At 40.0% G+C, this 60,948-nt stretch overlaps 4 protein-coding genes and 1 pseudogene across 4 annotated transcripts in view; 3 read left to right on the top strand and 2 right to left on the bottom strand.

Annotated features, from left to right (window-relative positions):
* Positions 1 to 1,624: 1,624 nt before the first annotated feature.
* On the bottom strand, positions 1,625 to 2,347 carry LOC115951913. Its single transcript, XM_031069036.1, has one exon. It carries the CDS (start codon positions 2,345 to 2,347, stop codon positions 1,625 to 1,627), a length of 723 nt encoding a protein of 240 aa, XP_030924896.1.
* Positions 2,348 to 19,969: 17,622 nt separating this feature from the next.
* Positions 19,970 to 23,255, top strand: LOC115952489 (receptor-like protein kinase FERONIA). The gene has a single exon (XM_031069670.1). It carries the CDS (start codon positions 20,483 to 20,485, stop codon positions 22,997 to 22,999), a length of 2,517 nt encoding a protein of 838 aa, XP_030925530.1. The 5' UTR covers positions 19,970 to 20,482; the 3' UTR covers positions 23,000 to 23,255.
* A 14,771-nt stretch (positions 23,256 to 38,026) lies between these two features.
* LOC115951912 lies at positions 38,027 to 43,542 on the top strand (annotated as a pseudogene).
* A 7,973-nt stretch (positions 43,543 to 51,515) lies between these two features.
* On the top strand, positions 51,516 to 55,149 carry LOC115952603 (receptor-like protein kinase FERONIA). Its single transcript, XM_031069779.1, has one exon. It carries the CDS (start codon positions 52,058 to 52,060, stop codon positions 54,761 to 54,763), a length of 2,706 nt encoding a protein of 901 aa, XP_030925639.1. The 5' UTR covers positions 51,516 to 52,057; the 3' UTR covers positions 54,764 to 55,149.
* Positions 55,150 to 58,687: 3,538 nt separating this feature from the next.
* The window catches only part of LOC115952455 (thioredoxin H9), a 4,109-nt gene continuing 1,848 nt past the window's right edge, over positions 58,688 to 60,948 (bottom strand). The window contains exons 3-5 of the mRNA XM_031069631.1: positions 60,275 to 60,397; positions 59,434 to 59,556; positions 58,688 to 59,106 (exon numbers count right to left, since the gene is read on the bottom strand). Of these exons, the coding sequence (XP_030925491.1) occupies positions 58,954 to 59,106; positions 59,434 to 59,556; positions 60,275 to 60,397 (399 nt within the window). The 3' untranslated portion in view covers positions 58,688 to 58,953. The remainder of the gene's footprint in view (positions 59,107 to 59,433; positions 59,557 to 60,274; positions 60,398 to 60,948) is intronic.

Genomic DNA, 60,948 nt, shown 5'->3' with positions numbered 1-60,948 from the left:
TCACCATGTATCCCAGGAACTTGCCTGATCCAACACCAAATGAACACTTGGAAGCGTTTAGGCGCAACCTATGTTTCCTCAGGATTTCAAAGATGCTTCTGAGGTTTATGACGTGCTCGGACACCACTTTATTCTTCACCACCATGTCATCTAGGTAGACCTCAATGCTTTTGCCCAACTGGGATTCAAACATTCTTGTCATCATCCTTTGATAGGTTGGCCCTGCATTCTTTAAGCCAAATGACATTTCCTTATAGTGGTAGTTTCTAGTGGGAGTGACAAATGCTATTTTTTCTTGATCGTCCAAGGCGAGTGGTATCTAATGATACCCCTGAAAGGCGTCTAAGAAGCTCATTCGAGGATGGCCTACTGTTGCATCTACCAATTGGTCTATCCGAGACATAGGGAAGGGATCTTTTGGGCAGGCCTTATTCAAATCCATGAAGTCCACACATACTCGCCACTTCCCACTCTTTTTCTTCACCACTACGGTATTGGCCAACCATTCGGGGTAGAAGACCTTCTTGATAGCCCCTACCTTTTTGAGCTTCATCACCTCTTCCCTGACAACATCTACATGTTCTTTGGATGGGCGCTGAGGCGATTACTTCTTGGGAATGATGGATGGATTAACCTTCAAATGACGGCAGATAAAATCTGGGTCCACCCCTGGAGCTTCATAAGCGTCCCATGCAAACACATCAATGTTTCTTTTGAGGAATACCAACAGCTCCTCCTTCTCTTAAAGGGGTAGTTGAGCCCCGACCTAAAAGAACTTCTCCGAATCACCACCTATGACAAATTTTTCCAAATCCTCGCATTTGGGCTCTTCGACTGGTCCATGGGATGGCAACTCCAGAGTTTTTGATTGCTATAAGTCCCTTTTGGCAGTGGCAGAGGAGCTAGTTTCGTGTTGCCGTGAGATGGCGGCCAAAAGGCATTGCTGAGCCACAGGTTGATTTCCCAAAATTTCTTTGACACGGCCCCCCAAGGGGTATTTTACTTTTTGGTGCAAGGCGGTTGAAACGGCTTCCAGAGCATGGAGCTAAGGTTTGGCCACAATAGCTGTGTAGGGGGAATAGGTATCCACCACGATGAAGTTTACCTCCACCACTTCTGATCCAGTCTGTATGGGTAGTCTAATTTGACCCTTTGGAATAATAGTCTTCCCCTTGAAACTAATCAGAAGGGAAAATTATAGGATGTCAGGTCCTCAGGTTTTAATCTCAGCCCCTTGTACAGGTCGGGGTACATTACCTCGACAGCACTACCCTAGTCTACTAACACTATCTTTACATCATACCCTCCTATCCTGAGTGTGACCACCAAAGCATCACCGTGAGATTGAATGGTTCAGATCTTATCCTTGTTCGAGAAGCCCAGAACTAGTCGGATTTCCACACTTGCTCTTTTGGGCTTTGGATCATTGCTCTCGGCGGGAAGCCGAGCTACGAACATTACTCTGAAGGGGCAAGAACTGGTCTTGCCAGGAGCAACGAAAATAATATTGATCGTTCCTAAGGGCGGTCTTGAAGGATTATCCCTCCTTGGCTCCGAATTTGTTTTGGCCTCTTCAGCTACTGGTGTGATGCAACAGATGTTTCAACTTCCCTTCTTGGACCAACTAGTCCAAATGGTCCCACAAATTCCTGCAATTCTCTGTAGTGTGCCCTTGGTCCTGATAGTACTGGCAATAAAGGTTCTGGTTTCGTCTCAGGGGGTTCCCAACCATCTTGTTTGGCCATTTGAAGAACGGTTCGTTCTTAACCTTCTTCGGAACCTGGTGCACCGATTCTTGGAACACTGCATTGACCGTCTGAGTGTTGGTAGGTCCTGACTGACCACCAAAATCTCTCCGTGACCAGCTATTATTGTATCGATCCGACCTGAAATCCCTCCTTTCCTGAGGGATAACCTTTCCTTCACCCATTTGCTGGTCTTCCTCAACCCCCTTATACTTGTCAATACAGTCCATGAGTTGAAGCAAATTAGTGACAGGTTTTCCCGTTAGGGACTTCCTTAAGCCATGCTCGATCGGGATGCCACTCTTGAAGGTACTGATGGCGATGTCTTCAAAGTTATTGTTCATCTCATTATACATTTCTCTATATCTGTTTGAGAACATTTTCAGAGTCTCTCCCTCTCTCATACTCAAGGATAGTAGGGAAGATAGGGGTCGAGGGACTTTGCTATTGATGATGAAGTGAGAACCAAATGCCTGGGTGAGCTCCTTAAAGGAGTTTATGGAATCGGCCTTCAAGCTATCAAACCATCTTATTGCTATGGGTCCTAGGCTGGATGGGAAGACCTTGTACATCAGGGATTCATCTCTGGAATGAACGGCCATTCTCTAATTGAAGTGGCTCACATGCTTTATGAGGTCTGTCTTGCCATTATACATGGTAAACGCAGGCTGAGTAAATCACCGGGGGAGTTTTACTCGCTCAATTCTTAGCGTGAAAGGTGACCTAGAGATTTGATCCAACGCCTTGCCCATAGCGTCGTTTCCCAAACACTTTCGGAGGGGGCTCTTATGCCTATGCTTGTGGTGGTGCTCCTCTTCGTAGGAGAAAGACTCGCTAGGCGGGGTCTTTGACCTTCGTCTGTAGCTACCATCCTCTTCACCGTCAAGGGAGGCATCCGGGCTGGAGGAGGCTTGCCTCCGCTGTGCATGGCGCAACTTTCTCTTCAGCTGGTCGACTTCCAGCTGCAGCGCTCTGGTATTCTTTTCTTGAGAAAGATGACCCTTTCCCCGTGACTAGCTTTTTCCGGTCTAGGCACTATGCACACTCCCCTCTCGATTCCTTCTCCGCTCGAGGTTGACGAAAGGATTTTGACGTTGGGATCCTATGGATTCTGCTTGCCGTAGATCTAAACTTGCCATGGTTGAACGTTGAGCTCGCTAACACCCAAGTATTCCTTCCCACAGACGACGCCAATTGTAAGGACCAACTTTAGACTTCTAGCCCAATAAATATATGGACTTAAGCCCAAAACAATAAATTTGTAGAGAATGGGTTGGGAAACTGGGCTTACGTGAACCAAATAACAGAAAAACAGGTTTTGATGCTAAAAAGATAAAGATAACAGAAGTTTATTAAGGAATAATGTTCTTGGATTGGTCTGAGGACGCTGATTCTTAAATATTTTATGCTTAAAGCTCTGTTACAGATTTGATTACAATTTTTCTATCCCCTCTTCCATGGAGAGTCTTTCACATTATATAGCCCTCTTTGGACCATCTTGATTCTACACTTGTTGATCATCTGTGCCCTTACTTGAGTACCTGTCCCATTAAACAACCTCTTTGGCTTTTTGTGAGTTACATTCGTTGAGGTAGCACTGTTCAGAGATCTTTTTCATATAAATGCGGTCAGAAAAGTAGTTGTAGTGCGTTTAATGCGGTGGTAGCAGCTTTCTCTTAGATATTTTTGAGTTTCCTTCCTTCTTGCATGTTCATGAGACGCGTTCCTAATGCTGGAGTTTCTTGGAGGGTTACCTTAGTTGCTGGAATATGTGCTTGAGCTGTCTTTATCATATCCGAGGAGGAGCCTTTCCTCGAATCACATTCCATTCGTCCCTCATTTATAAGTCTCTCAGTGGGAAATCCTGATAATTATTTGCTTCTTCTCGGACAATTCAACTTGAGTCCACAATAAATTGGATATACAACAAATAAATCTCAAGGAGTAAATACAATTTCACCACAAAACCAGTAGCAAAATCTTCCTCTGAATACTTCAACTCTCCATGGTTGTAGCACTCAAAAACTCCATGAGAAATCCACCAATTTATCTTTCTTGTGTGTAACTTGAGCAAAGAAAAAATATCTCCTTTTTCTTTTTCACTCTCTCACATTCTCACTCTCTATCTCTTAATTCGGACTGCACCACTCAAGCTGAAGCACTCTCTTTCTCTGTGTCTTTTTCTCTCTGAAACTCACACACAAAAATTGCCGAATGGCTCTCTTTGCTTCAGCTCTCCTCACTAGGCCAATTGACCTCTGTTTTCTTTCTTTTCTTCTTTTCAGTTTCAGCGTGTCGCACACGCCTAAGTCATTGCCCAAGAAATGGCATGCTAACTTTGGAAAGCTTGAGGAAGCAAGCTCATTAATTGAACTTTGACTAATGTGACAAGCAAGTGGGCTAGACCCTTTAGGTGCCACGCACCCAACAAAAACAGCTGCGAAATGATTCTTGTTTGTGACTACATGTCTCACAGAACACCGTGTGAGCATCTATACAATACCCAAAAACCACCATTGCCCTGGAAGCAAAGGCTTGAGATATGCATTAGAGCTGCTCGCGGTTTACACTCTCTCCACACAAGTGCCATGAAGAAATTCTTGATGTTATGAACTTCAGATTGAAACAAGATCAACGCAGTGTTTTAGGACAAATTGAAGTAATATCGATGAGAAGCAACAAGGAAAATCAGTGAGAAAACAGAGCAAGAAAGAGTGAGAAAGAATGAGAGAGAGGGAAAATTTTGAGAGAAAGAATCACTGCAATTAAGAGAAAAATATCTTTTCATAATGATACAATTGATCACTAGCTCACTATTTATATCACACACTCTATAGGTCTTAATAGAATAATAATTAGATCCAAATTATGGGGATCAATCCCGTAAATCACGGAAGAAATAACGGCTCAATAACTGACTTTCGCGCCACAACACCTGAAGCTTGAACTGAATCAAACTGACACCGTTTTGCAATTCTTTTAATACTTAGGTACAGTATTCTTCAAAATGATGCATTGAACTGTGCGTTTAACGTTTTACAACACACATTAAGTTCCACCATTTTGCTTTCCTTGCTCTGTTGTTTTGATCTTTGTTGATGTCAAACCTTCGTCTTCAACATGCCAAGCACAGTATTATCCACCGAGATGTTAAGACAACAAACATTCTCTTGGATGAGAAGTGGGTTGCCAAGGTTTATGATTTTGGTTTGTCAAAAACAGGTCCTACTTTGGATAAAACACATGTAACCACTGTTGTTAGGGGTAGCTATGGGTATTTGGATCCGGAGTATGCACTGCTATAGGAAGAGACTGAAAAATCTAATGTTTTCTCATTTGGGGTTATTCATTTTGAGATCTTATGTGCTCGGCCAATAATGGACACATTACTTCCAGAGGAGCAAGTAAGCTTGATGGAGTGGGTTGTACATTGCCAAAAGATAGGTATTCTTGATCAAATGACTGATCCTTATCTGAAGGGGAAGATTGCACCTAAATGCTTCAAGCAGTATGTTGTGACTGCAATGAAATGTGTGGCTGATCAGGGCAAAGATAAGCCATCTATGAATGAAGCATTGTGGAACCTTGAGTTATCTTTGCAGCTATAAGCCAGTGCAGAGGAGATAAACGAGGGAATTGCCAAAATGCACATCGAGGAGGAGACATTCGCACCCCATGTATGGAAGAAAGATTCTGATGCATCATGCATCCCCAAGTTATGATGGTTGTGGAGGCTCATTTTCTCGAGAAGTCATGTGTCAGAAGCTTAATGCTGGCCATCTTTGGACTGGGTTTTTTTAGCAAGCAAGTTTGAAACCCTAGGGGAATAGTGGTTGTTGGTAGCTATTGTTGCAGTTCAGGACTATTAAAAAAACTATAAAAAATAAATAAAAGGATTAGATTTTACTTAAAGGTTTGTTTTAGCAAGCAAGTTTACAATGACTCAAGCTTCGATGTATTCTTCTTGTGATCAATTTTAGTGTAATCATGAATAACTTTTCTGAGATTTCATTGGCAATAGATTTCACTTAAAGATTAACCTTAAGAGAGAACATAGATTACGGATCTGAAAAATCCAAACTGCTTCTATTGCCAAAATTGCTCGGAATGGCTTGCATAGACAAGTATTTTGAATCGTATGAAACCTAGAATTTCTTTGTAAAAATTTTAATATTCATAAACATCCATTTTGTCTCAATTAATAAACTCAAGTGCCCAACCTCAATGATAATAACCAAACAAGTCACCCAATGGAAATAGTATATCACTATTATGTACTTATGCATCTTTGCAGAATCCCTTCCAAGGTTTTAGGAGCAAATCTACTCCTAACTACTAACTGCGGTTGTCCACCCAAAGACCCACTTGTCCCCATTTCAGATGGTAAGAATGTCAGAAATTAACAATATATTCTATGAGATAACAACTTTAAGTTACAATAAACCCAAAAAAGTCATAAGTATCTGAATCCTCAAAAATATTTGAAGAAAAAAATTTATATTGTGATTTTTACATAAATTAAAAACAATGGAGCGCATAACCATTATCTTAAACTGATTTTCAGAAGTACTACATGTGAAGGAAAGAATATAAAAGTTTAAAACAAAATATAAGAATAAATTTTTCATAGATCATAGAATTTACAAACCTTGTCTTCTTTGGGCCCCTTAAAAAACTTGCGGAGGTCTCATAACTATCCTACGTTTATCTCCAGCAAGCTCAAGATTATTCTCGCATAAGATATTGAACACTCTACTAAGAAGCTACAGAGTCATAAGAACCATGGACATTGTAATCTTTTACAAAAAGGATTACGCATATCCAACACACCCCCCCCCCCCCCCCCCCTTCACTACGCCCTCTCTCCAAAAGGAACATATCTAGTAAGACACCCAAATGACCAAAGAAACATGTAATCTACCAAAATCATAAAAAGCTCTGTATCTTATTTATATGATATTATGCATGATTATTAAAAAGAAAAATGATATTTTGTACATGAGAAGAAGGCATCAAGCATAGAAACCTAGCAAAAAGTGTGAAAACATGCAAAGAAACAATGCCAGTCCCATTGATATCATCTTTCATCACAAGTGAATACACCAAAAAGAGAAATCTGGGTTATAGTAGAACATATAGAGCTCATTCTGAAAAACCCTAAAAGAATTTGCTATGTATAGAAGTCTTACTAATAGCTTGTTATGCTGAATTTTCAAGAATTGATAAAACCAGGTCCCCAAAATATTACAAAAAGAGAAGTCATGCTTTGTATCTTATTCTTTTACTAACCTTTTAGATTTGAGTGATCATTGCAATTTTTAAAATTTAACTGTGGGTGTATCTATTGTATACTTCCTGTGTACTTTAGCTATACCATTCTTTTGACTCAATAAATAAATTCACTACTTATCCAAATAAAAAGAATATACATGGAAGAAGCTAATTAATGAAAATAATAACTTTAGTATAATGTTATCCGGTAGACTATGAGATTAGAGATAGACTAAAGTAAGAATTAGGAGTATCACAAAACTATAATAAATGTACTTTCTTATGTATCTTTCCAGGATCCCTTCAAAGTTTTTAGGAGCAAATATACCCTTAACAAAAAAAAAAAATTTGTAATAAGTATTTGATTCCTCTGAAAACTTGAAGCAAACATTTCCTAATGCAAATTTCCATAGACAAGAAAAAAGGCAGCATGAGGCTCAATTTATATTATATTTAATATTATTTGTTTATATGTATACGTGTATAAAAATTTATTAATATAGACTTGATATTGGATGGTGTAACCGTGTAAGTTTGTAAATAAGTTCATAAAATATATTTGTAATTTATTGATAATATTAGTAATCCATTTCATAGTAAAATCACTTTTAACAATAGAAAGTTGGTGAATTTAATTTTTATAAGTTCATAATAAAATGATGAGCAATTTTTATATAAGTTCATAGTATAATCCATTTCATAGTAAAATTGATGAGTTTGAGCTCGGTTTGTGTTTAAAATAAAATTAAATGAACAATTTTAAACTTTTAATATTTAGCACGGCTTATTTAGGGAAAATACGGTAGCCCTGTGATACTACGAAACCAACTATATTTATACAATATTCTAATATGTATGATTTCATGGTCCACATTATCTATTTACATACTATGAAAACATGGTCCACATTATCAATTGTATTTATACAGTATTCTAATATGTATGAATTCATGGTCACATCAAGATGAACATATATCTTTGCTGAAATAAAGGATTAGCACAAGACAATAACTTTAAGCAGCAGTAGTAATCTATTACCACCCAGAAGTAGCTGAAGCTGAAAGTACTTCTGGGTTCATAAGTAACTCAAAGGATATGAGAAATGATAAATTAATAATATCTAGAAATCAAGAAATAGAAGCTTACATCTGAGATATTATCCTTCAATTCCATGTGGGTTTTGATTGATTGTAATTTCAGAGCTTCTGTATTGGCCTCTAGTTGTCTTAGACTCTCTGGGGTTTGAAATTTGATATGGTAAGTTGGTTAACAATTTGGTGTGTTTGAGGTAAAACTTGCATAAACGGTGAGTCTTGGGCAGTTGATCAAAAACGACAAGTCGTTTTGTTCTATCTTTCTTGTCTTGTCTGGTTGTCGTGGTCGAGTTTTGTCGAATGTGTCTACTGTGACATTGTCTCTATGTAGTTTGATTTACCGAAACTGAGATGAGGGATACGCCGCCATTAATGCTCAAAAACGGCGGCGTTTGTTTCTTTTAAGGTTGGGCTGTGAAAGCTCAAATATGTGTGAAAATACAAGAGCTATTTAGACCCCCAAATTAAAAATTACGGCATGGTTGATTTTACTCTAACTTAAACTAAGTGTGGAATAGAGTAAATGCAAGCAAACAAACAATAAAACTACTCTAAGCCATATTCATCAAATATCAACAATAAAATGAAAGCTAAAAGAATAGGGAAGAATGATGCAAACACAAGATTACACCGCGATGTGTTATCAAAGAGGAAATCGAAAAACCCGGCGAAAAACCTCTCCGCCACCCTCCAAGTGGTAAATCGATCCACTAGAGAATAAGTTGGAGTACATGAATAACAAAAGACCCTCCAAGCCTAGTCTACCTCATGTACTTGAGTCCTCCAAGCTCTTGCTACCAACTAACTTGACAAAGCCTTGTCTTCTCTAACTCTCCGGATCACGCAATTCAACTCGATTGCATCCACCAAACAAATGACTTCTTCCAATGCTTCCCAGCAACACCAAAACCTCACTTTACACTCAGAATGGGTGTGGTAAGTGTTTGGACTATCAACCTCTCAAGGATTTGGATATGGAGAGGTAGGAGTTAAGGAAAACCACAAATGATTATGTAGAAGATTGTGGGTATGACAATCTCTAACTCTCAAGGGTTGTGTCTAGGGTTTTCTCTCTGAAAGCAGTCCTCTCAATATGTGGGTAATGAGGGTATATATAGTGTAGGTGAAGACATGGTGTAGCAGATATGCCAAAATAGTAAAACAGAATGTTTCGCGGGTATCTCACGGGAAGGCCTTACCCACGAAATACTCGCGAAAACTAGTTGTTATGACTCTTCACATTCCAGTCATGTGCTTTGCACGTGGCTCACTTTGCAAGAAGGCTTCTCGTGAAATACCCGCGAAATCCACACTTTCTTCAATAGGCACTTGAGTCTTCACATACTCTCTCACACACAATCCATACAATGAAATCCCACATAAAATATAAGGTACATATTATTGAACAAAAATACAATCAAATTTGACACGGAATTAAAGCCAACACAAATTAGTTGTAAACAAAAACTTTACAGGCTGCATAGATGATGTTAGGCCCAATTGGTTAATATTTAGTCATTTTCTTAGTGAGCCCAAAGGTAGCAATTATAGTTGTTCAATCCACTCTTTCACTTTTGCTAGTTTAAGGCCCACGTTTATAATTCTAATTCCATTAATAATAATGGAAAGGTTATTATTTTCAACTTTATTATAGTAAAACATTAAAAAGGGGAAATTTAACGTATTCTTTAAAGACATTAGTTTAAGAATTATTTTTAAAATTTTTTTATAGGTAATGAAATTTTTAAAAAAAAATTCATAAAATTGATATTAAAATTTTCTTAAAATGATTAATTAACAAATATTCTAAGGGTACCCATTACTCTAACCCTAAAGATATTAGTTTATGAATTATTTTAAAAAGTTTGCATAGGAAATGAAAAAAAAAAAAACTGATTTTTCGGACAGCTTTTTATATTTTCCATAAAATTGGTTTTGAAAATTTTCTAAAATAATTTATTAACAAATGTTTTAAGGGTACCTATTAAATTAAAAATAATTTAAGAATGTAAAGCGAAGTAGTGAACTAATTAAAGTCAAGTACACAATTTAAGTGTTTTTTTTTTTCCCTTTTTTATGAAACATGTGGGGCCAGAGAACTTACAACCCGGCCCACTTTCCACTAGGGCCCAGGGCCCGTGCCGAGGAGGGTAGTTGCTAAGGACGAGTAGGGAAAGACCAAATAGCTTAGAGACGCAGCCGAGGATGACCCTGTCCTTGGCATCCCAAGACTTCGAAGGGAAGAGTGACATGTCATCAAAGGCAGTCTCCAAAAGGCCCCTAGAAGAAGAGGCGAGTAGAACGGGACCCACGTGGGGGTACGGTGTGGAGGTGGTTCAAGGTAAATACGTCCCCTCCACATTAAATGCGTCCACAGACGTCCCAACTATATTAATGAGAAAAGACGCCTGAACAGTATGGTTTCGATTATTGCAACTAATAAAAAGTAAGGGGAGGCGGCTGATGGGACAGGTACTTGAATAGGCACCTGCCTAATCAACAGGTGGAGGGCCAGGATCAGCCAAGAAGGGCTATATAATGTGAAGACTGATGCGCCAAAAGAAGGAGGCTGGGAAAAAAGGCCAAGAACCAGAGCCTCCCAGACCGCCTTGAGGAGAAAGACTCCTCGAGCAAACATGGTTTAATTCTGTATGAACACCACGACTAACCACTGTTCGGTGACCAAGACCTAACCTTTCAAACCCACGCTCTACAAATTGTATTGTTTGGGCCCTCAACGCGCGAACCCAATATCATTTTGAGGTCGTTACAAATTGAGTCCTTACAATTGGCGCCGTCTGTGAGGAAGGCTTGTGTGTTGGCATAGGCGGTGGGCCAAGAAAGTTCCCCCCATCACTTCCAACAGCCCGTTGTAGTGCCCTAACACAAAGTTCCATTAGAGGCTATGCTTTTCCATTAGGGGCTACGCTTTAAAGCGTCAGTAGCGCGTATGGTTCTAGGGGCTTGGCCGAGGGGCTAATTCTCCCAAACCAATGTCCCACGGCTTGGCCAAGGGGCTAATCCCCCCTACTTAAAAACTAAGTTTTGGACAGAACCAAGGTATTGCATGGTCCTCGGACTCAAACCTATGGGGAAACCAACTACTTAAAAATCAAGTTTTTGACAGAACCAAGGTATTGCATGGTCCTTGGACTCAAACCTATGGGGAAACCAACTACTTAAAAACTAAGTTTTGGACAGAACCAAAGTATTGTATGGTCCTCGAACTCAAACCTATGGGGAAACCAACTGCTTAAAAACTAAGTTTTTGACAGAACCAAGGTATTGCATGGTCCTCGGACTCAAACCTATGGGAAAACCAACTACTTAAAAACTAAGTTTTGGACAGAACCAAGGTATTGCATGGTCCTCGGACTCAAACCTATGGGGAAACCAACTACTTAAAAATCAAGTTTTGGACAAAACCAAGGTATTGCATGGTCCTCGGACTCAAACCTATGGGGAAACCAACTACTTAAAAACGAAGTTTTGGACAAAACCAAGGTATTGCATGGTCCTCGGACTCAAACTTATGGGGAAACCAACTGCTTAAAAACTAAGTTTTGGACAGAATCAAGGTATTGCATGGTCCTCACACTCGAACCTATGGCTATGGGGAAACCAACTACTTAAAGGAAATCTGGATACCAAGTGGGATCTAACAACACACGGGACATCTCGGATGATGCTCATATCTCCACTGAAGGAGGTTCAGACACGAGTTCAATACCCTATGGGTGCGGGTGAGCTAGCATTCCGCAACATGATTCTAAATATATCGTATGCATAACTATTTATACTTATTAAGATAACTAGTTCAAAAATCATAAGATTCGCAACAACAATAAGCATCAACAAGGGCAGCTAACATGTAATTTAAAGAAAGAAAAAAATTCCATATATATGGTTAATGAGTTCAACTACCATCAAACTACAAAGTGTTCAAAACAAAAGGGAAACAAGTTAAGTAATTAAATGGGAAACAAATACGAAGGTCGGCCAGGGTTTCTACTTCTTCAATTTTGTGTTGGCCACATCCTGGGAAGGCAGAACAGGACTAGCTTCGACGCCCTGGAGGACAGTCCCTTCTGGGGAAGGCTGAGCAGGATTGGTGTCGGTACTCTTGGGGACCTCAGCAAGGGGAATTGCCTGCAGGGGCTGGGCAAGGATGGTTGGCTCTTCGGCATCAGGGATTTGAGTGCTGACCATGAGCTCGGCATCCTCTTTGGGCATCTCGGGTTTCATACTTTCAGGTGCTTCTATCACATCATGAAGCTCTCCCCCTTCAAGCGACTCGCCAGGAGGGACGTTGATCTGTGCAGCTCCTGACTGAGTAACCCCTGCCTCATGTTGATCGCTCATAGCCTCGGAGCTGGCAGAGGCGGCTTTACGGATGGCTGGAGGGTAAAATATGCTCTCCGCCTTCCACAAATTAGACGAAGCATCCACCCCAGCTCACTTTAAGGCCTCTTCCCAAACCTGGGAGCAGTATAGCCTGCACACTCTGAGAATTTGGGCTTTAAGGAAGGCTTGGGTTTCAGCTACCCTCGTATTGTAACCCTCATCCTTGGCCTTATCCCTAGCAGCTTCAGCCTCGTTTCTGGCAAATTCAGCCTCCTGCTTGGCCCTCACGGCTTTGTCCTGGGCAAACTTCGCCACGCCCTTAGCATTCTCTGCCATGATCAGTTTTTTCTTCAAATTACTGATCTGCTCCTTGGCTATCTGCAACTGATCCTCGGCTTCGAGTAGACGTTTTGTCTATTCCTCGGCCTGTTTTTGGGCGCCATTTAAACCCGCCAAGGCGCTATCCCTCTCTCGGATAGCCTCCTTTAAGGCCTCCTTAGCCTTTGCAAGGTCGTCCTCGGAAGCTTTGAGGGTCTGCGCGGCGTCTATGCGTTTGGCGTGTTCATTCTCGGCAGCCTTACTCTGCTTGTTAACTTCCTCCTCCATCCTATACGTGGCCTGGAGAGCCTGTCAAGTGAGATAAATACATCATGAATGACAGACCGGGAGCAAGAGTTAATAAAGTTTTAGGTTTCAAGAGTCTTACCATACCCAAGTACCTCTTCATACTGAGTAAAACCTCCTGCATCCTCATGTTCTTCAACTCATCCTCATGTTCTTCAACTCATCCACATCGGTGGGAAGCAACATGGTTCTCCCTAGCGCGTCGGCCACATAATCGTCCTCGCCATCTCTAAGGTCCCTCATGGATGCGGTTTCCAACAATGGCCCCCCGTGGAGCATGGGGGCGGGAAGCCAAGCACTCGGCGCGGATGGGACTTCGGTCCCTTTCCCCTTGCCTTGGGCGGATTAGGCCTCGGTCCCTTTCCCTTTGCTCTGGTGCCCAATCTTTAACTGTTTCTGAACTCGCGAGGATTCATCCCTCTCCTGAGTGGATTGGGATTTTCCCCCGTCCATAGGTTCCTTCCCCTTAGGACTCCACTTTCTCTTTGAGTCAGTGAGCTCCGGCCGAGGAGACAGAGCTGATTGAGGAGGAGCAGGAAGTTTGGGGCGGGGAGATTGTGGCTGTGACTTGGTGGAGGATGACCTAGTCTGGATGGTCTGGGGCTGAGGTGGTGGAGATGGAACACTGGACTGCGGTGTTCCTTGCGCACTCTTCCCCGGTTGACCCTCGAGGAGGTCGAGTAAGCTGGTCGGGGGCTTTCTCTTAAGTCCCATCTCGGCTCGGGAGGATGTACCCGCTGACAATAGCTCCGCTTCAGACAAGTCTGGGTCCCCTAGATCGCCAGAAGGATCCTCGGATGGGTCAGCTTGATCAAATGCCCCAAAACCCTCCTCGGACGGATCCAAATTATCTTCGTCCTCCGCTGCGCGATGAAGCGACGAAGAGCCCACCAATGGGATGCCCTCTGGGACAGGAGATCCTTCAGAGATCAAAAACCCTTGTTCAACTACGGTAATTTTTGGAAGCCGAGGACGGTTAGCGCTAATCACGTGCTTTGGGTCGGCAAACGACTTCTAAAGGGGAGCGTATCCTAAGATTTTATGAGCGGCTCTGACTTGACCATCATTGTCATTTACAAAAACTGCCGCTTGAAGAACAGTCTCCAAGTCCACTCGGTTAACTAAGTGATAGTGCCGATGAAAGGCGTTAGGATCTGCAAGAAAAAGACATGCACATGGTTAGTAACCGAACCACATCAAATTAAAATGGCGCAAAGGATCAGCATCCTTCCACTCTCTATACCCCACCTGGTTCTCCCTATACCATTGGACATGGAACGCCGTCGTGCCATTCCCCAGATACAATAAGAAAGTCTTTGTTCAACCCCTTGTTAGAGTCAGGGAGGCACTGAATTAGCCGAACCCTTTCGTCTCTGGTCTTCATGTAATAGATTTTGCCCTTTAATTTTTGGAGATTGTAGCACCAATTCACGTCATGATGGGTTAGTCTTAGCCCCATTTTCTTATTTAGGGCATCCACATAACCCAGAATTCTAAACATATTGGCGGCGCACTGGGTGGGAGCTAGCCGGAAATGCCTAAGGTAATTCTTCATTACTGGCCCCATGGGGATTCTCATACCCCCCCCTTTACGAAGGCGAGAACAGGGATTACCACCTCGCCTGTATTTCTCAGAATATGCCACTCCCCCATCTTATAGTGCCTCAAACTCACGTTGAGGGGAATTCTATAATCGGCAATGAACTTTTCCATCGCCTCTTCGATCTCAACCAATTTCCTCAGTCTCATTTTAACCATCTCTAAGAACTACTAAACAGACTCAACCAACTACGGGAGAAGGAGAGGAACAAGAGAAAAATAAACCCAGAAAAGAAAAAGCACGAGTTAATGGAGGCAGAGAACTTACAGAAAAGAGGAAAGGTGCCTCGGACAGGCTTTTTGTGCTGGAGATAGACTTGAGTTTGGACGAAAGTTCAAATGAACCCAGGGTATATACGCTAGAACTCTTAGGTGCAAAACTGAAGAGACGAATCAGTTCCAAAAATCATTTATGCCTCCCATTGAAAGTAACTACACGAATTTTCCCGCCCATAAAGACAAGGAAATCTCCACCGTTAGATCTCCATCACGCCGTTGAACGTGGGAAGCACAGAGCCGCCCGCATTTAATGAGGACACGTTTCGCCTTCCAAAGGTTCCAGGAATGTGTCTCGGGCAGACGAAGAGTCTCGGGAACCGATAGGTGACAAGGATTGACAAGCTTTGGCAGAGGCCTGATGTCATCAAAATCCTCCTATCCGGCCGAGGATCTGGACAGCAGGATTTTGAGGGGCTATTATGGGGCCAGAGAACTTACGACCCGACTCACTTTCCACTAGGGCCTAGGGCCCGTGTCGAGGAGGGTAGTTGCCGAGGACGAGTAAGGAAAGACCAAATAACTTAGAGACGCAGCCGAGGATAACCTTGTCCTCGGCATCCCAAGACTTCGAAGGGAAGAGTGACATGTCATCAAAGTCAGTCTCCAAAAGGCCCCCAGAAGAAGAGGCGAGTAGAATAGGACCCACGTGGGGGTACGATGTGGAGGTGGTTCAAGGTAAATACGTCCCCTCCACATTGAATGCGTCCACAGACGTCCCAACCATATTAATGAGAAAAGACGCCTGAACAGTGTGGTTTCGGTTATTGCAACTAATAAAAAGCAAGAGGAGGCGGCTGATGGGATAGGTACTTAAATTGGCACCTGCCTAATCAATAGGTGGAGGGCTAGGATCAGCCAAGAAGGGCTATATAATGTGAAGACTGATGCGCCAAAAGAAGGAGGCTGGGAAAAAAGGCCAAGAACCAGAGCCTCCCAAACCGCCTCAAGGAGAAAGACTCCTCGAGTGAACATGGTTTAATTCTGTATGAACACCACGACTAACCACCGTTCGGTGATCAAGGCCTAGCCTTTCAAACCCACGCTCTACAAATTGTATTGTTTGGACCCTCAACACGCAAACCCAATATCATTTTGAGGTCGTTACAAATTGAGTCTTTACAAAACAAATTACACATCATGGATTTGCCTTTTATATTGGTCAAAACATGAGTTCTTCTCCCCCTCACAAAAAAGGACGAAGCTGTTTGTATTAAGATCCTAATGGGTTAATAAATGGAAAATTAGCTAAATAATCATGATGTGATATGATACAAGGCTTGCCGACTTGAAATAAAGCCTTGCCTGTGGTCCAGAAAGACTTGATACAAATGGACAAGGAGGGATGACTCTAGTCAAGTGTGAAAGCCATTATGAATGGGTTCAGAGTCCAACAACATGCTAGCTTGATTTCAATGCGGTGGAAAGACGTAAGAGAGGCGTTTGGACTTTGGAAGGATTGGAAAATTTTGTTTTTTGTTTTATGGGAATGATTGGACAATTATGACAGCTAGGAAAGAAATGGGTGTTGAATTGTTCACAACTAAAACTACAATGAATAAAAATAATAATTTGTCCCACTCACATTCTTTTACTTTATTCTCAACCATTATATTTTAGTATATTTTAAATTTAATTACTTTGTATATATATAAAAAGTAAAAACTGTCTGCAACTTTCGGTAAAGGTTGTTCATTGTTCCTATTGGATTAAGATATAAGGTATTAGGTTTGTTGTAAGAAGTAGTATTCTAACTATAGAGCTTTAGCAGTAGAGTTTTTACACTAGTTTATTTGTGTTTGATATATATATATATATATATATATATATTTTGGCATGGTTTTTTTTTTTTTTTTTTGATACAATACCAGAAAACAAACAAGATACAAAAGAGTGAGTTACAAGAAGCTGGATTGATCAGACAGCAATGTGTAGGCATTCTAGTTGCCAGCTTGGCTAGGCTACTAACATGACTAGTTACAGACAGCAAGGAGTGACAGTTGATGTTGTTAAGCTCTAAATGAGACCAATCAGCTAATGGACTCCTCTCCTGCCAGGTTGGAGTCCATTTTCTGTTAGTAACTTGTACAGCTCTGTTACTATCACTGAGGAACAGTCCAACTCCCTAGCCAGCATTGCTTCCCTGTACAGCTTGAAACATTGGCTATCAGCCACTCCAAGTCCAAGGTTATATTTTGCAGCCCAAGCCACATGCCATCTAAAACATCTAAAATTTGTTTGGATACCGTTTATTACTGAAAATTGAAAACTAAAAATATTGTAATAAAATAATTTTTAAAAATATGAATAGTACTGTGGGACCCAGTTTTAAAGTTGTTTTTTTTATAATAAAAAAAGTATTTACGGGTCCTGTGAACAATATATAAGACTCACTAAAAACAAAAACGCTACGTCTGGGAAACTCAAAACGCGCTTCCCAAACCCAGCCCTAATAAGATTCCCAAATTATGTCACACTCGTTGTACACATGTATAAACCCAAGATATAATTCGATGAGTTGTAATGCATGGAAAGGCTAATATTTGCACTTTATTAATAATTTTTTTTTAAAAAAAAAATCATGTAAATAAAGTGAATGCAAGTGCATCAATAAATTGTATTTTGGACAAAATTTAGTTACAAAATTAGTTGTACTCTAAGACTACAATTTTAGTCAATATCATTAACATTACTAAATATTTTGAAAATTTAACTATGTTCTTCACGCTCTTAATACATATGTCAAATTTTGTGACAATCAAATATTATTTACTATATTATTTATAAGATTATATTTTATGCATAATTTTAAACTACAAAAATTTTACAACAATAAATAAATAAATAAATAAAATAAACTACAAAAACTTGCAATTTAAACAATTTATTGATGACATAGCTATTAATCTTTAATTTTCTAGAAATTTTGTAAGCATGGAGAATATAAGAAGAAAATGTAATCCAATGATAGATTTGTCAAAATTCACTTCCAATAAAAAGATATTAAGTAAGGTTGTAGTCTTAGGCTACAACTAATTTTGTAGCTAAACTTTATCCTTTTTTTTTTTTTTTGAATGAAACAAATTACGTATCATGGATTTGCTTTTTATTTGGTCAAAACATATGAGGAAATTCTTTTTTTTTCTTCTTATCAAAAGAAGGAAGCTGTTTGCACTAAGCATCTAATTATTCAGAAAAAAGAAGTTCCTATATAATGGGTTAAGAAATGGAGAACTTCCTAGATAATTACTATATCCAAGGCTTGCCGACTTTAAGAAATCATGTTAAGGGTATGTAAGATCTCATCACAAAAAAAAAGGTAGCAAGACTTAGACAGTCCCAAAATACTTATTAAAAAACAGGGTAAGGACTAAGGAGGGATGACTCTAGTGTGAAAGACATTATCAATGGTTTGTTTTTTGGATGCATAAAAAATAAGGCAATTTTGATTTCAATGTCGGTGGGAAGACATGTCAGGGTCGTCGTTTAAAAATGTTGGACTCTTTTTTTTGAAGGAAGGATTAGACAAACGATCATGAATTTATGACATCCAAGAAAGAAAGGTGTTCAATTGCTCACTATTGGGACTAAGACGAACAAACATTGTTTATCGATTAGAAGAATTTTATTTTATACTTCACAAATTGTAAAATGTTGTGCTAGTTTTTTTTTTTTAATTATATTATATTATATATATATATATATATATAAAATGTAACGAGTTGAATTGGTGGAACATTAAATAGAATACTGAAAGTAGAACATATGATTTTATTTAGACTATAATCACTATAATTGTCATGCATCTACAACTTCAGTAAAGGATGTTTAATTGTTCACTATTGGATTAAGGTATTAGGATTGTTGCAGGAGGTAGTGTTCTAACTATAGAGGTTTAGTTGTAAAGTAGAGCATTAGCATCCGGTATCTACAAAAAATCTTATTTTACCAACTCAAAAACTGTTTTATTTATTATACCGTACCATTTTACAATACACCTAATATCTCATTTCTCAATTATCTCATCTATTCATTAAAATATTATTTTTACCAACTCTTTCTCTCTCTTCCTCTTCATAAGAAATAATTAAAATAATTAAAAGGAAGTGAGGACAAGACAAATAGGAGAGAGAGTTAGAATAAAATAATGATATTTAGTTTTGCAATCCATGAATAGTAAAGTCTAAATGAAGCAGTGTACTATAGCACTATTATAAAAAATTTTGCAATTAGAAGTCCGGATAATGGGCTTGTTTTGTGCTTTAATGCTAAAATCCCCCACACATATACCATTTTGCAAGATCCAATGCCAATGCTGATGAATTACAAGGGCATTTGTCATTTTTTTTAATAAAAAAAAAGCATGGACATTTACGTTAATTCATTACTTTTAATAACTTCTATTAAAAGTAACACTAAAGAACTTTATCACTCGACTTGTTTTGTTGTAAAAGAATTTCAATGAAAATTTTTTTATGTGTTTGGTGTAATATGTAAAATATTTGAAACACAAACCACCAAAACTGATTTGTATTTTAATTACTAAATTTTTAAAGTCAAACACTTTACAAATGATTTTATGGTCAATTGTGTGACAAATTTTGTTCAAGACTTTTATATATGTACCCCAAGCTCTTTCTTTTCCTCACATTCCAACGCAATACCAGACAGGTTTGAAATCTCAAAATGATGAACGTGGTAGTGTGGTACTGCACGTGTTTGAAACTTTGCACACTTGCCATTTGCCAGGAGCTAGCAGTTGAAGATCGATCCAGTGAGGAAGTGATCACAGAATAGAAAGGAATCAAAGGAAAACCCCAGTTACGTGTTTTACAGATAATTTCCACTTAGATCGAATAAGTGAATGGCCCACGAGTTGCGACTTGCTAGTGATAATTGCAGCCAAAGACATACGGCATCCGAAAGATCTAAGAAATTAATCATCACTTTTAAGTGGTTTATATAAGAAAGCTAAGTCTTGGAGTACAGAAAACCAAGCTCGGCTTTTATTTCAGTTTCTAGGTTTTAAACAAGCAATTTTCACCATCCCTGAACTCCAAAGCTTAGAATCCCATTTCAACTCGGGGAGTCTCAGCTTCTGGTCCAGTAGTTTAACTTTCATTCTCCCAATCAGTCTTTTCTTTCAGCTTAAATGCCTTGAAATCTGTTCAGTTCAATCTTAGTGCTTAAGTTTGTATTCTGTCTTCCTTTCTAGCTACTCCGGTAGCTCAGCAACTGGATCTGAAACTTTAGTAGGGGCTTTGGTGCAAAACCTTATTGTCTTATTTTTGGTCTTTGATTCTAGATTCTTCATCCAAAAGCCTAAGATTCCATGCTTGTACATCTTTGTTCTAGTCTTGATTCAGGTGTTAAAAAGCTCAATTCTCTGTGTTAATCGTTGTAAAACCCCGAGCTTTGGAGCTCAATTTCTTTAGTCATAAGCGTTTTCTTGGCTCTATTGATTTGGTTACAGATTCATGATCTTTCCAAATTAGGAGAAAATTGTAACCAAGTGGACCTTTTGAGTCGATGAGGAACACACATAAATTTGGTCGTATGGCTATACCTATGCCCATTATTCTTTACTTGGCCTTTACAATTCATGTAACTTTGGCCGACAATTATGTGCCAACCGAGAAAATCCTCCTAAATTGTGGGGGAGCTTCAAATGGCAGTGATACCGATGGTCGGAAGTGGACCACAGATATTGGGTCCAAGTATCTGTCAGCTAGTGGGAAATCCACCACATCTCAAGCTGCTACTCAAGAACCTTCGGTCCCTCAAGTCCCTTGCATGACTGCTCGGGTTTCTTACACAAATTTCACCTATAAAATTCCCGTTGTTCCTGGTCGTAAATTTGTCCGTCCTTACTTTTATCCTGTTTCCTATGCAGGCTTAAATGTATTCGATGGCATTTTCTCTGTCACAGTAGGGTCATATACTCTGCTTAACAACTTTAGTGCTACACAAACCGCAGAAGCACTGAATTTGGCATTTCTTGTTAAGGAGTATTCAATCAATGTTGATGGTCAGACATTGCATATAAGTTTCATTCCATCTGCCAAAGCTCCAAACACGTATGCATTTGTGAATGGGATTGAGATTGTGTCAATGCCTGATATTTATAGTTCCACTGATGGAACTTCAATGATTGTGGGTCAAAATTCTGCTTTCTACATTGGTAACAACAGTGCACTTGAGAATGTTTATCGGTTGAATGTGGGTGGAAATCATATTCCGCCCTCCCATGATACTGGTCTTGATAGGTCTTGGAAGGATGACACGCCATACCTCTATGGGGCTGCCTACGGGGTTACATATTATGCTGAAAACATGACAATCCAATATCCTACAGGCATGCCTACTTATGTTGCACCAGTTGATGTCTATGCCACAGCTAGATCGATGGGGCGATATTCTCCAATCAATCTCAATTACAATTTGACTTGGATTTTCTCAGTTGACTCCGGGTTCTCTTACCTATTTAGGCTTCATTTCTGCGAGATTCAGACAAATATAACCAAGGTTAATCAAGTAGTGTTCGATATCTTCCTATATAATCAAACTGCTGAGCATGGGATGGATGTTATTGCCTGGGCAAGTGTTGAAACAGGGGGTGCAAGTCAGCTATATGGGGTTCCAGTGTATAGGGATCATGTGGTTCTTATTCCAAATGGAAGCCCACAACAAGATGTGTGGCTCGCATTGCATCCAAACCTATATGGAAAACCAACCTTTTCTGATGTGATCTTGAATGGAGTAGAAATCTTCAAAGTTAATGATTCCAACGGTAATCTCGCTGGGCTGAATCCTATTCCTGATGTAATTGACCCAACAAGGGCTAGACCATCTTCTTGTGATGGTAAACTAAAGAATCAAAAAGCAATTATCATCGAAGGTGTTAGTGGTGGAATCGTCTTAGTCATTATTATTGGTTACTTTCTTATTGTTGCTTCTCGACACCAACGTGGAAAAGATTTGAGTGCAAGGGTAGTTCCTTCTGGGTGGCACCCAGAACTTCGAGGAAACCTTTGTCGTCACTTCTCCTTTGTTGAGATCAATGCTGCTACCAAGAACTTCGACGAGGCTCTACTTCTAGGGCTTGGAGGTTTTGGTAAAGTTTACAAGGGAGAAATTGACAATGGAGCAACCAAAGTAGCAATCAAACGTGGAAACCCACTCTCTGGGCAAGGAGTACATGAATTTCAAACTGAGATTGAAATGCTTTCAAAACTTCGTCATCTCCACCTTGTTTCATTGATTGGCTATTGTGAAGAAAACTGTGAAATGATTCTTGTTTATGACTACATGGCTCATGGTACACTGCGTGAGCATCTGTACAAGACCCAAAAACCTCCATTGTCTTGGATGCGAAGACTTGAGATATGCATTGGAGCTGCTCGCGGTTTACACTATCTCCACACTGGTGCCAAGCACACTATTATCCACCGGGATGTTAAGACAACTAACATTCTCTTGGATGAGAAGTGGGTTGCCAAGGTTTCGGATTTTGGGTTGTCAAAAATAAGTCCTGCCTTGGATAAAACACATATAACCACTGTTGTTAAAGGTAGTTATGGTTATTTGGATCCAGAGTATTTATTGTTGCAGCAACTGACTGAAAAATCTGATGTTTACTCATTTGGGGTCGTTCTTTTTGAGGTCTTATGTGCTCGGTCAGTATTGGACCAAACACTTCCAGAGGAGCAAGTGAGTTTGGCAGAGTGGGCTGTACACTGCCACAAGAATGGTACACTCGATCAGATAATTGATCCTTATCTAAAGGGAAAAATTGCACTTGAAAGCTTTAAGCAGTTCACTGGGATTGCAATTAAGTGCATGGCTGATCAGAGCATTGACAGGCCATATATGGATGAAGTTTTGTGGAACCTTGAGTTTTCTTTGCAGCTACAAAGGAGTGCAGAGGAAAGCAACAAAGGTATTGGTGGAAACCACATCGAAGAGGAGCCATACATACCCTGTAAATGGAAGAAAGATCTTGATGCATCTCCAAGTTTTAATGGGGGTGGAGGTTCGTTATCTTAAGAAGACAGGTCTTTGAAGCTTAATGGTGGCCGTCTTTGGACTGGGTTTTTTTAAGTGAGCAAGTTCGAAGTTCTAGGCAAATCGTTGTTGTTTGTAGTTATCGTTGCACTTTAGGCCTATAGAAATAGAAGAAGGCAATTAATCTCTCACATCCATTTTCATGTTTTAATGTGGACATTTTTTCTCTCTTTAAATAGTACATTTTCGCATTAATTAGTGGTATTTGTATAAAATAGTGGATGTAAACGAGTGTAAGAAGATAGCTACACAACATGATTTTGTACTCGCTTATGGATATTAGTGTAAAACAAGTTTCTTTGATGCTCTAGGCTTATATTTTAATCTTTTATGAAGATGCTCTAGGAATTTGTGTGTTCGAAACTCTAGTTCATCCATTGATTTTTCACTTTATAAATAAATTGCCCGTGTCATTCATAGAACATCATAATTGTTTAATTTGATTAAGTTTATTTAATTCTGCTAAAATCAACCAACAGGGTCTATATCATTCTTTTAGCATTGATTAATAAGGTTAAGTGCCTAGCTCCAATGATAATAACTCAACAATTAATTTGTTTTTTCTTTCTCAATGCAAGCCTGAGATGTTTCTATATACATGGCCTATATATACTTATGAAATTCAGTTTTTTTTATATTAAAAAAAAATCAATTGGGTTTTTTTATTAAAAAAAATCATAGCCAATTTCTGCACCCTGTCTTCTTCTTTGACTAAGGCCGTACTGACAGCAGCCAAGGAGACAACCAAATAGAGAAATAGCTCTTCCCTTGGTTGGGAGGGACTTAGCAATGGTGAGAAAGAGAGGTATGCTTTTAGATCATCAACAGCTTGTTGGCATTCAGCCGTCCACTCGAAGGACTTCTTCAGCGTGCAAAAGAAATGTAGACACTTGTCCGTCGCCCTTGAAACGAACCTGTTCAACGCAACTATCTTACTGTTGAGACATTACACTTTTTTTGTGTTTCTTGGTGGTGCCATCCCCATTATGGCTCGGATCTTGTTTGGGTTGATTTCGATACCTCTCTAAGACACCATAAACCCTAAGAATTTTCCAGTCGTCACCCCAAATGCGCATTTTCTTGGATTGAGCTTCATATTGTAAGAGCGAAGGGTGTCAAAGGTCTCTTTGAGGTCGTCTAAATGATCATCCTCCCTTCGGCTTTTTACTAGTATGTCATCCACGTAAACTTGGACATTTCTTCCAATCTGATGTGCAAACATTTTGTTCATAAGCCTCTGATACGTTGCGCCTGCATTCTTGAGACCTAACAACATCACCTTATAGCAGATGAGGCCTTGGCTGGTGATGAACGAAGTTTTCTCCTAGTCAACTTCGTCCAATTTGATCTGGTTGTAATCAGAAAAGGCATCCATGAAGCTTAATAACTTATGTCTTGCTGTTGAGTTTACTAGGATGTCAACCCACAGGAGGTGGTAGCTATCCTTAGAGCATGCCTTGTTCAAGTCGGTAAAGTTTACCACATCCTCCATTTCCTGTTGGCTTTTTTAACCATCATTGCATTGGCCAGCCAGTCGGGATAGTACACCTCCTTGATGAATTTTGCATCTTGTTGTTTGCGGACTTCTTCTACTATAGCCCGATCTCATTCTTGGGCGAACACTCACTTCTTCTGACAGATAGGTGGAAAAAAGGGTGACACATTCAACCTGTGCAACATGACTGAAGGGTCGATCCCGGGCATGTCTTCATGACTCCAAGCAAAGACGTCCTAGTTTTCTCTTAGGAATGCCGTGAACGCTTGGCGGACTGGCGGACTGGCGAGGGTGCCAATCCTAGTTGTTCACTCGGGCCTAGAGTTATCGAGAAGTATCTCCTCCAATCCTTCAACGGGCTCTGCGACCACCCTCTGTTCTTCAATGTTCATGGTCTATAAGTGGTTGTCCATCTCTAGCATTGCTATGTACCACTCTCGTGTTGCCTCTTGGTCCCCACGTACCTCTCCTACTCTATACTTAATGGGGAATTTGATCATCAGGTGATAGGTTAAAGTCACGGCCTTCCAAAAGTTGAGGGTAGGTTGGCCCAATATGGCATTGTAGGCAAACAAGCAGTTAACAACAAGGAATGTAACATCCTTAGTAATTTGCTAAGGGTAATCACTGACCATCAAGGGCAATGTGACCGAGCCGAGGGGGTATACCCTCGTTCCTCCGAATCCAACGAACGGCGCGTTGGCTAGTACGAGTCGCTCTTTTTCGATCCTCATCTGCTGGAATGTCGGAGTAGTAGAGGATATCAGTAAAGCTTCCATTATCAACCAGGAGTATTGTAGTCCCCTATCCGAATACTAATAACAAGTGCATCGTCGTGTGGGTGGTGGAGATGTCGAGCGTCTTCTTCTGAGAATCCAATTATAGGGTTGTTGACTTGCGCCATTTTTGGGATGAAGCCTGTCAGTTGGACGTTCTGAACCATCCTAAGGTAAGTCTATAATTAGATGAACCTGAAGTTGTGTTGCCCCCTACAATCATCCTTATGTCCTCTATAGGTGGCCTGAGGCACTCGTTATCCCTTCTAGCAACTTGCTTCTGTGGTGGACTTGCCCTTTCTTTGCTGACGAACCACTGTAGTTTTCGTTATCTAATAAAGGCTTCAATCTGTTGTTGCTAATCATAGCATTCATACGTGTCGTGACTATGGTCTCGATGAAAACGAAAATATTTGTCTTTGGACCTCTTGCTCGGATTTCCCTTTAACTTGCCAGACCACGTCAAGGTTGTATCGTCCTTAATTTGCATCAACACCTGATCAATCGGGGCAATCAGCGGGGTGAAGTTGGTGAACCTTCCAGTGGGGGGTTTAAAGCGCCTGTCCTCCCGTCGATCTCCGGTTCTAGTCATCTTACGTCCCCTTTCTTGCAGGGCATCGTCTTGCCTTTCTCTCTTCTTAGGTTTCTCTTTTCGGGCTAGAAACGCATTCTCTGCGTTCATGTACTTAGTAACTCGATAAAGCATATCTGTCATGGTCTTTCTTGTATAAGGAGAACAAAAACTTCCCCTTTTGTAAACCATTAGTGAATGCAGCAATAAGTATCTTGTCGTCAGCTTCGTCTATCGAGAGAGCTTCCTTGTTGAAACGGGTTATGTAAAACCTCAATATCTCGTCTTCTCGTTGCTTGATGCTCATCAAGCATGTAGTGGACTTCTTATAACTGTGTCCCCCAATAAAATGCAAGGCAAACTATGCACTCAGCTCCTTGAAGGTACCAATGGAGTTGGGCGTCAATCTGCTGAACCACACCCTTGCGGGACCCTTCAGCGTAGTTGGAAAGGCTCAGCACATGATCTCATTCGTCATACCTTGTAAGTGCATGAGGGTTTTAAATGTCTCCAGGTGGTCCAAGGGATCCTTTAACCCGTCATAGGCTTCTATCTGCAGCATACAGAACTTTTCAGGAATGGGGAACGAAGGGACGGGTGCTGTGAAGGGCGAGTCCGTCTGATGGACCAACTCGTCAAGGTCGTTTGACACCCGCCCCTTGAGGGCATTCATCATGAGGTCCATCCTTTCCTTCGTCATCTACATCTCCACGACCATATGTGGTGGTGCCGTATCTATGATGGATGGATGACTGGTATCTTGTCGCTCTTGCCTACTTGGGCCATGGCCGCCTTCCAATCCTTCTTAGTCCCTCCTTTCGGCACTGGTGCCCTTTTACTCCTTCCCGTGACTGTTTCGGCGCAAGGTGTTCCACAGTCGCGGCTAAGATCTATACCTATCTTTTAAGGGCAGCAATGCGTGGCTCTTCTCTGGTATGGTTATTGGTTGCCATCAAGTGAGTGAGTACCATACAACTCTTTGTCTGAGAAGTGGTAATATGGTTGTTACTGTTTTACTCTCTTTCCCACAGATAGCGCCAACTAATGATGCCAAAAATCTTCAGTGAGTCGCACGGTCCCCATGTGCTCTAGACAAAACCTGCGAAACAAAAACAAAGAAGACCCTGTAGAGAGTACTGGTGTGGTATCGGCCAAATACCCTCTAAAAGTTAAGTTAGAGAACTTTCACAACTCTAGAGTGCTAGAGCTGGGGTAAATTATACATACCTTGATTTGTGAGGGCTTTGGGATTTTTTATAGTAGTGTAGATCTGACCTTCATTTCTTGATGGAGAAGATCTTTCCTTGTAGGGAAGATCCTCATTAATACATGTACTTTGCGGGATCCTTTCCTTGTAGGGATTCCTTTTATTAGGGTTGATCTTGGGATACAAGAAATTTCCTTACATAGACATCTGTGGGGGTCAAGTTAAGCCAGGTTGGACCCGTCAGCCTCCTTAACCCCCATCGACCTCTCCACATCCATCAGTCATGAATTCCTGTCGGCCTATGGAGATGCTATCAAGTTTCATTGTGGGGTCGTCACGTTTGGTGTCATCGGCCTCACTCTTCCGTTGGTTTCCATGAAGCTGACATGTATGTGGGTGCCATCGACCTTTTTGATCGATGTTTCGAGGGTATTAATTTTATGGCTAAAATATCCCTATCAATAAATATATTTATATATATATATATATATATATTAATAAATTTGGATTTAGGTAGGTGCTTTCAACCCAAACATGTCTTTTTCCATTATGTAAGTGCACAAAAATAGATCGAAGTGAACCAAAATTTGCCGAAGTGATTCGAATTGGACCAAATGGACTAAATAGGACCAAATGGGAACAAGTTAGGCCAAATAGGACTGAATGGACCGGATAAGAACGAATGGACCGAATAGGACCGATGTGGACAGAATGGACGGAATGGAACCAAATCAAATTGAAATGGACAAATTGGACTGAAGTGGACCGAATAGGACCAATGTAGACTAAATCGGACCTAGGTGGACAACATGGACCGAATAGAACCAAAGTGGACAAAATGGACCGAATATGACCATAATGGACCAAATATGACCATAATGGACCAAATAAGACTAAAGTCGATCAAAGTGGACAGAATAGACCAAATAGAACCAAAGTAGACAGAATGGACTAAATAGGACCAGTGGACAGAATTGACCGAATAAGACCGAAGTAGACAAAATAGGACCAATGTGGGCTAAATGAACCGACTTGGACAAAAGTGGACTAAATAAGACCAAATGGACCGAATCGGACCTAATATAACTTAAGTGGACATAATGAATTAAATAGGACCAAATTGGATCAAAGAGGACTGAATGGACTAAATAGAACTAATGTGGACTGAATAAGACTTTTGAATTTTTATCATTTTTATTGCATTTTTAGGGTTCATATTTCTAATTTCTAATGTCTATTTTAGTATTTTCTTTGTATTTTAACTCAAAACTAAAGAGTTTAGCCCAATTATAATAAAATTTCATACTTTTCAACAAAAATATTAAGAAAAAAATGAATTTTTGAGCTAAAATAATAAAAAATAAATAAATAAATAAAAAACCTACAAAAAGAATCTGTAGGGTTACAATTCAGGGCCCAGGCCCAACAGGTATGGGGTTCTAGCCCAAGGAACTCGAAACAATGAATTTATAGAGAGTGGACTACAGAACTAGGCCTTAACGAAGTGTATACTAGCTAAAATTGGGTAATGCAACAATCGAGAGTAAGAAAATCCCCTTCATGTCCATTAGATATTCAGTCCGAGGAAACGTGGAGGATGTATATCGGTCCCTGCTCAAAGGCTATGGTTCTAACACTGTTCTTCTGTTCTAAGTTCCCTTTTTTCTCCGTCCCCTTCTTCATGGGGACTCCCCTCTCTTAAATAGCCCTCTTGAAGTCATCAGAGCCTTACATTTGTTGATCATCTGGACCTTCACTTGAGTGCCTGTCCCATCGGACATCCCCCCCATCTTTCTGTGAGTTGTGGTAGCCAAGGCAACACTGTTCACAAGTCCTCTCCACATTAATGCGACCAGAAAAGAAGCTGCCATGCATTTAATGTGGCAGCTGCAGCCTCACCCTTGGCATCTTATGCTTTCTTCCTTCCTACGAGCTTGTGGGACTCATCCTTGTTACTAATGCTCATTGGGGTGGATCCTTCTAGCAGGAAGAGTGCATGTTTGAGCCATATTTGGTACATCCGAGGAGACATTTCTCCTCGGACCGCCTTTTAAACATCTTCAGGCCCATAAGAGTTGGGCCGGAAGCCCTTTTGGCACCCACGCTTTCTCCTCGGACGTGGTCGAATTTTCCATACAAGACCCAAGGCCCATTGTATGATCTTGGGCCTTTGCCCCTATAATAGCCCCTCAAAATTCTGGGTTTTCCCTCTTATCTGAGGAGAAAATGTGGGATTTTGATACTTACGGGATTACTTATTATAATTTCTTGACTCACGCGTGTGGAAGTACAGCCTCACGTGCCTCATCACTGCTACTGGCATTTCGTAACCCACGAGGCGCTATTAATTGTGCCAAGCGGCTTTATGTCCCCCGCATCCAACGGTGGGACGCCTAATTAACGGTTGACATTTTCCCCAATCCTTTGGGCGAGAGTAAGCTCATTCAGTTTCTCCTTGCTATATAAGGCTTCTGAGGGGAATTACTTCCTTTTTTTTTAGAAAAAGCACTCCAGTACTTCCTTCTGCAAAACATTCAAAACTCCATAGCCACTCCCGTGGGGATTTCTGGCGAGTTCTTCGCAAGCTCGAGAGGTTTAGGATCTTTGCTCCCATAAGTGTTCATTTCCCGTATTCCTTAACCTTTCCCCTCTGTTGCCCTTCCCGGCTTCCTTTCCTAAGTAAACCTTCTTCGTATCACCTAGGGTTAATGGGATTGGTAAGTTTGAGAAACTGGTAGATTCTCTAGCCGGTATGGAAGGTTTCAGGGCCAAATATTGTATCTCGTCGAGAGTAGGTCTAGAATATTACTCCTCGAACCAGATCTTAACCAAGAGAGGGACGGGGTAAGTCGCCATTCTAATGATAGCTTTCATAGAAGGAGGAATGACGATCCCCATGGGGAGGATAACTAGGGATTATTTGCGCGGTCATAGGCTGGCCCCCACCAGTGCGCCGCGAACATGTTCTAGATCCTAGGGTGCGTAGACGCTCTGAACGAATAGATGAACCTCGGCCTCTCATGGCACGATGTAGTTCACTTGTACGAATTTCATTGCCTTAATGAGTCGTATTACCTGAAATCCAGGTCCGACGAGGTGAGGCCGATATCCTGCCTTCCCAAGTCCAACAAAGGCTTGAAGGACGACCATTTGATCATCTCCGGAGCATGGCACGACGATCTTCACTGCCCAGTTAGGGCGGGAACACCAGGTGGGGCACTGTAGGGTCAGATCCCTCGGCGGGGATCTTAGTTTTGAGCTTTCCTCTCACTTATTTCTATTTCGATTTTGATTATTTGCCTTCTAGGACTAACATAACCCTCCCTTTGGGTATTTTGCAGATAAAGAACAAACAACTCCGAGGATAAGTTTGGTCAACATCCAAGCCCTCAACTTCCTTCTAAGGTCTGAGATCTTTGTGAAAGAGGACGGGCAACTGCATACCGCTCCCCTTATCTTGGACTACGAGCCCCTTTCTCGTGCTTTCGTGGACGCAGGTCAGGCCATAAGGGCTGAAAGTCCCCGATTAGCCCGTATCGACGTTTCTAAACCAGGCTTTCTTGCTCGGAGAGACTTACCACCAGCCCAACTGCCCGTTCAGCACATTCTCCAAGAGGTAGCCACCCTAGGAGAAGGAGTTGACTCCTCGGATTCATCTCTTAAGGCTGAAATCGACCAATTCCGCTTCACCGAGGAGAGAGAGGTGCCAACCAAGCCTGTAGAGCTCTTAAATTCTAGCTCGGACCTTGATCGTTTCTCGGCGGCTCACACTCTTGGCCTGGTAATTGCTCAAATTGACATGAGCCAAGAGGTTGAAAAGGAAGATATGGACTTGAAGCCGAGGTCCAGTCTGAGGGGCCTTTTATCCAATAGAAACAAGGGGCAATCCTCTAAGGACGCCCCCAAGGAGCAGGTCCCAGCTAAGCTTCCTCCTCCTCTTCCTCCTTCCACTGACCTTACGCTACAGCCTCTTCCCAATCTGAGGCGGAAGAGGCCAATGGAGGAACTGGAGAAAGGCGAGGTCGGCCCTCAAAAGGCCAAACAGCAGAGAAAAGGCAAAGAGTCCAAGGACAAGAGAACAAAGTCCATTGATAGCCGAGAAGAGGCGGCTATTAGGAGGGAGCAGCGCACCTGGTCCCCACGCCTGGAGCTAGACGGCGCCCCTATCTCGTGGGATGTAACCCTTTGGGAGTCCCAGAGAGGGCAGGCGTCTTACCTCGCCGAGGCCCTACAGCAGCCCCTCCTTCTACCTCATGACATGGAGGGGCTCCGAGCCACCCGGCAACCAGATCTCTTCATGTCATTAAAGAGAGATCTGGCCATGGTAAGACGAAGACTTCTCCTTGTTCAGGTCCTTTATTCCATGCTCGTTTACCCATCGTTTTCATCTTAGTGATTCTTTTATTTCCTCTATGCAGGTCACCCAACAAATCTTCGTGGCTGAGGAGTGGGCTAAGGGCTCTCGGGAAGAGCTGAACACTGAGGTTCAGTCCCGCCTTGCCACGGAGAAGGCTGTGGGTGCTCTTAGGCTGGAAAAGGAGTGTTTAGGCAAGGAAATCAAGGAGGCACTTAAGGCCCAGGACAGCGCCAAGGCGGGCCTCAAGACCATGACGAAGCAGGCCGAGGATATGTGCCAGCAACTTCATCAATCAGAGATAAACCTTGCAACCGAGAAGCAGATGGTCTCGGACCTCAAGGCACAGTTGTTGCAGGCAAAGGAGGCGGCTCGTCTGGTTAGGGAGGCGGCTGAGGCTGCGGTGGCAGCCTCTTATGAGTGAGGGGTTGCGGATACTGAATCCAGGCTGACCGAGGAGGTGGCTGCAGTCTGCAGAGACTACATAACCATGTCCTGTGGGGTAGCTTTGGACCGAGCAGCAATTCTTGTGGGCTCTAACCTTAGGAAGATCGAGAATATCTTCTTCCCTGAGGATATCCACGAGATTTCGGGTTCGGTTCCTTCTGAGGAGCCTCCTTTCGCCCCGTCCACCGTTCCCGGCCCCATCGTCCCTAAAGAGAAAGGGGGGAATGAAGAGGTACAGCTACTAGCTAAGGACAAATCACTTGAGGACGCCCTTACTATAAGGGATGTTGTAGTGCAAGCCAGGGAGGCCGAGCCCAAGCCCTCGGCAGGAGGTGATCATCCCGAGGCAGAGGTCCCTGCAAAGAGCTCGGCCCAAAATAAAGCCTAGGATATTAGTGTAGGACTTTTCTTGTAGTTGTTTTCTTTTATCTTTCATTTCCTTAGTTTTTGCCAATATTTGTAAAAAGATACATTTCGGAGCCTAATGAATGATACGATTTCTTCTTTGATTCTCGTTTTACTGCTTCCTTTTTTGCCTTTGTTATGAATGAATTTCGACTATGTTACTAAACTTTTGAGGACCAACCGTTACTCGTAGTTTAAGCAATATGGCTAAGTATGAATGAAAGAATGATAGTTAATTTCCCCCAAGCCTGTGGCCTGTGGCCTGAGGAGCCACGCAGACCCTTGGGTTCTATTTAACACTTAGATAGAACCGCGTAAAAGTTAATTTCCCCTTAGCCTGTGGTCCGAGGAGCCACGCAGGATCTGGGTTCTGTTTAACACTTAGATAGAACCGCGTAGTGGTTAATTTCCCCCTAGCCTGTGGTCTGAGGAGCCACGCAGGACTTGAGTTCTGTTTAACAGTTAGATAAAAATGCACAGTGGTTAATTTCCCCCAAGCCTATGGTCCGAGGAGCCATGCAGGATCTGGGTTCTGTTTAACACTTAGATAGAACCGCGTAGTGGTTAATTTCCCCCTAACCTGTGATCCAAGGAGCCACGCAAGTTCTGGGTTTTGTTTAACACTTAGATAGAACCACACAGTGGTTAATTTCCCCAAGCATGTAGTCTGAGGAGCCACGCAGGATCTAGGTTCTGTTTAACACTTAGATAAAAATGCACAGTGGTTAATTTCCCCCTAGCCTGTGGTCCAAGGAGCCACGTAGGACTTGGGTTCTGTTTAACACTTATATAAAAATGCACAGTGGTTAATTTCCCCCAAACCTGTGGTCCGAGGAGCCACGTAGGACATGGGTTCTGTTTAATACTTATATAAAAATGCACAGTGGTTAATTTCCCCCAAGCCTGTGGTCCGAGGAGCCACTCAAGATTTGGGTTCTGTTTAACACTTAGATAAAAATGCACAGTGATTAATTTCCCCCAAGCTTGTGGTTCGAGGAGCCACGCAGGATTTGGGTTCTGTTTAACATTTAGATAGAACCGCGTAGTGGTTAATTTCCCCCTAACCTGTGGTCCGAGGAGCCACGCAGGTTCTGGGTTCTGTTTAACACTTAGATAGAATCGCACAGTGGTTAATTTCCCCCAAGCCTGTGATTCGAGGAGCCACACAAGATCTAGGTTTTGTTTAACACTTATATAAAAATGCTCAGTATTTGGCACCAAGAATACGAACTTTCATTAATAATAATACATTTTCAAGTTATTTACATTCCAAGGACGTGGTACTACATGTTCATCCAAATCTTCTAAAAAGTAGGCCCCTATGCCGGCCACCGAGGTGATACGATATAGGTCTTCCCAATTTGGTCCGAGCTTTCCCCACGCGGGATTTCTTGCATTGCCCAGAACTTTCCTCAATACCAGATCCCCAGGTGCTAGGGGTCTTAGCTTCACCTTGGCATCATAACCTTGCTTGAGCTTTTGCTAGTAGTAGGCGAGTTGGACCATTGCTCTCTCCCTTCTTTCATCGATGAGGTCTAAGCTTTTTTCCAACAGGCCGTTGTTAGCATTAGGGCAGAATGTGCTGGTCTTCAGTGTTGGGAAATTTGTCTCTAGAGGAATGACGACCTCAACTCCATAGGTCATTGAAAAGGGGGTCTCCCCTGTGGACCTGCATGGCGTGGTGCGGTACGTCCACAGGACATGGGGCAATTCTTCTACCCACCTTCCTTTCGCGTCATCTAACCTCTTCTTCAGCCCATTTACTATGACCTTGTTGACGGCTTCGGCCTGCCCATTCCCCTATGGGTAAGCCGGTGTGGAGTATCTATTCGCAATTCCCAACTCACTGCAATACCTTTTGAAAGCTTTACTATCAAACTGGAGACCGTTGTTCGAGATTAGGGCGTGGGGGACTTCAAACCTGGTGACGATGTTCTTCCAAATAAATTTCTTAGCATCAATGTCTCTAATGTTTGCCAGCGGCTTAGCTTCGACCCATTTTGTGAAATAATCCGTGCCAACGAGAAGGAACCTTTTATTCCCCACTGCTTTAGGAAATGGTCCTAGGATATCCAGGCCCCACTGCGCGAATGGCCAAGGGCTGGACAGCGGATTAAGGGTCCCGCCTGGTTGATGTATATTCGGGGCGAACCTGGCATTGATCACACTTCTTCACGTACTCGTGCACCTCTTTCTGCATGCTCGGCCACCAATAACCTTGCGTTATGGCCCTATGGGACAAGGATCTACCCCCTGTATGGCTCCCACAAATTCCTTCGTGCAATTCCTCTAGGATAAGCTCAGTGGCATTTGGGTGTACGCATAGCAAGTATGGTCCTGAAAATGAGCGCTTATACAGTTTCAAGTCCTCGGACAGCTAGAATCGAGAAGCCTTTCTTCTAATCTTGTCGGCCTCGCTCTTCTCTTCGGGTAAGATGTCGTCCTTTAAAAACAATACTAGAGGATCTATCTAGCTAGGCCCTGCCCTGACACTATGAACATGCACCAACTCGGTTTTTACCATCGAGGGCCTGTATAGATCTTCTACGAGTATAACTCAAGGGAGGGATTGCACCGAGGAGGTGGCTAGTGTGGCAAGGGAGTCAGCATGGGTGTTTTTGCTCCTGGATACATGCATTAGGCTGAAATAGTTGAAACGCGCCTGCAAGCGCTTGACTTGGACTAGGTACTCTTGCATTCTTTCATCCCTCACCTCCAATTCCCCATTTACTTGTCCTACGACAAGTCTTGAGTCTGAGAACATGTTTATGAATTTTCCGCCCAGTTTCTGGATCACAAACATTCCTTCCAACAAGGCCTCATATTCTGCCTTGTTATTCGTGGCCGAGAAGCCCAATCTTAACGATTTTTCGATGGTAATCCCCTCGGGGGAAATCAAGACGAGCCCCACCCCAGAGTCCCTTTGATTTGCCACGCTGTCCACATATGCTTTCCAATAGGCGGGACTTGGCTGAGAGATTGTGCTGACCAATTTCTCGTCTGTGATTGGTACCTCTTCCCCTAATCCCGGTGAGGGTTCAACAAACTCAGCTACTAGGTCCGCGAGGACTTGGCCCTTCACAGCGCTGCAAGGCATGTCTCTACGTCGAAGGCCCCAAGAATGGTCCCCCACTTAGCTATTCTTCCTGTGTAATCGGCACTCTTGAGTATTAACCTGAGCGGGAGTTGAGTTAATACAACAACGGTGTGTGCCTGGAAATAGTGGGGGGAGCTTCCTCGTGGCTTGCACAATCACCAGGATGGCCTTTTCCAGAAGAAGGTAACGGATTTCTGCCTCATGCAATGACTTGCTCAAATAGTAGACAGGCCGTTGTATGCCATTATCCACCCGGACCAACACCAGGCTAACTGCATGAAGGGCCACGGCAATATAAGCGAATAAAACCTCGTCGGCTTCGGGACTGGACATGATTGGCGGCCGAGAAAGATACTCTTCGAGCTGTTGGAAGGCCAAGGCGCATTCTTCTGTCCACTCGAACCCTCTCCACTTGTTCAATAAGAGAAAGAAAGGGCTACATCTATCCGCCGACCGAAAGATAAAACGGTTCAAGGCAGCGATCATGCTAGTGAGTTTTTGGACCTTCTTGGGGTTCTGAGGAGGCTGCAGGCTATGGATGGCTTTAATTTGGTCGGGGCTGACTTCAATACCTCTATGGGTCACCATATAACCTAAGAATTTCCCTGATCCGACTCCGAATGAACATTTGGATGCGTTCAGGCGCAGCCTGTACTTTCTCAGAATTTCAAAGACATCGCCAAGGTCCTTCACGTGATCGGACACTAACTTACTATTCACCACCACGTCGTCTATATAGACTTTGATGCTCTTGCCCATCTGTAGTTCAAACATCCTAATCATCATCCTGTGGTAGGTCGACGCGGCGTTCTTCAAGCTAAAGGGCATCACCTTATAGTGGTAGTTTCCAACAGGGGTGACAAAAGCCGTTTTTTCTTGGTCGTCGGCAGCCAGGGGTATTTGATGGTACCCTTGAAAGGCATCCAAGAAGCTCATTCGAGGGTGTCCCACGGTCGAATCCACCAATCGGTCTATCCGAGGCATAGGGAAAGGATCCTTCGAGCAGGCCTTGTTCAAGTCTGTGAAGTCCACGCAGACTCGCCACTTCCCACTCTTCTTCTTCACCACAACTATGTTGGCCAGCCACTCGGAGTAAAAAACTTCTTTGATAGCCCCTGCTTTCTTTAATTTCATCACCTCCTCCCTCATCGCATCCACATGCTCTTTCGACGATCGCCGAGGAGGTTGTTTCTTAGGTGTCACGGCCGGGCTAACATTAAGGTGATGGCAAATGAAATTCGGATCAACCCCTGGAGCCTCGTAGGCGACCCATGCAAACACGTCCACATTTTTTCTAAGAAAGTAAATCAGCTTTTCCTTCTCTTGGGGCGGCGGTTCTGAGCCGACTTGAAAAAATCTTTCCGGATCGGAGCCCACAAGGACTTTTTCTAAATCCTCACAACTCACCTTGTAGGCGGGTCCCCCATCTCCCGGGGCCAGAGCTGGGGTCGTTAATTGCTATAAGCCATTCTCGATAGTGGTAGAGGGTTCAGTACTCGGTCGTCGCGAGATGGCGGACACCATGCATTGCCGGGCCACGACTTAGTCCCCTATCACTTCTTTGACCTGACCCTCCAACAGGTACTTCACCTTTTGGTGTAAGGTTGATGATACAGCTCCTAGGGCGTGAAGCCACGGTCTGGCTACAATGGCAGTGTAAGGCGAGTATGCATCCACCACTATGAAGTCCACCTCCACTATGTCCGAGCCTGTTTGTATAGGCAGCCTAATCTGGCCTTTCAGAGTAACAGTTTTCCCTTCGAAACTCACCAAAGGGGAGTCATATGCTGTCAGGTCTTCTGGTCTCAGTTTCAGCCCCTTGTACAAGTCGGGGTGCATTACTTCCACGGCACTACCTTAATCGACGAGCACCCTCTTCACGTCATATCCCCCAATCCTGAGTGTGACGACTAGAGTATCGTTATGGGGCTAGATGATTCCAACTTTATCCTTATTTGAGAATCCAATTATAGGCGAGGCCATCCCTTTAACCCTCTTAGACTGCCGATCGTCAGCTTTCCTTCTCGGACCCACTGGTCCAAGTGGTTTTTAAGATTCCTACAGTCATCAATGGTGTGGCCCGGCTCTTGGTGATATTCGCAATATAGGTTCTGGTTACGTTTCGCGGGGTCGCATGCTTTCCTACTTGGCCATTGAAAGAACGGTTGGTTCTTCACTTTCTCTAGGATCTTATGTAATGGTTCTCGGAACACAGCATGGACTACCTGTGCCCCGATGGATCCACACTGCTCCAAGTAATCCCTTCTCGGCCGGTTATTGTTGTTAAAGCGGTCCGACCTGAAGTCCCTCCTCTCCTAAGGGACAACCTTCACTTTGCCCTTTCCCGTCTATTGGTCCTCTTTGACTCTCTTGTACTTGTCGATTAGGTCCCTGAGTTGGTGCACGCTGGTGACCGGTTTCTCAGTCAGGGACTTTCTTAAACCGTGCTCTGTCGGCAGGCCTCTTTTGAATGTACTGATGGCGACGTCATCGTAATTTCTCTCTATCTCATTATACATTTCCCAATACCTGTTCGAGTAGGCCTTTAGGGTCTCTCCTTCTCGCATGGACAAGAACAGGAAGGAGTCTAAGGGCGGAGGAACCCTACTGCTCGTTATGAAGCGAGAACCGAAAGCCTGTGTTAGCTGCTTAAAAGAATGTATGGAGTTTGGCTTGAGGCTGTCAAACCATCTCATCGCCATGGGTCCCAAACTGGACGGAAACACTTTGCACATCAACGCCTCGTCCCTGGAGTGGACGGCCATCCTCTGGTTAAACTGACTTACGTGCTCTACGGGGTTCGTCCGACCATTATATATGGCAAAAGTGGGTTGGTGGAACTGCCGAGAAAGCTCAGCCCCCTCTATCCTGCGCGTGAAGGGTGACTAAGAGATGCGATCCAGGGCCTTACTCATGGCGTCGTTTACTAGGCCCTTGTAAGATGGGCTTTTGTGGCCGTGTTTGTAAGGTTGCTTTTCCTTATAGGAGAAGGTTTCACTTGGCGGGGTTCTCGATCTCCGCCTGTACTCATTGTCCTCCTCATCGCTGGTGTCCGGACTAGGGGAAGGACGCCTTCGCTGCGCTCAGCGTAACTTTTTCTTCAAGTCGTTGATTTCTTGCTGTAGAGCCCTATGATCGTCCCGCTTTTGGGATGCGTGACCTTTCCCTTTCGAGTGACTTTTGCTCGTGTGGGAGGTATTTACGCTACCCTCTCGTCGCTTGTCTTGATCTCTCTCCCGTTCGAGGTTCAAGAAGTTGTCCTGCCGTTGGGAGTCTGCGTGTCCCGTTTGGTGCAAACCTAATCCTTCCATCTCTAACGGTCTCACTTGCTGAGGCACAAGTTCTCCCCACAGACGGCGCCAATTATAGGGTCACAATTCAGGGTCCAAGCCCAACAGGTATGGGGTTCTGGCCCAAGGAGCCCGAAACAATAAATTTATAGAGAGTGGGCTACAAAATTAAGCCTTAACAAAGTGTATACTAGCTAAAATTGGGTCATGTAACAATCGAGAGTAAGAAAATCCCCTTCATGTCCATTAGATATTCAGTCCGAGGAGACGTGGAGGATGTATATCGGTCCCTGCTCAAAGGCTATGGTTCTAACACTGTTCTTTTGTTCTAAGTTCCCTTTTTTCTCCGTCCCCTTCTTCATGGGGACTCCCCTCTCTTATATAGCCCTCTTGAAGTCATCAAGGCCTTACATTTGTTAATCATCTGGACCTCCACTTGAGTGTCTGTCCCATCGGACATCCCCCCCCATCTTTCTGTGAGTTGTGGTAGCCAAGGGAACACTGTTCACAAGTCCTCTCCACATTAATGCAGTCAGAAAAGTAGCTGCCATGCATTTAATGTGGCAGCTGCAGCCTCACCCTAGGCATCTTACGCTTTCTTCCTTCTTACGGGCTTGTGGGACTCATCCTTGTTACTAATGCTCGTTGGGGTGGATCCTTCTAGCAGGAAGAGTGCATGTTTGAGCCATATTTGATACGTACGTCCAAGGAGACATTTCTCCTCGGACCGCCTTTTAAACATCTTCAGGGCCACAAGAGTTGGGCCGAGAGCCCTTTTGGCACCCACGCCTTCTCCTCGGACATGGTCGAATTTTCCATACGGGACCCAAGGCTCATTGTATGATCTTGGGCCTTTACCCCTACAGAATCAATTTAAGGCTTAATTAGTCAAAAATGGACTGAAAGGAGACCGAAATTGACCAAGTGGAGAGAATTGGACTGAGTTGACCAAATTGGACCGAAGTAGACCTAATTGGACCGAATAAAAATTTGATTAATTTTTTGGGAGAACAAATTATCTTCAAAAAAATTCAGAAAAAAAAAAAAAAATTATACATTATATTACAATACAAAATAATTATTTATTCTCACACATCGCATGAGTTTGCAACTAGTTTCTTTGTTATGTTTAAGATGATAAATTAATGACTCTAGTTAACGAATGCCCTTAGATTATTTGTTAATAGATTATTTAAAGAAAGTTTTGATACCACTTTTATAAAAAAATATAAAAAAATAATAATAATTTCTTTTTTATTTTCCCATAAAAAAATTTTTAAAGTATTTCATAAACCAATATTGATAAGACATTTGTTAACTTTTCTCTAATTTGACTATAGTTACCCTAAAATGTCAGTTATACTTTTATTGCATTTTGTGCAACTTTGTTCTTTTACTTTGGGTATTCAATATTTTAGTAAGTGACATGTACATTTGACACCCGGTATAAATGTTATTGGCTTATCGCTATTTTTTCCCCCTTTTCAAAAGGAGGAGGCTGATTGTATTAAGCTCGCAAATAAATGGAGAATTTCCTAGATATTAGTATCTTATTATCCAAGGTTCACCGACTAGAAAAAAAGAATCATGCATGTCAAGGATGAATTAATAGTAATACAAAGGGTTAGGATTTTCATGATCTATTTGGTGTTACACAAATAGGATGACAGTGCAACACCTAGTGATTGTAAATCTGGAATAGAATCAATGCAATCCAGGTAGTATAAATACAATTGGAGTAAGTTTGAATTCAAAAGTGATGATGAGGGATGAGTCTAGTCAGAAAGACATTATGAATGGTGTGAGAGACATACCTTGTGGTCCAACAACATGCTAGTGAATTGTGTACCTGGGAAAATTGTTGAATGAAACCAATCCGACTGGTCTGTTTTTTATTACTATTAGGACCACGACCACTGCAATTGTCATGCATCTGCAACTTCTGGGAAATAATGTTCACTATTAGAATTATTAACTAATTAAGACCAATACCACCAAATTTTCAGGGACAGCTACACGCCTACACTCACCTATGTAATGTGTTCATCTCAGAAATCAGCTGAGACCCACTTAAGGTTCTAATAGAGATGACCCAATTAAAGTAATTTAGGTCTGACACCAAAATGTTTACAAATTTTTTTACTACTATTGATATGATCTTGTTGTGATTAGTGCATAATAAATGTGGCGACAATAATAGTCTATGTGAGTTTTGTTAAATGCTAACCCAATCACAATTGCCACATTAACAAGTTGTGAAAAAATTGGTGATTCACATCCCAAGCTGCCCTTCAGTCCCTTACATGAATGCTCGGGTTTTTCCCTTGAATTTCACATATAGTATTCCGGTTGTTACTGGTCATAAATTTGTCCGTCTTTACTTTTATGTGGCTTCCTATGCGGGCTTAAATGCATCTAATGGTGTTTTCTCTATCACAGCTAGGCCTTATATTCTCCTTAACAACTTCAATGCTGCACATACTCCGGAAGCATTGAATTTTGCATTTCTTGTGAAGGAGTATTCAATCAATGATGAGGGTGCAACATTGGATATAAGTTTCATCCCATCCGCCAAAGCTCCAAGGGCGTATGTATTTGTGAATGGCATTGAGATTGTGTCAATGCCTGATATTTATAGTTGCACAGATGGAACTCTGATGATTGTGGGTCAGAATGCTCCTTTCTACATTGATAACTCCACTGCACTTGAGAATGTTTATCGACTGAACGTGGGTGGAAATGATATTTCACCTTCCCATGATACGAGTCTTTATAGGTCTTGGGCTGATGACTTGCCATACCTCTATGGGGCTTCCTTAGGGGTTGCATATTCTGCTAATAACATGACAATCCAGTATCCTATGGGCATGCCTACTTTTGTTGCACCAGTTGATGCCTATGGCACTGCTAGATCAACGGGGCCGAATCCTCAAATCAATCTCAATTACAATTTGACTTGAATTTTCTCAGTTGATTCCGGATTCTCTTACCTTGTTAGGCTTCATTTCTATGAAATTCAAGAAAATATAACCAAGATTAATCAAAGAGTGTTTGATATCTTCCTTTATAATCAAACTGCTTAGAAAGGGGCAGATGTTATTGCCTAGGCAGGTGAGCAAGATGGGATTGCAGTCTATAGGGATTACGTGGTTCTTGTTCCAAATGGAAGCCCGTAGCAGAATATGTGGCTTGTACTGCATCCTGTCCCATCTAGTAAGCCTGATTATTACGATGTGACCTTGAGTGGAGAAGAGATACTCAAAGTTAATGGTACAAATGGTAATCTTGCTGGGCCAAATCCCATTCCTGCTCCTAAACAGCATGTGATTGACCCAACAAGGGCTAGAGCATCATCTGATGGTGGTAAAACAAAGAATCAGAAAGCAATTATCATTGGATGTGTTGGTGGTGGAATTGTCTTAGCGCTTATTCTGGGTTTCTTTCTTATTGCTGCCTCCCGTCGCCGGCATGGAAAAGATTTGAGTGCAAGGGTAGTTCCTTCTTAGTGGCACAAAGAACATCAAGGAGGATTTACCAAGAACCATTGTCACCACTTCTCATTTACTAAGATCAGCACTACTACTAAGAACTTCAATGAAGCTCAGCTCCTTGGGGTTGGAGGTTTTGGTAAAGTTTACAAGGGAGAAATTGACAATGGAGTAACCAAAGTAGCAATCAAGCATGGAAACCCACTCTCTGGGCAAGGAGTAGATGAGTTTCAAACTGAGATTGAAATGCTTTTAAAACTTTGTCATTTCCACCTGTTTCATTGATTGGCTATTTTGAAGAAAACTATGAAATGATTCTTGTTTATGACTACATTGCTCATGGAACGTTGTGTGAGCATCTATACAAGACCCAAAAACTGCCATTGCCCTGGAAGCGAAGGCTTGAGATATGCATTGGAGTTGCTCACGGTTTACACTATCTCTACACTGGTATCAAGCACACTATTATCCACCGAGATGTTAAGACAACTAACATTCTCTTGGATGAGAAGTGGGTTGCCAAGGTTTCCGATTTTGGCTTGTCAAAAATGTATCCTACTTTGGATAAGAGTCATAAGACACATGTAACCATAGTTGTTAAAGGTAGTTTTGGATATTTGGATCAAAAGTACTTCCTGCTACAACAACTAACTGAAAAATCTGATGTTTACTCATTTGGGATCATTCTTTTTAGATCTTATGTGCTCGACCAGTATTGGAAACAACACTTCCAGAGGAGCAAGTGAGTTTGGCAAAGTGGGCTACACAATGCCATGAGAAAGGTATTCTAGATAAGATGATTGATCCTCATCTAAAGGGGAAGATTGCACCCGAATGCTTCAAGCGGTTTGCCAAGATTGCAATGAGGTGTGTGGCTAATCAACGCGCTGCTATTTCTGGACATTGGACAATGGCTCTGAGCCAGAGAGTCAAGGTGGTGTCGCCATTCTCATCGAAATAAAGTTCAACAAGTACAAGTATAGTCCGTTGTACCGGTACGGCATTGCGTCAGACCAGGAAAATTTCGGGCTTCAGAATACTAACTCTCCAGTTCTGAAAAGCGGATCGGTGACGCTGTATCAGGACGCGCACGTGCCAGATAGGATGCTGCCAAAGATAAAGTTAGATGGAGGGAAGGTGTTTGAGCAGAAAAAGTGTTGGGTGGATATATGCCATACGATATTGGAGGCAAAACAAATGGCGTACATTGTTGGTTGGTCCATTCATCACAAGGTGAAGCTGGAAAGAGAGCAGACGAGGAGGCCATTGCCTTATGGTGTTACCATTTACAACTTGGGGGATTTGCTCAAGTATAAGGCCGAGCATGGCGTGAAAGTTTTGGTCTTTGTTTGGAGTAATCCAGTATGTGTGTATATATGGAAAATTGTTGGGTAATCAAAGAGTATACTTTTTTTTTCTCTCTCACATGAGTAATTTTTAGATAATCTCAGAAGAATATGGATAGTGATACTCTTTCCAATATCATTTGAGATTTGCAATGAGTGGCCTATTCATTTGAGACCCTACCTTTAGGATATGAGTGGAATCATCAAAACTAAGGAAAAGAGAGAACTTGAGTATCATGTTTACTTATGACATGTTTCTGGTAGGTAGTAGGTTTTGTAATTAGTTGAAGACAAAAGCAATTAGTCAGATCATGAATTTATAAGTTGAAATTTGTACGATGCAAAATAAAATGTAACATAGTTTCATATAATACTTTTAAAATTAAAATTATATCCCTAAGGTTAAAGGTATATCCCTTTCTAGCTCTGATTTTTTGTAACCTTGATTACTAATTTTACTTATTAATGAGAATTTGAAACAATTTAGCGCATTCCCCTTTCACACTGAATTTTTGATATATACAACAACACAATAACAACAATAAAGCCTTAGTTCCAAAATCTGGAGTCGATTATGGATCCTCAATGGATTAGTTTATCTCATTCAACTTTCACACTAAATTTTTGATATATGCATCTCATAATTACTCCAAGGAAATAGTTATGTACTTACTTATGCATCTCGCAAGATCCCTTCCAAGCTTTTAGGAGCAAATCTACCCTTAACTACTAACAACGGTTGTCCACCCAAAGATCCCCACTTGTCCCCATTTCAAACAATAAGAATGTCAAGACATGCTCTGGCTACCTATGCATCCCAAAACAATAGAAACAGTCAAAATGGCATTAAAGGTAACCATATATTTGTATGAGATAACAACTCAAGTAATAAATAAACCCAAAAAAAAGTAGTAATTATCTGTATCCTTTAAAAATCTTGAAGCAAAAATTTTATATTAGAAATTTTAAGTAGATTAAAAAAGATGAGCACATAACCGTTATCTTAAATAGGTTCTCAGCAATAATACATGTGAAGGAAAGATTATGAATGTTTAAAAAGCAAAAACTAAGCATATGTTTTTCATAGATCATAAAATTTACAAACCCTGTCTTTTGTGCACCCCCTTGAAGAACTTGTGGAGGCCTCATAACTGTCCTACGTCTATCTCTTGCAATCTCAGGATTATTCTTGCAAAAGATATTGAACACTGTACTGAAAAACTGCAGTCATATGAACCATGGACATTGCAATCTTTTACAATGAGATTAAGAATATCCAACTCCTCTCCCCCCCCCTCCCCCTCCCCCCTTTCGCCTTCTTTCTAAAACGAACGCAGCCAATAAGACACCCAAAATGACCAAAGAAACATATAATCTACCAAAATCATAAAGGTCTCTGTATCATATTTAATTGATAATACGGACATGGACAAAGGTATGAAGCACAATTTAAAAGTGTGAAAACATTCAAAGAAACAATACCAGTTCATTAATCATCTTTCATCGCATGTGAATACATCAAATGAAAAATCTGATTTGTAGAATAACATATATAACTCATTCTAACAACTCCAAAATAATTTTCCATGTATAGAAGTCTTACTAACAATTTGTTATACTGAATTCTCAAGAATAGATAAAACCAAGCATCCAAAAGATTACAAAAATAGAAGTCATGTTCTATATCCTAAACCATGAGAACTTCATCTGCATATAATAAAAGTGACCCAATTTCATAATGACATCTCAGAAAGTTGTTTGTGCATCATGAAAGTTTTCTACTCCCAAGTGTCAAAGCATTTTCAAGTGATAGGAATGACCAAAACCCTGATATCCATAGTGCCTAATGAACACAGAATGAAAATTTAGAGGTTTTTCTACCATTGGTAGTCTTCAACAAACGAATAAGTAAAAAAGCATAATTATATTCTAGAACTGTTATAAAGGAATTCAATAAACTTCATCCCAAAAAGTTCATACTCAGCACACAAGGCCCTTATTGTTGGGTTTGGGGGAGGTAGGTGGTACGTAGCCTTACTCCTAATTTTGGATCTAACCTTCTTCCCACGCTCAAACCTTCAGCACTTCACTTGTGCGGAAAACACTTACCATCGCATCAAGATCCAAACTTTATGCAAAGCATCATTAACAATCATAAAAATTGCAACTATATATACCAACAAGAAACCCAGAAGAGAGGAAAATATTGCCATCAATATCCTCCCAAGAATCAACATTTTTAATAACTTCGGCTTGCACCTACACAGACATGATGCCAACTTACAGGACAAAATGTATACTTGCGTCGGGTTTGTTGTTTAGGCAAGAAGATTTGAACTTACAGGTTTCTACTTTTGTTTACTCAAGATGAGCTAAAAAAGTCTCCCAATGACTACAACACAAGTACCGAGAATTCACACAGTTTAAAGGATTTTCTTTTTGTTGGTTTTGATCGAATATGCCACCAATCAATTTTTCCCTCTTATTTTAGTGTGTGCTTTCGTAGGAGCAAGCATGCAAGAATGAAGTTTAAGCTTGATGCAATTGGCGAAAATAGTTTCCACTTTATATGATTATCAATCAAATAAAAAGTTACTTAATTTTGGTATGTTGGGTGATATCATTGTTGCTGAACCCAATCCTACATTGCATTTGCAGGTAAAACAGCAATTGAACAAACATTCAATACATATTTAAGGTTTAAGATAAAGGGAAAACGTACATAACAATTGTAGTGTTCAGTCGAAGTGTACCTCCCAAGTTTTCTACTCAGTCAACTTATCCACAGAATCATCAGAAAAATCCTGACCCTTCTTCTTTTTCTTCTTTCAAACAAAGCAATCTGCAAAAAAAATACAAATTTAAACAGGGAAAAAAAATATATTATTGGGTTATCTAAAGAATTAATTTATATGAAAATCTTAATGGGGACAACATAAACTAATATAGCAAAGACAACATTTGTGTTAAGAGAGAAAGTAAGAAAGTGAAACCTTGTTATGGGTCATGATTGATTGTCATTTCAATGCTTGTGTAATGAACTACAATAGCAATATCGTTGAGTTGAGTTCTCTTTCTTGTCTGGTCGTGGAGTTCAAGTTCCTTGGATGTGTGAACTTGACTGTGAATTCATTGAGCTTTCTATGATAACTTAAACATATCTAAAATGGCGACGTTTAACCATAACATTCTTCGCTTTTTGGGTTGGGTTTCAAAGATGAATTATAGTCAGCCCAATTGGTAATAGTAGTAGCAGTAAAACCTTATTAGAGTAAGCCCAACTCCTTTTTTTTTTTTTTTTTTTTTGGAAAACATAGCTTTGACACTTAGAGAACAACACCTAACTCTCATTTTAGCAATGTGAGACAAAACCAAGGAGGGAATCCTTTTGAGAATTTTTTTTTTCTAGGGGGTTTTGGTCAAGTAATTAAGGACAATGAGAATGGTAGATAAAAGTTTTATAAGTGTAAGTCCAACTCTTAAAGTAGCCTATAGGCTCTATACACTTATCTATACTACCTATAAAGAGATTCTCCTCTTTGAACTGGACTTTTATGTAATTTAGAAATACCCTTAAACCTTACGTTTAACAAGGTAAAAACTTGAGGACAACCCAGTAAAAATATATCTCAAACTCCACTTAAAATGCCTACAAAATAGGACATTTTCCCACTAATCCATATCTTCAAAACAAACTTATCCCAAAAAAAAATAATAATAAAAAGAAAGAAAAATAATGACACTAGACCAAAAAAAAAAAAATGGGGGTTTGGTTTAAAATTGTAAACCTACTATGGTTTTGTGAGAGTTGGATTTTATATCTTAAGTACTCGGATTCTCCTATGAATTGGCACCTCCCCATGCACAAAGTGCTTGGGGGGTCTAGGGGGGGAAAGGGTTCAAGCTGCGAGGTTAGCAGCATGTTGTAATTATCTTTCATAAAAATTTTCTAAAATATCCCTATTATTTATTTTATTGACTCAAAAATAATACCAATTTAGGTAGTGTTTTGGTTCTAAACAATTTTTAGGATGGTCAGAAGTTATGTGACGTAAAACATTTTAAAATGTTTAAAAAAAAAAAATTGGTTGAACATTATGAATCCTCATGATAATTTAGTTAGTGTATATATTCTTCTATAAAAAAAAAAAAAAATTGTTTAGGTTATATTATTTTATTGTTGAATTTAGTTAGATAATATTTTAAATGTTCAAATTTAAGTTGAACCAATCTGGCTAAGTATGCTAGTCAAATAGATAGTGAACTTGTATGGTTGGAAGAATCTCCACCACCAGCCTTAGAAGCTTTGTATTTTGACTCTCACTGTTTTAATGAATGAATGATGTTTAGTTCGTTTACAAAAAAAATTGAACCGATTTGGTTTGTTCGTCCTGATTTATGGAATAATATAAGGCAAGTTTGAAATGATTTTTTTGAATTTCTTTTTTAATAAATATAAAAGGGGTGGTTTAGCTTAAGACACTTCAAAAAGTGTAGACTATAGAGTAATAATCTAGTTCTTTATGTAGTGGTAGTTTCAAGAATATTTTTCAAGGGATCTGTAAACACAAAATCTCAAATTTGAAAATTAAACAAGTGAATATGTTTCACAAGTGTAATTTTGTATTGATGAATTTGTAGGTACAATTCTCTATGTTTAGATTCTAATACAATAGAATAATCTTCTGATTCGATCTCCTTAGAAAGTCTTCAATTCAAATATTGCTTCGATGTAGTCTTGACTCAAACACAAGATGTGCTCCACTTGGATTGAAAAGTGAATTGAAAGATCTTTAAAATGAAATAGTGATGAATCTTTGGCTATGTGCTTGTTAGAGATTTCTTGTTCTTCGCCAATGTTCTTTGTGGGTTCTTCGAATGTTCTTGATCTTCGAAGATTTATGGTGAAAGTTCTTTAGGGCTTTAGAGCTTGAATCCGATGAAGTTTTGATGGATCGAAGTCTTTGAAGTTTCTAGAGGCTTTGAAGCTTGATTCCAGTAGAACTTTGAGACTTGTAAGAATGATTTGGATGAATGTTCTTCGTGTTCTTTGAATATTCTTTGTCTTCGAAGATTGTAGTGGAAGTTCTTCACGGCTTTGGAGACTTGAATCCGTAGACCTTCACTAACTTGCAATCTTTTGAAGTTTCTGAACACTTTTGGACTTGATTCCAATGCACTTTGAGATCTTGGAAGATGACTTGAATGATTTTCTCTTCGAATGTTGTTAAGATTCAAAGGTTGAAGTTCTTGGAGGCTTTGGAGCTTGGTTCCAATAGAGCTTCGAAACTTCTGAATGTGTTCAAATCCCTTATAAGACTGAGAAGGGTCTCTATTTATAGGAGTCTTGGAGAAGTGTGATGACACGTAATTGGCTATCACATGTATCATAATTTAAATGGACGGACTTTATGTCTTATCCTCCAAGGGACACATGGCATTATTTGATTAGCTGTAGTGCTTTAATTTAAAATAACACATGGCAGGTTTTAATTAGACCGCTTATGTTATTTAAATTAACACATGCTAACCTTTGATTGGTTCTCAAGTATTCTTTGTAATTTTTATTCTTTGGCACTTGGAATATTGTCATTGGCCTCTGAATAATGATAGCGACACCCACTAAATAATACTTGGCTTTTTGTAATTAGCCGCTTTAAATGTACTACATGAATTTAGTAGTCTAACATTGCAATTGGTGATTGGTAGAAAATTTCACTCTCTACAAGATCCATTCAAATTCATGTTGAAAATGTTGACAATAACCTCTTTGTAATTTTTTTTTTTTTTTTTTAAATTTCATCTTGATCATTAGGATAATGAGATAGATCTTTTCTCATAAGCAATAACCCATGATCCGAAATAATATTTTTCCAAGTCAACATGAGTTCTCTTAAAAGATAAATTTTAGGTATCTTAGAAATCCCTACTATAATAAAGTTATTAATTATTGTTGTTAAGTAAAATTTAATTATTATTAATTAGAATAATTTTATTTATTATTTATTAGTTTTTATGTTTACTCTTTTCAATTCATTTATTTAACAATTCAAATCAACTTTGAAAACTTATTGGTCTTTCTAATTCATTAGGAAGAATTTTGTTGTGTCTTTTACATTACTCTATTAAAAATTCAACACAACAATACAATCATTAAAAAAAAAAAATGTCTTCACTCTCCACTATCCCACACATCACTTCCACTACCTCACACTTAATTGTCTTTTAGTGTCTACACTTTACTGTTTACTTAATTTTCTTTTTTTTAAGATTTAAGATCAATAAATTACTAATTTTCGTGGTTGGATTTTTTTTCCTTCAAATTTTAGATCAAATTAGTTTGTTATTGAGTTTTTTCTTTTTGTTTAAAAATGTCAAGATAAAGGTTGGTGTTAAATTGGTTTTGGGGGGAAGTGGCTTGTAAGGCCCTAATATGCATTAAGTCAAAGGTTAAAACAGGCCTAGAATGTACCTTTCTAAGACAAAAAATCTCTCCATAGGATACATACCTCGAAATATGAACCAAAGGAAATCAGGGGGTCAACGGAAACTTCTCCAAACTACCTAAGCCTCGGACTCCAATCCAACTGAATCTCCTATCTTGGATCCGTTCTTGAATAACCACGGAAACCATATGAGATGAAACACTTCGACCATATTGCCCCATGTCAACACATATTCCAAGCTTCTAGGGAGTAGTTTCGACATGTACGCAGACATCCGAGGATGCTTTCTAGATCTTCCTAATAGATCTACAACAATCCACCTAACATACTTGCATTTAATGCTATAGATAACTTATCAGAAAAAGACAAGAAGCCCTAAAAGTCTTTGTTCATCACAATCTTGAGAAAAAAAGAGTTTGATGAGACAGAATGCTACCCAACTAAATAAGGACAGCACATGCTAAAGATAATGTTAGAGAAGAAAATGAGGCAAATAAAGTAATGGATAAGGATGAAAACAGGGGAGGGGGAGTATAAAAAAGAAAGGATGGATAGAAGAAGGGGGATGGCGTTTTTCGAGATTGTAGGAGAGAAGAGAGATGACTTCTAAGAAATGTAATAAAAAAGTGAGGCAAATAAAATCTTAAATACTGTTTCATCAAGAAAAGGTTGTTTAGCAAATCTCCCATTGCGGATTATAGCAAACCCCTTATATAAATTAATTGTGATTATGAGCGCCAAATCGAACCTCCCTTGATTTGGTGTCCTATTTGATGAGAATCAGGTCGTGAGCCCGATTCGACATCTCAAATGGGGCTTGGGCCCAAACTAGTGAGGTCCCAAAGTCTAAAGAGAGCATTCCTAACTCGATCCCTTCCTACCACCTCAACAATTTTTGTAGTTAGTGACAATTTTTGTATTAACTTTTTTTGTTAACCTTTTTTTGTATTAACACGCCATCATACATTTGATGATTGTCCCGTACAACTGTTCACCACTAGCGCTAAGACCACTTGGCTGCACACATGTCATTACTCCGGTGGTCCCCACAAAGACGGCGACCACCTTAATTCATGGCACAACTACGCTTAAACTATATATACATATTGGAGTTGTGATGTATCCATCTCTACTCTCTATCAATAGGACCCACCTTAACCTTCTCAAATTGACGGCCCAGATACAGCTAGCCCCGCCATATAATCATCTAAAAAAGAAAAAGAAACAATTAAAAGGCCGAAACAACTCACGTCTCGATTCTCCAAAAAAGAAAAAAAAAAAAACTCACGTCTCAGACCAAACTACAATAATAAATAAAAAAACAAAGGGCACTAAAGGCAGCTGTCCGAAACACGTAAAACTACGTTAACCCATTGTCCTCTTTAACGCGTTTCCCTTCTGTGATCACTTCCTCAGTGATCTGTCATCAACTACCCAATGGCAATTTAGTAATTACGGTATCTTCTTCAGGGTCACATCAGTCATTTCATAACCTCACTGCACAGCAACACAAATGGCCTCAATCTTAAATTTTTAAGGACTAATATCTAATAAACAGTAAGAATTAAGTTTGACTATATAAAAACGCAAACTTTGCTTTTATTTAAGCTTCTGCTTTTGCTTCAAAGCTATTTTTACCTTCCTTGAAACACAAAGCTCTAGAACCCCAAGACGTCCGGTTCAATTCACTGAGTCTCTCAGCTTCTGGTCCAGAAGGTAAACTCTCTCAAGTTTCAACCCCCACGTAGTCTTTCTTCTCAGCTTAAATGGCTTGAAAGTTGAAATCTTTCAGTTCAATCTTGGTGCTCAAGTTTGTATTCTGTGTCTTGCATTTTCTTCAATCCTAGTAGAATTTCGTTTAATCTATGCTGTGCCTTCAAGCTTGTTAAAGTTTCTTCCTTTTTAGCTAATTGGGTATGTGGATCTGAAACTTTAGTGGGGTTTTGTTGCAAAATCGTGTTGTCTTATTGTTAGCTTAGCTCTGATCTTGATTTGGGTGTTAAAAAACTCGGATCTTTGTGTTAATAGTTGTTAAGCCCCGAGCTTTGGTACTCAATTTCTTTAGTCGTATGCGTTTTGTTTGCTCTGAGCGATTCAAGATCTTTCAAATCAGGAAAAATGCTTTTGAACTTTGTGTCAATGAGGAGCACTTATAAACTTGGTTTTGTGTCTATATCTATACCCATTATTCTTTTCTTAGTCTTTACAATTCATGTTACTCTAGCCGTCGATTATGTACCAGCTGAGAAAATCCTCCTAAGCTGTGGGGGTACTGATAATACCGATAGCGATGGTCGGAAATGGACCACGGATATTGGGTCTAAGTATCTGTCAGCAAATGCGAAATCCACCACATCCTCAGCTGCTACTCAGGACCCTTCAGTCCCGGCAGTCCCTTATATGACTGCTCGGGTTTTTTCCTCGAATTTCACATATAGTATTCCAGTTGTTGCTGGTCGTAAATTTGTCCGTTTTCACTTTTATGCGGCTTCCTATGCGGGCTTAAATGCATCTGATGGTATTTTCTCTGTCACTGCCGGGCCTTATACTCTCCTTAACAACTTCAGTGCTGCACAAACTACAGAAGCATTGAATTTTGCATTTCTTGTGAAGGAGTATTCGATCAATGTTGACGGTGCAACATTGGATATAAGTTTCATCCCATCTACCAAAGCTCCAAGGGCGTATGCATTTGTGAATGGCATTGAGATTGTGTCAATGCCTGATATTTATAGTTCCACAGATGGAACTCTGATGATTGTGGGTCAGGGTGCTTCTTTCAACATTGATAACACCACTGCACTTGAGAAAGTTTATCGGTTGAATGTGGGTGGAAACGATATTTCACCCTCCCATGATACGGGTCTTTATAGGTCCTGGGATGATGACTTGCCATACCTCTATGGGGCTGCCTTTGGTGTTTCATATTCTGCTGCTGATAACATGACAATCCAGTATCCTACGGGCATGCCTACTTATGTTGCACCAGATGATGTCTACCGCACTGCTAGATCAATGGGGCCAAATCCTGAAATCAATCTCAATTACAATTTGACTTGGGTTTTCTCAGTTGATTCTGGATTCTCTTACCTTGTTAGGCTTCATTTCTGTGAAATTCAGGGAAATATAACCAAGATTAATCAAAGGGTGTTTGATATCTTCCTTTATAATCAAACTGCGATGCCAGCGGCAGACGTTATTGCCTGGGCAGGTGAGCAAGATGGGGTTGCGGTTTATAAGGATTATCTGGTTCTTGTTCCAAATGGAAGCCCGCAGCAGTATATGTGGCTTGCACTGCATCCAGACCCATCTTCCAAGCCCAATTATTACGATGCAATCTTGAATGGAGTAGAGATATTCAAAGTTAATGGTACAAATGGTAATCTTGCTGGGCCAAATCCTATTCCTGCTCCTAAACAGGATGTAATTGACCTAACAAGGGCTAGACCATCATCTGGTGGTGGTAAAACAAAGAATCAGAAAGCAATTATCATTGGATGTGTTAGTGGTGGAATTTTCTTAGCCCTTGTTCTTGGTTTCTTTCTTATTGTTGCTTCCCGTCGCCGGCATGGGAAAGACTCAAGTGCAAGCGATGGTCCTTCTGGGTGGCTTCCACTTTCTCTGTATGGAAATTCACATTCTGCTGGTTCTGCTAAAACAAATACTACAGGAAGTTATGCGTCCTCACTTCCTTCGAACCTTTGCCGCCACTTCTCATTTTCTGAGATCAAGGCTGCCACCAAGAACTTTGACGAGGCTCTACTTCTTGGGGTTGGAGGTTTTGGTAAAGTTTACAAGGGAGAAATTGATGGTGGAGCAACCCAAGTAGCAATCAAGCGTGGGAACCCACTCTCTGAGCAAGGGGTACATGAGTTCCAAACTGAGATTGAAATGCTGTCAAAACTTCGTCACCGCCACCTTGTTTCATTGATTGGCTATTGTGAAGAAAACTGTGAAATGATTCTTGTTTATGACTACATGGCTCATGGAACGATGCGGGAGCATCTTTACAAGACCCAAAAACCTCCTCTGCCTTGGAAGCAAAGGCTTGAGATATGCATTGGAGCTGCCCGCGGTTTACACTATCTCCATACTGGTGCCAAGCACACTATCATCCACCGAGATGTTAAGACAACTAACATTCTCTTGGATGAGAAGTGGGTTGCAAAGGTTTCTGATTTTGGGTTGTCAAAAACAGGTCCTACTTTGGATAACACGCATGTAAGCACTGTTGTTAAGGGTAGTTTTGGGTATCTAGATCCAGAGTACTTCAGGCGGCAGCAACTGACTGACAAATCGGATGTTTACTCATTCGGGGTTGTTCTTTTTGAGACCTTGTGTGCTCGGCCAGCATTGAACCCAACACTTCCAAAGGAGCAAGTGAGCTTGGCAGAGTGGGCTGCACACTGCCACAAGAAAGGTATTCTTGATCAGATACTTGATCCTTATCTGAAGGGAAAGATTGCGCCGGAATGCTTCAAGAAGTTTGCTGAGACTGCAATGAAGTGTGTGGCTGATCAGAGCATTGAGAGGCCATCTATGGGTGATGTGCTGTGGAACCTTGAGTTTGCTTTACAGCTACAAGAGAGTGCAGAGGAAAGTGGTGAAGGTATCGGAGGAATGGGCATTGAGGAGGAGCCATTTGTACCCTATAAAGGGAAGAAAGATCCTGATGCATCACTGGGTTTTGATGGCAATGTCACAGACTCAAGGAGCAGTGGAATGAGTATGAGCATTGGCGGCCGGAGTCTAGCAAGTGAAGACTCTGATGGGTTGACACCTAGTGCTGTATTCTCACAGATTATGAACCCGAAAGGACGTTAAAAAATCACAAGTTATTGCATTTGCCACCGGCCGCTGGATTTCGGTAAGGCAATATGCTTTCTGGTGTCTGATCAAGCAGGTAGTCATATTTGGATTTTCTTTCTTACCTTATTCATTTTACTTAATGTTGATTTTTTTTGGCATTTTAATCAGGTCGATTCTAATCTGTATGTACCTCCAAGAGTGTAAAAATAATGTTATGTACTACTTTTTATTGCTTTGGATGATAATATTAATTTCATGCTACCAATTTGTTTCCTCTTTCCCATTTGGATGGGGAATTTCACTTTTATTATGGACAACATTTTTCAGTAATATCATCACTTTTCCTGAATCCATGACATAATTTTTATATGCATAAATCACAACAGAGTAGTTGTGGAAAATGTCACTGATATTATGATTGAGGTAGTTGGTGCAGATTAGTGCTATGTTTGAACAAGTTTATTGGATAGAACAACCGTCCATTTCTCATAAATATTAAATAACAGAAATCATTTTTAATACGATAACGCCTTGCCATCAATTCTGGTATGTGAGTATCTGACACATGGGTGTGGGGTCTACCTGTAATTGGCCTAAACAAATGAATGCATTACAGCAGACATTGAATTGTTCTTCCATATTTATTATATGGTTTTTAGATTGATTATAAGAAAATCTTTAGGTAAGAAAAGATAGAAAAAGACGTGGGAAACGCTATAAGAAAGCTAGCTGTTTCTGACTTTTTGCCTATATTCTTTGCCCATATTTTTTTAGCAATTGATGCATTGGAGGGGCTGGTTAGGGGGGTCAAAGATGATAAGTATATCGATAAAGTGGAAAATATCATAAGGTTCTACGTTATTGCTTGTTGTTAGTTTGTTACCCCACTAAGCTTTAGTGCTTCACGTATCATATTTGCTGTCATACAAGTCTTATGTTATAAAGAACACGAAACCTTGAATCTCCTTTGTAATTGTATTGTCGAAGTTTAAATGAATAAGTTTTTATGATTGATAGGGTAAAATATCAATTATGATTTATATGATGCGACTTTGGGAAATCCAAGTTTAAATTTTTGAAGGAATTAACCTCTTTATATCTATATCTTATATATAAAAAGCGCCAATGCGCTAAAGCAACCGTGTGTTTTCTACAGTAATTTGGTTTATTCAATACTTTAAGCACCGTTTCGCTGCGTCTTTTTTTTTTTCTTCGGGTAATCTGGTCCACTTTTTTTTATTTTAATATATAAGTTAACACAATAAATTGTCACAATATTTTCACAATTGTTGAGGTGTTAATTTCTTATAGGTCAAAATAAAATATCATGCTAGAACTAACTACAACTAAAAAGAAAGGTATTGTGAGAAAAGAAGTGCTACATCTACAATATTTTTCACAACACTTTCATAATAAAAGTGTGAAATGCGTAAAGCTATAGTAGCAGCTATAATTTTTATTTTGTCCAATTTGCACCGTTCAATGGCCATTTTTTTTTTTTTTGTTAATATCATATATATATATATATATATATATATGTAGCTGTTAGTTAACATAATAAATTGTCACAATATTTTTACAATTATTGAGATATTAATTCTTTATAGGTCAAAATAAAATATCAAAGTGGAACTAATCACAACTTAAAATAAATGTATTTTTATACTAACACAACAAATTTCACAATATTTTTCATAATTATTGAGACGTCAATTTCTTATAAGTCAAAATAAAATAATAAAATATAAGACTGTGACTAATCACAACTAAAAATAAATATTTTATAGCAATCAAAAAAATAAATAAATAAATATTTTATAAAAATATTGTAACACTTTGACGTGTGAATGCGTAAAAATGACTGTAATAACCAGTATATAATACAAAATGAGCAAACTTGAACAAAGCCAGTCTGGACTGAGTTTGTCCTGTCCTGCACGTGTGTGCCACTTGTGTTTAATATTGACTTGCAATCCTTAAAAGCGTTGTCAAACGAAGATTTAGTTAAAATAAAGACAAATATTTTAAAATCAAGTGATTGACAAAACTTGGACTGGGAGCATCTACCCATCTGTCTTGATGAAAATATCAAATGGCCAGCCAATTTTTAATTCTAGTGTCAATTCTTGCTTTAGAAAAGAAATTTTTTAATTTCATTATTTATTCTCATTTTCTTTCATACCAATCACAGGGTCCCACACTTTGAGTACTTACTTTTTCTTTTGTTTATTTATTGTTTTTATAATTCAAATAATGATAACTTAAAAGAACCGTTAAAAATGTCAATTTAGTTTACAAGATTATTGGCTTAGTACTAGCCACCTTAATAATGAATAACCTATAAGACGTAAATTATTCCTCGTGTAAGGTGGGGATGGAGATAGCCCGAGCAAACATTTTCATACTCATCTAAGAAACTTATATTGTGAGATATCACAGCATAGGTTTATGTAGGAACACATTATTAGGCATGTCATAGTGTCTTAATATCTCATATTGGAAGTAACTTCCTTGGGCGAGTTTAAACTCTTTCAAACATTTTGATTCTGCATTTTCTAGCCTGTTCAATTTGGAAATGGAATCTATCAAATGATTCAAATGACATCACAAGGAAAACGATACATGTAAGGGTTAAATCATTCTCATTTTACTTCAAAGTAAATTGGGATAGTATTTCATAATAGAGATCCAATATTTCATATACATTAAAAGTAAACTAGCCTCATCACACGCGTTACGCGTGCAATTAGGTTTTTTTTTTAGCAAAAAAAAAAAAAACTGTGTTTTTATTTTATATATATAATTTTTATTTTGAAAATCTAATTTTAAGTGAATAAAGCAAATTTGAAAATTAACAGAAAAATAGTCCTATTTTTTAGGCAATGTTTTGGTGGAAGTTAGAGTTGCATTTTTAGATTGTCCTTTAATTTTGTCTCTACTTAAACATAGGAGTGTAAGAGCATTTTTAAACTAGAAAATGAGAATCCAAACAGAGGAAGCCTCTTAAATAATAGTATAGATAAATCATAGCATCAATTAATTATCATTCATTATTTGATAGACGAGATTTTAAATAATGTGACATTATATGCATCATTTAGTACATGAGAAAATATCTCTCTTATATAAAATAAAGTCTCTCCAAAATTTTTAAAATAAATGGAGAGAACCATTTTCCTAAGTTTATACATGTCACGAAAGTTGTTCCTTTTACATGCAAAGCCTAACACCATGGTCTATTGATCCCTTGTGGTCTTTTTTAGTGTTTTTCTTAAACCCTTCAAAAAAGAAAAAAAAAAAAAAAAAAATCGATTACTAGTACAGTAGTACTACCTAATATTGCACAGGAGCATATTGCCAGCCAATATGAAACTGGCGCCTGCGAAGGAAATAAGTTCTGGGTCGACACGGATTCACAGAGGTTCGAATAATTGAAAAAAAAAAAAAAAATATATATATATATATATATATATATCTATTGGTCACTAGAGGTGGCCGAAAAGGTAGACAACACAACGTTGTTGTTTATTAGACAACTAGTCTGGCCCCAAACAAATGAACATGAGTGTCAAAAAGCTATTTGTTGCGTATACTGTCCATTCAGATTTGTTTTACAGCCCCAATCCAACAACTATTGAAATCTAGAGAAATTTTTTTTTGAAAGTGTAATCTAGAGAAATTGAAATGGCAATATTATTTTCTTGGCTAAAATGCACTTTAAACCCTTTTTAATTTGGGATAATTTCTTAATCAGTCCCTCCACATACACACACCCATGGCCTTGCAATATCAACTCCAAAAATAATGAGTTGGTTTCGTCTCATAAATGTTACTTGGAAGCTGATTTTGCAGTTGGGGGGGGGTTGTTGTGGGTAAACAGAACAATCAATTAATTAATTGTAATTGGTCAATAAAACATTTCATCCTTGGTTATGGAAGAATTCTTTAACTCTAGGCATAATACAAGTAACATCAACCACTACAACTGTCTCAGGAAAAACAAGAGTTAAACTGATTCTCAGGTTTAGAAACAATAATTTCAGCCCAAAAAATAACTAGAAAACTGAACAATACTCCTATAATAGTGCTATTTACATGCCAAAGGGGGAAAAAAACAAGCAAACAAACAGCGAAGCATCCAGAATACTCAAGTGCATCCAGAACATTCTGCAGCCTCTCTCGCTACATAGAAGCAAGCATATAGGTCATTTTGGATATTGGGAAGTTGAATCTATAATTGCAGTAATCTTCTTCTGAAGCTCTGGCTTGTTGGCTCCTACAAGCTTGTCAATTTGCTGTCCATCTCTAAGAAAGAAGAAAGTAGGAGTGGCTTTGATATCCCATGAAGTGCTGAACTCCTGCATCACATAAAAGCATTTTATGATTTTGCCATCAATAGATTTAGCACAATCTTGGATGATAAAAAAAAACTAAGAATATCTCTCCGCTAGACAGGTCAAATTTTCATTTTACACTAATTCTCATGTAATTTGTTTTTCCTATTCTTGTTTTGTTTTTTTATTAACACTTTTGTTTGGCATGTTTGTCATGCCGATGGAGTTTCTTGGTCACAGGCAAGATAGTGGCCTTTTATGTCCAAAATAGGTCCTTGTACCAAAAGCAAGCTCTATCTTAGGTAGCACTCAATATCTTTCCTAAGTAACAACAAAATTTACAGTACTTACAGTGAGTTCTTCAACATCAATCACTATGAACATAAGAGAAGGGTATTTCTCAGATAATTCAACGTAAAATGGCGCAATCATCTTACAAGGACCACACCATGTTGCACTGAAATTTGCAATTACCTGTTAAACATACAGCTTCAATTAAAATTGAAAAAAAAAAAAAAAAAAAGTGGGGGTAAAAGAATGACCACAAAATAAATCAACACAAATAATCCTGTCCAAAAACAAAACAAATCAAGGGAACCTTTATATTATATAACAATAAATGGGGCATGATTCAGCATCAGAGAGAAAGAAAGAGAGGAACTTGCAGATGCAAGATTTGGCATTGGACTGGCAAAAATTGTTTGAATAAATCATTAAGAGATTCTAGATAATCAACTGTTTGAAGGGTAATCTACCATTATGTGGACAGATATTCTATAAAATCTTTTAAGCGTAGCATGAGGATCAAACTGGTAGGCCCCTCCACTAAACACCATAAGTTGTTTCCTGGATTTTCTGCACTTGATAGTCAATATCCAATATTCATTTGTCATTGAGCTCAAAAGCAACAGGCTGAACAATATAGAGATGATGCCAGGGTCTAACTGCTTGATTCTTGTGATGAAAATATTCTAGACTAAAGTAGAACCTCAGTATGCAGTCATGTAATCATTACCACATTCACAAATATAATAATGCACATCTCATGGGAAAATATTAGTAGTAGTTCAGTGAAGAGACATGACAAAAAGACAATTAAGCTTCATATACATTCAACATGATTCACTATCCCAGCCAGGCCCCGCACACAGGGGGGTGGGGAGGAGGGGGGAGAAGGTGAAGGAATACTTACAATCTTGCCATCCCTACTTGCTTCTGCCATCTTCTGATCCCAAGACTCCTTGGTAGTGATAAGGTGCACATTCCCGCCAGAAAACTCGACATTCTTATCAGAATCATATCCATCAGTTTCAGGCTGCAAGTATCATGAAAATCATATCGTCATTATGAAATGACTTGAGGTAAGAATGAAAAACTAAAATACAATTCACTCATTGAGGCTTTGAGGTATTTCAATAATTGACAGAACTAGATAGGTAAACAATATTTTGAAGGCAGTAAGCAAATAAAACTGGCATGCTATCTAAGAGATTTTCAAGTGGCTATCAACCATCTTTTAGTACTTCATGTAGAATTCTAAGTTGTCAAAAATTTATCCGTCAATCAACATGATACCCGTTGTTCCATGAGATCCTTTTTTTCTTCTTTATTTTTTAGTACATCTACTACTTTAGAAAGAGATTTTATTCACATACTAAACCAAACACAGATTTTCATGATTCTAAGTGTGTCACATCATCACAAATCATATACTGTCTGGATAGCAAGAATATCCCTTCTTCAACAGTTTGCTCCATCTAAAACTCCAGCAACAGCATCTTTCCTCACAAGTCACAACATTGCTTGAAATTCTTAATGACATCAACAACTTCACTATTTCTTTTTATGGCTTTCCTATTCTAAATT

This window comes from Quercus lobata, chromosome 7 (genome assembly GCF_001633185.2).
Source record: "Quercus lobata isolate SW786 chromosome 7, ValleyOak3.0 Primary Assembly, whole genome shotgun sequence".
NCBI lineage: Eukaryota > Viridiplantae > Streptophyta > Magnoliopsida > Fagales > Fagaceae > Quercus > Quercus lobata.
Note: the sequence above shows the minus strand (reverse complement) of the source record. Positions and strands in the feature narration are given on the sequence as shown.

Bases quoted from the DNA above. Each gene is read 5' to 3' on its own strand.
- LOC115951913 (XM_031069036.1), bottom strand. From the start codon at position 2,347: ATGGCCGTTCATTCCAGAGATGAATCCCTGATGTACAAGGTCTTCCCA.
- LOC115952489 (XM_031069670.1), top strand. From the start codon at position 20,483: ATGAGGAACACACATAAATTTGGTCGTATGGCTATACCTATGCCCATT.
- LOC115952603 (XM_031069779.1), top strand. From the start codon at position 52,058: ATGCTTTTGAACTTTGTGTCAATGAGGAGCACTTATAAACTTGGTTTT.